General features: G+C 36.0%; 8 protein-coding genes across 9 annotated transcripts; 1 reads left to right on the plus strand and 7 right to left on the minus strand.

Annotated features, from left to right (window-relative positions):
* Nucleotides 1-1496: 1496 nt before the first annotated feature.
* Nucleotides 1497-7936, minus strand: hnf1a (HNF1 homeobox a). Its single transcript, XM_059503328.1, has 10 exons — nt 7263-7936; nt 5604-5803; nt 5340-5520; nt 5058-5260; nt 4726-4895; nt 3017-3158; nt 2747-2935; nt 1922-2034; nt 1719-1803; nt 1497-1634 (listed from the first exon to the last, which is right to left on the minus strand). Exons 1-10 carry the CDS (start codon nt 7559-7561, stop codon nt 1504-1506), a joined length of 1713 nt encoding a protein of 570 aa, XP_059359311.1. The 5' UTR covers nt 7562-7936; the 3' UTR covers nt 1497-1503.
* Nucleotides 7937-11259: 3323 nt separating this feature from the next.
* On the minus strand, nt 11260-13932 carry si:ch211-170d8.2 (uncharacterized protein LOC571755 homolog). Its single transcript, XM_059502753.1, has 3 exons — nt 13009-13932; nt 12163-12307; nt 11260-12051 (listed from the first exon to the last, which is right to left on the minus strand). The coding sequence occupies exons 1-3, from the start codon at nt 13430-13432 to the stop codon at nt 11685-11687; spliced, it is 936 nt and encodes a 311-aa protein (XP_059358736.1). The 5' UTR covers nt 13433-13932; the 3' UTR covers nt 11260-11684.
* Nucleotides 13933-14579: 647 nt separating this feature from the next.
* Nucleotides 14580-19762, minus strand: hps4 (HPS4 biogenesis of lysosomal organelles complex 3 subunit 2). The gene is given in 12 exon segments (XM_059504408.1): nt 14580-14703; nt 15362-15473; nt 15600-15727; nt 16645-16827; nt 16829-17365; nt 17628-17761; nt 17845-17917; nt 18045-18139; nt 18351-18467; nt 19147-19254; nt 19442-19556; nt 19734-19762. Coding segments are annotated over 12 exon segments (1755 nt in total).
* A 3755-nt stretch (nt 19763-23517) lies between these two features.
* LOC132097545 (cytochrome c oxidase subunit 6A, mitochondrial-like) lies at nt 23518-26138 on the minus strand. The gene is made up of 3 exons (XM_059503329.1): nt 25946-26138; nt 25172-25314; nt 23518-23856 (listed from the first exon to the last, which is right to left on the minus strand). Exons 1-3 carry the CDS (start codon nt 26121-26123, stop codon nt 23767-23769), a joined length of 411 nt encoding a protein of 136 aa, XP_059359312.1. The 5' UTR covers nt 26124-26138; the 3' UTR covers nt 23518-23766.
* Nucleotides 26139-27681: 1543 nt separating this feature from the next.
* Nucleotides 27682-29825, plus strand: si:ch211-170d8.8 (C-type lectin domain family 4 member E). The gene is made up of 7 exons (XM_059503349.1): nt 27682-27740; nt 27990-28080; nt 28410-28487; nt 28574-28660; nt 28786-28925; nt 29398-29510; nt 29614-29825. The coding sequence occupies exons 2-7, from the start codon at nt 28011-28013 to the stop codon at nt 29768-29770; spliced, it is 645 nt and encodes a 214-aa protein (XP_059359332.1). The 5' UTR covers nt 27682-27740; nt 27990-28010; the 3' UTR covers nt 29771-29825.
* Nucleotides 29826-32738: 2913 nt separating this feature from the next.
* Nucleotides 32739-35683, minus strand: LOC132097128 (phospholipase A2, minor isoenzyme-like). The gene is made up of 4 exons (XM_059502754.1): nt 35342-35683; nt 33646-33796; nt 33009-33142; nt 32739-32924 (listed from the first exon to the last, which is right to left on the minus strand). The coding sequence occupies exons 1-4, from the start codon at nt 35388-35390 to the stop codon at nt 32803-32805; spliced, it is 456 nt and encodes a 151-aa protein (XP_059358737.1). The 5' UTR covers nt 35391-35683; the 3' UTR covers nt 32739-32802.
* A 342-nt stretch (nt 35684-36025) lies between these two features.
* LOC132097564 (phospholipase A2, minor isoenzyme-like) lies at nt 36026-42972 on the minus strand. The gene is made up of 5 exons (XM_059503354.1): nt 42542-42972; nt 37555-37607; nt 37107-37254; nt 36866-36999; nt 36026-36327 (listed from the first exon to the last, which is right to left on the minus strand). The coding sequence occupies exons 2-5, from the start codon at nt 37601-37603 to the stop codon at nt 36113-36115; spliced, it is 546 nt and encodes a 181-aa protein (XP_059359337.1). The 5' UTR covers nt 37604-37607; nt 42542-42972; the 3' UTR covers nt 36026-36112.
* A 1239-nt stretch (nt 42973-44211) lies between these two features.
* On the minus strand, nt 44212-49886 carry prkab1b (protein kinase, AMP-activated, beta 1 non-catalytic subunit, b). Of its 2 annotated transcripts, none has more exons than XM_059503352.1 (8): nt 49807-49886; nt 48364-48511; nt 48084-48235; nt 46781-46874; nt 46561-46675; nt 46353-46486; nt 45076-45144; nt 44212-44751 (listed from the first exon to the last, which is right to left on the minus strand). In XM_059503352.1, exons 2-8 carry the CDS (start codon nt 48502-48504, stop codon nt 44674-44676), a joined length of 783 nt encoding a protein of 260 aa, XP_059359335.1. In that variant the 5' UTR covers nt 48505-48511; nt 49807-49886; the 3' UTR covers nt 44212-44673. The 2 variants fall into 2 exon arrangements, with proteins under 2 accessions (XP_059359335.1, XP_059359336.1); XM_059503353.1 differs by having other exon boundaries at nt 49714-49838.
* Nucleotides 49887-58050: the final 8164 nt, after the last annotated feature.

The following is a 58050-nucleotide window of genomic DNA, read 5'->3' on the forward strand; positions in this document are numbered from 1 at the left end:
AAAGGAAGTCTTTTTAAGGAAGTACATTCCATAATTTGGGGGCTTTGAAAAGCTCTTTCCCCCATTGTCTTAAGTTTGCATGAAGGCTGTTAAAGTCAAAGAAACTGGCAGAGCAGAGAGAGCGAGAAGGAGTATATATGAACTTATAAGAGAGCAAATGTACTCTGGTGCAGTCCTGCTCCTCTAGTGCTTTGTTAAAATTAGAATTTCAAAGTCAATACTAGTATTGATAAGCCAGTGTAACTGTGAAAGCACAGGTGTGATGTATTCCCGTGGAGAAGTATAAGTAAGCACACGAGCAGTTTTGAATGTACTGCAGCCTGTTAAGATTAACTTTTGGCTATGCTTTTAACAAAAATACCACAACAAGAACAACTAAACTAATATAAATGTAAAATATTAAATTGTTAAAGACAAGTAAACTGTCAGTAATAAAAAAGGAACAAACAAATCAATTAGCAATTGCATAAATATTTAAAGCTGCAAGCAGCAATGAAAGGGCCCTCGCACACGGGTTTACCTCCAACCGGTGGCCATAGGAAAACAGAGAACAGCGGGCAATATGCTTTTAAAGTGGTAAATATAGGAGTAATATGTCAAAGTCGTTCATATATGCCAAATTTTCTGCTGCCTACAGGTGGCACTATGATTATAACTCAGTATTGGCAGTAGATGACGTGACCTGAAATTCAGCCAAGTATGGTGACCCATACTCAGAATTCGTGCTCTGCATTTAACCCATCCAAAGTGCACACACAGCAGTGAACACACACACACTGTGAACACACACCCGGAGCAGTGGGCAGCCATTTATGCTGTGAAGAAAAAAGAAAAGCATCCACATAGAGAAGTGAGGACAACATTACACACACAGAGAAACAGTCTAATGGAGAAGCAGCAGAAGAAAAAACAACTGTGGTAGACAGAGTGATCTAGGACCTTTATATACAGCTTTGTTTTCATCTGCGTAAAATTCAACATGGTGACTAACTAAGGTCTATTATCCTGTAAATGCTGTTCTTGGTGTTTGCATATTTTTATGACATTCATTGTATAGTAACAGTTGACTGCAAAACTGAGAAAATATTTTAAATTTGCAACAAATAGGTTTTCATGCTATAAATCCTCTCTAAAACAAGTATTTTTCTAAAAATTTTATTCATTTTAATCAGTCTTACAACCTGACTAGACACAGAAATGTAGAACGATGACATTTATATTTTTACAGTAATTTACTGAAGTCACACAATTTGAAAATTAAAACTTTAATTATAACATTGTTCACATAAGATTCCAGTTTTAATTGAACTCGGATCTTTTATGGAAAGGTTTTAATAATTTTAAAGAGTTTAAAATTGCTCTCCCTAGTCACCGTGGGTAGGCAGCAGGTAGCAATGTGGCAGTTTTGTTTTTTGTTTTTTTTGAATGACGGCGTATTTTTATTTACTTTAATTTTGCTCTCTGATGTATTTTAAAGAGTTACACCAGCTCTCAGTAGTATTACTATTGTGCAGTAGAGACCATCTGTGTAGGCATGTAAGGGTCTAAATCTCCGGATGGAGAGGAGAGCAGGTGAGAAGGATGGGTTTCACTTGTGTGTGTCTGAGGATAGAGCTCCAAACTGCCAGAAGACACTGGAAATGTAATTAAACAGATGTTTTATAACAGAAACATCTGAATATGCCTAGATTAAGCACAAGGTCTGCAAGGGTCGGTACCTGGCTCAGGTGAAGTGGACTGCAGATGTAAAGACTCCTCTTCAATGGGAGTGTCTGAGTGACCCTCAGGATCTGAGGTGAGAATCTGATGGAGAGGAAAAGAATTGCTGTAGATTCACAAGCCGATTAATCATATATACCTTAATCCGAAAATGATGTTCATGTAATCATGTCAGTCTGATAAGTTTGTGTTTGGTTCATGCCTGTCGAACAGCTGTGAGGTTAGTCAGTGTCCCAATGCTGTTGCTGTCTGCGATGACCATAGCCTGGGACAGGAAACTGGAGGAGTAAGAGCTCAGATCTGCCTTGCTGTACACTGAAACACATGCAGTTTTAAAATAAAAGTCCACACTACATCTCTGAAATGAGACAAACTAGGTCTTTATATGGTGCTTGTCCATTTAAAACTCACCGCCACCATGCTAGTGTAAAGTGTTCTGTCTAGCCAGCTAACTGGTAGCGTTTTCTAAACTTTGACTAAATGTTCTTTCAAAGTTATGAGCAGGGCTGTGACAAAAAATTGGCCCTGGCATTTTTTGGTCCAGGCGGTTTACATTTGGTGTAACATTTGGTGTAATGAAATGTGTTTATGCGGTTTAAGGGTAAAAAAAAACATTACTTTCTACATTCTTTACATTATTGTTTCTGAAACACTTAGATTTTTACAAATCTCATTGGAATGAAAAGCAAGGTGTGCTCTGATCGGCCAGCTATCCAGTGCGTTGTGATTGACTTAATGCCATTCATTTATGAATCACTCTTATTCATAAGTCTAGGAAAAAGAGTAAATTTGTGTCATTCTTAGAATTCTGACACACTCAAGACTAAAATTTTACTCTTAGTGGCTTTACACATACTGCCCCTGGTCTTTAAAATGTTCTCAAATCCTTAGGACAAAAACACTACTTACACATTGTTTCATAGAATGTTTTTTTTTCTAATTTTAGTTAGACATTTGTCTGACTTATAGCGATGCTTGTCTTGATGCACCACTAATTAATTACTCAGAGCTCTAATTAAGAACATACTGTGGCATGGTAACTGTGCCATTGTTGCCATGAAGGAGCTTGGGCAAATGTGGCTCTGAAGCTGCTGCGTTATTGGCTGCTGAGGTGATGCATGAAACTGCTGCTGAAACGAGATTGGCTGAAGGGTAGTGAAGCCTCCCCCTACGTTATTGATGACAGGTACAGTCTGTGGTTGAGAGGACGTCAAGCCTACAGTAAAAGACATGTGTTAGTATTAATAAGCAGTGTGTGGGTGTTAACTCTTAATGCAGATCACTGTATGAATTGTACCTATGAAAAGTGAGGAGTCCCCTAGACTCATTACACTTGGTAGGGAGGCCATGATCAGTCCTGAAGGAGCAGCAGAGGGTCCTGACACTCCATGCAGGGAAGTGAGAGTACTGACTGGAGGTAAGGAGCCACCACAAGATGCCTAAGAAAGAAAATGGAAACTTTGCCTTTCAGGTTTTAAAACCAGTTACATTTGCCTTAAATGTATTAAATGTAAATTTAAATCTGTCATCAGTTAAGGAAGATTTAAAAGTCTCAGTGTTTTTGTCCATTAAAATTAAACTTACGTCCCCCTCTTACTTTCACTGTATGGACAAAAACAGGTCTGTGAAATATCTTTTTTGAGAGAGTCATACAGGTAAATGCACGAGAATGAGTGTGATCCGCCAATAAATGAAACAAGAAGAAGAAGTCATGCAGGTTTATTAATAAGTAGGGGTGTAACGATTCACTCGTTTTCTCAATGCATCAATTACAAAACCTGGCAATGCATTGGCCTGTGCTTCGATCTTGAAACATGGATTTTTGAATCGTGAATCATTGATTTTGGCCAGTAATCGATTTAAAATCTAAGAATTGAATGTATTGATTTCAATAGCCATCTGCAGTCATAGATATCTGCCATCAGTGGTTCAACCGTAACGTTATGAAGCAACGAGAATACTTTTTGTACACGGAGAATACAAAAATAACGACTTTATTCAATAATTCATCTCCTCTTTGACTCTCCGCATCACTATAGTGCCATTTTGGAGAACATTCGCTGAATGCAAGCAGCGTATGCTTTTCTGTGTCAGCCGCAACACAAGGATACGTTTTTTACTTGCATTTATGCTTTGATTTGAATGAAAACAGTGCATCCATGCAGCACGGCTATAAACAGAATAAAGTCATTATTTTTGTTTTCTTCGCATACAAAAAGTATTCTCATCGCTTCATTAAGTTACGGTTGAACCACTGATGGCAGATAGACTATTCTGATGATGTCATTCTTACTTTTCTTGACCTTTACAGTCTATGGGACATTCACAAGCCTTCCAGTTTTCATCCAAAATATCTTGTGTTACAAAGACGAACAAACATGGTTTGGGTTTGGAACAACATGGGGGTGAGTGATTAATGGCAAAATTAGCATTTTGGGGTGGAGTATCAGTTTAATGTTAACGTTCATAATTAGTCAACCAAAGTGTCTATTTATACTGAGTGCAAATATACCACCTTGTTGGAAGAGGCTATTTGTGCTAACTAGATGATAATTATTTATAACTCGAGCCCGTCTTCTGCCGAACTCATTCTTCCCCCTTTTAACATTTCTTACTTCATCGGAAAGGCATTTATTGTCAATGAGAAGAAAGAAAATAATCGAAAAGTTGAAAATAAATAGCCAGGTAGAGTTAAGATAGGTGTAGGGAGGGCTTTATTGTGCCAATAAGGCAGAATCCATTTAATAATTCTAATTAAAATGTACTAATAATAATGTACTACAATACTGAGTTGCAGATATTTGCCACGTTTTGCAATAAGTAGTATTAATAGCAGAAAATACTAAAATTTTTACATATTGTAAATAGAATCTATCACTAATATAAGTTTAAATTAATAACCATAGCCACTTACCATTCTTGTGAGATACTGTAAAAGCAAACAGTCAGTGATCACTTACAATCTCAGAGTTCTATGGTGATATGTGTAAAGTAGTGTAATCTCACTGGTTTGTGATGGTGTGTATCCAGCAGTGTATGACTGGGCTCTAGTTGGACAGGACTAGCTAGACGACCGCCCCCACCTCGGTCTTCACCACTGGAGCTTCTCACTGTGCCCAGACCCTCACAAACCACTGAATGGTTGTACTTCAGAACAGGCTGGCTGTACTTCAGAACTTCAGGATATCAACAAAAGAGAAAGGTGGGTAAAACAGGTCAGATTGAGAGAGAAATCTAGGAAGAAGAACCCACCTATTGTCAATAAAAAAAAGTTATTTTATATGCAATTGACAAAATGTCAACAAATGGGATAGATATGAGCCCGATTGATGTTGTACCTGGTGAAGGACTCGATGGTAGCGTTTGGCCTGTTGAGGGAGCTGATTGGCTGCTATAGGGCACGTCCAGTGCCAGTTTGTTGCGAAATGCCTCCTCTTTACGCCGATTTGCAAACCAATTATAAACACGAACCTCTGTGACCAAATTAGAGCCTAGACCAGCCAGCTGAGATGGAGAAACTCCCCTCTGAAGACACTCTGCTCTAAAACACATATAGATTCAACAGGTATTATGTCATACCTTTAAAAACATTTTGAGTTGGTTCCCAGTTCACTCTTTACCTGTTGCACTCCTCCACCAGTCCCTCCCTCTCCTCCTTACTTGGGTTTTTCTGTCGTTCATAGGCCTGGAACAGGATTTGTTGGGATGCTGGGCCCCATTTGAATCGATTCCTCCGTCCCTTTCTTACATCATCCCCAGATTCCTCTCCTGACATAACACCTCGACTTGCATTGGTGAATTCTGCATTGATCAGGGTGAGAGAATCAGTAGTGTAATTCTTAAAGACGAATTAAAGTAGAGAAATACGAAATGGTCGTACTCACGCTGGTTAATCTCTGCTTTTTTCTTGACGTACCAGCTGTACAGAGCAGCCCTCTTTTGATTCTTCATGGGTGTGCCCTTGTTGAGGTGCTGGGAGAGATGGGATTGGTTGAGGCATGTGGACTCCACCACCTCTCTCTGTGGTAGGTTGTGCTGCTGCATATAGCTTTTTATCATTTTAGCCATGTGCCAAGGATCCTCTCTAACAGACCAATACATGAATACATTATAATAGGCATTTCTGAATATTTCTAAACAAGTTCTTATGAAATCACACAAAGAACATGATACTTACTACTGAATAATTATCAGAAAAGGGTGCCATTTGTGTTTAAGAAATTCAGAGTTTATTAAAATGTATTAAATTTCAAGAGTCATACTTTATCACAATTCTCCAGGTGATTTCAAGCCCCAAATATGTACGTACATTGAGATAGAAAACAGTAATTTTAAATAGTAATTAATAAATGCTCAATAAAGAATTAAGACAAATTAAGAAAATTATCAAATTTTGAGCCCTTGTTAAATGAATCAATCCTTTATAATGTAATTGTGATGGTTAGGCTGCAAAGTGACTGATATTGGAATTTTATATATATATATATATATATATATATATATATATATATATATATATATATATATATATATATATATATATATATATATATATATATATATAAATACATTATTATGGCTCGTTTAAAAATATATATTCTAAGTAAGAGATAAAACATTTTATGCTTTAAATAAAAGTGCCAGGTGAAAGTACACTATCCTTTTAATTATATCAGTAGACAAACACATAATGGCACTGTTTCCTGAAAATACCTCATTTTTCCTAATTAAAATTATTTTTAAGGCTATTTAAATATAAGCCTATTTAAAAAAAAAATGTTTTGTGAGAAGGGTGAGGGGGAAGAGAAAAGATAGATAATACAGAGGTAGAGAGGGTGCAATGTTTACACTGTAAGATAAGGCAAGAGACAAGGGGCCAAAGTCCAGTAAAAGAGATTGCAAATAACCCTCTTGAATTCAACACAAGACTTACTAACACACAAACATATCTAACAGTGATGCATTTCACCTATACAAATCACTCACTAATTCCTTTTGAGATTTAAATAAAGTGCATTACAATTCCATTTTTATCTCTATTCAAAGAGCTACACATTTAGAAAACAAAACAAAACGCCCCTCACAACAGCACTATCTTTACAATATCACCACAGTCATGTGTACACACACACACAGAGCGATGGACACTGTGTCACTCTGTTAATTTTAACCAGTCGATGTAGCTCATTTATTAAAAAGTTTGAAATGGCCAGAGAATAATGAATAGGGTGGGTAATTAGTAACTAAAAAAGGTGGAACCTCCTTTATATTCACCCCATCAGTTGAGAAGCAGAGCATTAGAGGAGAAAGGAAGCCAAAGAAAAGGAATAGAAGAAAGAAGACCTGACATGAGCCAGAACAAAAATAAGCTTTAATCAAGAATTTGTGGAGTAAAGTAGGAAGTTGAGAAGATGCCAGTTGTGGATTTTAGATGATGTTTCTTTAGAAGAACAACATTCAAGGAACTAAAGTCATATTAGACATTTCTGATTTCATGTTATGGATTAAGCTTGGACTGATTGAACAAAAGACACCGTACTTACTGCAACAGCTGGTCCACTTCAGCTCTCTGCCTCGCGGCCTCCTCTGGTGGTAGCCTCTCCAGCTCATGGAAGATAGGAGGTGGATTGTCCATGTCTCCCTCCTCCGAGCTCTCGCCATCAGCCCGATCCATCCTCTCTGCGCCGGCCGAGGCCCGTTCTCGCTCCAGATCTCCCATGGCCTGGATCAGCAGCTCTTTTGACAGCCCTGATCCCAGGAGAGACCACACCAGCTGCTCCTGTAGGGCCGACAGCCGGCCGCTTCGTTCTCCTCCTGCTCTTCTCCCCTCTCCTCCCTCCATCTCTTGCGTTCGGAGGTGTTTAAGCAGCCGTGGTTTGTATATAAGTTGCTCACAGAAGCTATGTCCGTGTCACTAAAGCAATTACAAACCCACTCTTTGTGTGCAAACAGATGTAGACACACAGCAAAACAATATCGCACACGTTCAATATTCACCTCTGTTTCAGGCTTCGAGTTCAGTAGTCTGTCTTTGACATGAACAGCTTGTTTTCATTTTCTTTATTGTTTTCTTCTCTTTGTTTTCCAGCGTTCCTCTGTTTCTGCTCCTGTATTAAGTCTAGACACCTGTTGTCCTTTTGCTTTGAAATGTGATTTTTTTGCTACTTGCTTTTCCCTTCATTCCCTCCTCCCTTAATCTGTTGCTCTCTCTCTCTTTCTCTCCCTCTCTTGGTGAACTTTAGCCTCGGCCTGTGTTGAGGGCAAAGTGTAGAGTTTAACTATTCAGTGAAAATGGAAACCACAAACACATTCACCACTAACAATATCATCTTGTTTGACTTTTTTAGAAAACGTTTGTTGTGTTCCAGAGTCAGACTCACACATATAATTCTGAACTACCATTTCAGTATTTATTGTAAATAAAATATATGCCAGTGGATCTCAACCAGGGGGCCAGGGCCCTTTAGGGGGACTAAATGTGACTTGAAATTACTTCAATTTAAATGTAATTTTTTTTTATTATTATTATTAATTTGTGAAAATCACATTTTGTAAAGTGATTTTAAAGATTGCTAGAGCTGCAAATGTCATGTAAATTAAATTAAATTAATAAAATAAACAAAATGCAGTGTATCTGATCCTGTAGAGCACACATATAATTGTGTATGGTGTATTAGATATCCCAAGCCAAGGCATTTTTTTTTAATGTTTGAGTAGTTTTCTTTCATTTTCTATTCAATGATATTTTACATCTGTTTCTGTTCATGTGACATCAGAGGCTAAGGTGTTAATAAACACCTCCTACTTCCTGCCTCTCTGAATATCTCAACCTAACCCACACATGTATGCACATCTATTTACAGTCCTGTTCCTCATGTACATACTATGTACTTATTATAGTAATTACAACAACTACGTAATAACTAGGTACTAACCCTGAACCTACCCCTAAACCTAACCCTACCTAACCCCATGTATTACCAGAACATTCTTAGATAAATACACTGTAAGTACACTATAAGTACATGTAAGTACACTTACTGTAAAATAAAGTGGAACCTACTGGACTGTGTCCCTGTTTTTCACTCCATTTGCAAATAATTGTATTCATATGAAACTGCTATCATGCATATCTCGAAATTAAAGTTTCAAATACAAAAGCAATCTGAAATGAGACAAGACTATTCATTAAACTCTGTACTGTGTCGTTTTTTTTTTTTTTTTAACTGGAGTGTTCCATAAAATATTATCATATGATCCCTTTACAACTGCTGTTATTGTAACTGTTTCTAAGTTCTAAGTTTTGTAACTGAGTCTATGCCAGTGAAAATATGACTATGACAGACTCCAGATAAAGGTCCTTCAGAATTGTCTGTAAAAGTGCAGTAAACCTACACTGTAAAACTGGAAATATATATCTAAAAAAAGAAAATATTTTTCTATTTGAAAATGTAATTTACTCCTGTTATGCAAAGCTGAATTTTCAGCATCATTACTCCAGTCTTCAGTGTCATGTGAACATTCAGAAACCATTACAATATGCTGATTTGGAGCTCAAGAAACATTTCCTATTGTTATTAATGTTAAAAACAGCTGTGCTGCTAAATATTTTTGTAGAAACCCTGATATTTATTTTTTATTTGAGGAACAGAAAGTTCAAAAGAACAACATTTATTTTAAATAGAAATCTTTAGTAACATTTATAAATGTATTTACTGTTAATTCGATCAATTAATGCATGTTTCTGAATAAAACTAGCAAAATCTTACTGGCTACATGACCGTAGCCATGCTTTGAAAATTAGTGAGTTCCAGGGGGTTTCTAAAATAACCCCGTTATTATAGAATTGTGCTATATTAACCCCTATAAATACAACTAATTATATACTCTAACACTTGAAAAGAGACAGAAATGCAGATGTTTTTGGAGGGATGCTCATTTTTAAATCATACTCTATTTATTGCATCAAAGTTTGCTAATACTTTACTATAATTATGGGGTGAAAAATTATATCAGTTGTTTATTATTCATGCAACCATACATATTGCTGTTATAGTTTTTATTTATAACCATTATATAACTTTGTCTAGTGGTCTTGTGAATGTTTATAGCATGATTTGTGAAAGTTCATACTATACTGAATGATGTAGCATATAGACTTCTTAATGACCAGTGTTTGCATATTTCATATCATTCTGTACCCTAAGTTACTTGTTCTACAGATCTCTGCACTAGTGTTAGACAGTGTTTTGACAACATTGATAACGTTTGTGACAAGTAATATCATTTTTTCCCCCCTTGCCGAATGTCATTGCTAGACAGCAATACCCTGTCCCTGGACTTTTTTTTAGACCATCACTGATCGTCACCTCTAGTGGTGCAGAAGATAAACCGTGTATAATAAACATTTTGACGTGATCAACCTGGGTTCGAATCCCCCTTTTTTGCCAACTTTTTCTCCCTTTTCAAATCACATCAGAAAATAATTTATTTTCAATGAAAATGAAGTAAATAATCAAAAGTTGAAAATAAAAGTATTGGGTAGGGTAAGGTGTAGGGAGGGCTTTATTGTCCCAATAAGGTGGCATCCATTTAATAATTTGACTTAAAATGTAAATTTACTCTCATTAATTATTGCACACTAATACTGAGGTGCAGATAATAGCCACTATTTGCAATAGATATTATAAATAGCAGAAAATCCTGCTATTTTAACATCTATAGCTATTTGCACTTAGTGTAAATAGCCACTGCCTTTTGTATTACTGCCAGAATAATGCCGGCGATGCAATGTTGCCAGATATTGCTATTAAAATAAACAAAAACCTATTAATAAATAAAATAAACCGAAATTATTTGATTTATTTTGGAAATTAGATAAGATAAAGTTATCGCTGACCCTAAACCGCAACTTCCTACTTTATTAACTTTCTAAAGTGTCAAATTAAGTGGAAAAACGAGTCAAAAAATGCTTATAATAGCTGATCATGCAACAAGGAGGCTGCCTCTCGTGCTTTCGCTCTCAACACTCTGAAGACTCGCTCACTTCGGAAGCGTCTCGCATCGATCATTTTCATAACACGGACGCTAAACATTCTGAATTATACATGCAGACATTCATATGAGGAGTTTAGCAGCAAATTAGTCAATCAGAGAACAAATGTTACTTTTGAACATGAAAAATTTACTGATGTCCAGACCTCGGTGACCTCATAGCTGGCTACGGCCATGACTGGCTATAAAATTTCTGAATTGTACTTAAGTACCTAACATGCCCAACCAGGATTTGGTCATTTATGTGCATTGCATGGCCTAATGTTAATGTTTGAGTACTTGACTTGAGCAGTGTTGGATGCTCAGCATACAATCTGAAACTTTTTTTTGCCGTTGTTGTCTTGGATTATAATCAACACTGAAAATGCTTCATGTTAAGTAGTGAGCCCATTTATATTTAAATTGATTTAAAACACCTTATTGAAACAACATGTCTCAAATAATTGAGAAGAAAATACATGGCCACGCGAACAGAGAGAAACAAACTATTGGACATGTATATACAATGTATATACAATGCAAATTTAATATATAGAACTGAAATTTTACACTATTTACATTTTTACATTCATACCTTTTTCTCACAAATAACACCCATAAGTTAATAAATTCAATTTACACGCTGAAGTGCATAGTGTTCCACATAACATCAGCCACTCTGAATTACAGTGAGCTTCGGCTGAAGCACCATTGTCACAGAACAATGGGAATCATTAGCAATTCTTAAAAAACAGCGAGCCATCCAGGGAATATTCACACCAGGTGTTAGTGGACTGAATAGACAGAGATTTTATGGCCACAAAGAACTTGTGAAGGGGGAGCGCTAGGGATTGACAGTGTTTAGCTGGACACAGAAGCAGTTTCCAAATCTATTTGCTAAAACACTGTTTAGTATGGCTGAATAAGTCTTGCTATCTGTAAGTCAGAGCGATAAAGGGTGCATGTTCTAGATGTACACCATATTCTTGACAGGGCTGTGCGATATTAGTCAGTAAGCTGCAGTGTAATGCCAGTCCCAGCTCTAAAGTGGGCTGCAGGGGGGTCTCACCATCCCTGGCTTCATTCACCTCCCCCAACACTACAGGCACTGTGTCTTGAAGGGATGGGGGCCTTTGCTTTTGGACAACGACCCCTGGTCTGGTCATGTCCCTCACCCGATGCATTTCCATCACACTTGGACCTCTGCTGGCTCCTCCAATTACCAGCTGCAGGGCCTGGATGAGGGCAAGCAGATCCACCCTCAGCTCTACGACACCATCTCTCAACCAGACTCTGTACCTGCAGAGAGAAGAAGAAACTATTGAGGACTGTTTTTCCGGAGCTCAGTAACTTCTTGGAGAACTGTGCTAACAACATTCTCACGTCATCTATCAAGTTCCTCTGTCTCACCTAGTAGGGAACCCTCGTTTCTCCAGCGAGGGCAGCACTGGTTGGATGTTGAGGTGTTGGGGGTTTGAAAAGTGAAAATGAACTTCTGCTTTCTCCAACGGTGCTGACAGCACATCCTCTCCAAGCAGAAACTCAATGTTGTAGTCTTGACAAGTAAGAAAACGAAACACAATTAGGGATACTGTTGTCACATAAATATACCTGCTGTAAAATCGGGAATTACCAGATTACTGATTTAGGTTTCGCTGGTTTGGTGCTGGTCTAGCTTTGCAAGTAAATTTTTGACAAAAATGTTCAAGTTGCAGTTTGTTGAGGTTCCTCTTAGCAAAGCAAAATTGCCTTTTATTGTCCCTGCCAATAAATGTATTTTGAACAAAACATCATTCATAATTATTTGGTATACTTCTGATGTTGTATTCTACGTTTTAATTTCAGTACTTTTTTGTCAAAATCTATCTCCATGTTAGAAGAAGAAAAAAAAGCTGGTTGTCTTGTTTTAACTGGTCTACCAAACTGGTCGTAGCTGGTTTGAAGGCACTCATAGTAGCTCGACCAGACTGGGAAACCACTATAGTTTGGTTTTAACAGTATCTTTTTCCCCACAAAATAAATTCGGGTGCTGCTATGGTTACCTCAACACTACTTCTGTTCGAACTTCGAAAGCTTAGATTACTTAAATTTGAATAACGCCGATTTAATTTAGAATCTCAGTTCTCTTGGATGCTTTAAGACTTAATTGCCTTAATTAAATGTACGTTTTATTAGCAAAACGGCTGGTGAAGCTGGTTGACCGCCAGTCTTGCAGATTACTTTTTCATCAAGGTGTTTGAACAGAGAGCTACTTACCCCCAACTTTTCCGCCTTGTATTCCCTTGACACTTCCACAGTGGTAGCCCACTTGACAACAGCGATAAACCCGTCTGACGAACCTGAAGAGGGGTGGTTCTGGGAAAACAGCTCGACGAGGACCAGTACTCATCGTCGATAGTATCCTCAGACGGTACATCTGGCCCCAGTCGCCAAGCGGAGTGGCGCTCTCCGTCCACGGGGAGTTCAGGAGGGCGCACTGGTCGTGCTCGGATCCCGGTTCGCGACGGCTCCGTCTCTGGACGTGTCCGATTCGGATTTTACGCTCTCCTTGAAACGATGTGACCTTGCGAAGCTGTGTACGAAGCGATCGGCACTGTACTCCTATAGCAATGGTCATGAAAGCGAGGACCAGCAGTTGAACTCGTGCGCGCGTAACCGTGGCCATTTCAAATATCCACATATATTGCGCTCCGGAGATGCTTGTCCCGGGATCTCCACAATGCGAATGAGATGAGATGCTAAATCCTGCTCTGACAATAAGCGGAGTTTCTTCTGTGGAATTTGAATTCTGGCTTCTTTTGGACTCTCCTCCCCCTGGTTTTGTTTGGGACCCTTAAGCAGCCATTCGCACCCCCGTCGACCTTTTAAATGTGTCTGCATAATGAGGCGCCCAGAGCCCTGCCAGTCCAGGCCATTCTTATTCTCACTCCTAATGACCCTCATTACAGAACATCTGCACAGGCACCAATGAGCTGCTCATTTGCAAGAGAAACGGCTTGGACCAAGAGAAGCATAAAACTTTCCCAAACTGCCCTATCCTGACAATAGCTCCACAACTAACCGAGAGGTAATCTGGGATATAGAAACCATTCATCTGGGTGCACATACTGGCCCTAAGTAGTATTTGGACACTTAAGCTACACTTTGCAATTCATACTTATACAAATGTATGAATTTAATTACATAGTTAACAAGCAAGACTATAACAACCAAGTAGCTTATATTAAGATGTAAGTAGAAAAAGTCGAATATTAAAAAAAAATCTTAATTTGTGTTCCCACGATAAAAGAAAGTCTGGGGGGGGGGGGGGTGTTAAAATGACCTGCATGAGGTGAGTAAATGGATGCAGAATATTGTTTTTTGGCTTAAGTGTCCTATTCCAAATACTTTTTCAGACACTCTTTAATTATTTGATATATCTAAACCCTTCTAACAGAATACCAAGCAGGTTTACTAAAGGAGATTTATTAACACTCTAGCACAATTTTGTTCCATTTAAAAAAGGTGGCAATTTCAACAGTTATACACATCTATCTAACAGTAACACTGAATGGTCTCAGCCTCATTTCTCTATTCCACTGAAACAGTAAAGGGCTACAGCAGAATCTGTCTCTCGGATGGAGACACCACCTATATATTTTAGTATTATCAGCCTCTACTTTTAATTACAAAATGAACAAGCAGCAGCCTATTATATATAGCCTATTATATAAGCCTTAATTACATTCTGGATAGTTGCAAGGTGCGAGAGACATATAAATATGGTGAATATCTATGAAATAAAAGAGATATAACAGGAATTTAAATCTTAAATAAAAAGAGCGCAGCTAAAGCAGGTTAACTCCATGTTTAAGGAGCCGCAGACGGGCTTTTCTGACAGGTGTTCCCTGCTGGAGAAAATATGTCTCCTGGGCCGTGTTACGGGTTCCATACACTGCCGAGCTGGCGTTCCTGTAATTCAGGACATTAACACAATGCTTACATGACTGAAATGTGCATCAATTATTTTAACACTTATGTTTGATGTTTAAACTGTTCACATTAACAAATTAATCAAATAAATCAAACAGGATATACATGTCAAATATTGTCAAATTACACATTAAAGCTGAAGTAGGTAACTTTTGTAAAAATGTATTTGTGAAACCTGTCATTATGTCCTGACAGTAGAATATGAGACCGATAATCTGTGAAAAAATCAAGCTCCTCTGGCTCCTCCCAATGGTCCTATTGCCATTTGCAGAAATTCATCCGCTCCCGGTAAGAAACAACCAATCAGAGCTGCGGTCCGTAACTTTTTTTGTGTTCAAGATTTACAAATTGTATATAATAAGCGAGTACACCATGAATCCATTTTCCAAACCTAGGGTACATCTATAATAAGTGTTTATATTCGGACTATTTTAGATTGCTTCGGGGGTACCGCGGCGGAGTAACCCGGTACCTTTGTGATTCTTCATAGACATAAACAGAGAGAAGTAGCTCCGGCTACAATGTTCTTCCGCAAGACGCAAGCAGTTCTGTTTATTAACCGCTAGAGCGTTAAAAGTTACGGACTGCAGCTTTAAATTATAAAAATGGCTGAACAGGCATTCACACACACACTAACCTGACAATGGCCTCCTGTAGTGTGTCTAAGCATGAGAAATGTGAATGGACCAGCTTAGTGGCCTTCACAAAGGCCTGATCCTGGGGTCCAACGGAGCGCCCACATACATTAGCTACACATCAAATTAAAAGTCACAAACTATTTCAAGAACAAATAAAATACACAATAATTTGTTTATGTTACCATTTTGACTGAATTGACTTAAGATTTTATAATGTTTATATGAAACAGGACTTACTAGTCAGAGTGTTTTGAATGCAGTCATAGTGAGCAAAGGTGTAGGGCCCGGGTGGGCCTGGTGTCCCAGGTGAGGTATTTCTCAAGTGAGTCTCAAGCCCGTTTAATGATGCCAAGCTGCTGTGATGTTGAAGTAGTATTAGAGAATACGTTTATTACAGAAACAGCTCTTGGGGTTTTTATTTCTTCTGAAGGGATAGTTGGTAATGGTAAAATTCATTAATTACTCACCTTTCCAAACCCATAAGACCTTCAGAAAATTCTGAGTGAAGTCATTATTTTTGTTTTCTTTTGGCACAAAAGTATTCTTGTAGCTTCATAACATTATGGTTGAACCACTGATGCCACATGGACTATTTAAATGATTTCCTTCCTTACTACCTTTTTGGGCCTTGGACGTGGTAGTTGTGTTGCTGTCTGTGCAGGGTCAGAAAGTTCTCAGATTTCATCAAAAATATCTTCATTTGTGTACCAAAGATGAACGAAGGTCTTATGGGATTGGAACAACATGAAGGTGAGTAATTAATGACAGAATTTTCATTTTTGTGTTAACTACTCCTTTAAGTGTCTCAACGTTTCCATATTTACCAAAGATGCATATTGCATCAAAAATAAAGGTACATTTTGTTGTATAAAAGTATTAATTGCTGAGTATTTACTTACCTTCAGGCAATTCGAGATCCTCTGCAGTGAATGGGTGCCATCAGAATGAGAGTCCAAACAGCTGATATAAACATCAAAATAATCCACCATTAATCCACACGACTCCAGATTCCATATGACACTGGACTTTGATGTGAGAAGACAACAGGGGATGGACGTTGTGATGTTTTTATCAGCTGCTTGTACTATAATTCTGACGGCACCCATTTACTGCAGAGGATCCAAGTAATGTAATGCTAAATTTCTCCAAATCAGTTCTGATGTTGAAACAAACTCATCGACATTTTCTATGGCCAGAGAGTGAATAGATTTTCAGCAAATACTCATTTTTTGTTAAATATGTATGATATATTTGAAACTGACACAAACAAATTTTTCTTACCACTTCCTCTCTGGCAGAGGGGTCTGTGTTGAACTCAGGCTCCACCAGCAGGGCCAACACCAAACCTTTGACTCTATGCTGGTATAATACAGATGGCACGAGAGAGGTGTCTGCTAGGCTCTCATGTGGTGAGGGGGTGTTTGTGGGTTCATATTTCTCCTTGAGTTTCCTATTGACTTGTTTCCTCGGTTTCTCCTTGGAATTTTCCATTTTTATTGATCACATGATTGTTAACATCCAGTTTATTTTCTTCACTTTTAATCAGGTTGTCAAGGTCAGAATGTTTCTCAAGAAAGTTTGACTGCTCATAGCCATTGGCGAGGGCCTTGATTTCTTCACTCTGAATGTCCTGATCTGAATTTTCTGACCCCGAGTTTGCATCTATATCCTGCTTTATGTTCAGGCCTGCTAAGCTTTCTTCCACCGTACGCAAGTTGGTCCTGTTAGAAGTGCTGAGGTCATTTGAGTCAGGAGTGAAATACTCTGATTGGTTCATGAGATAGGAGTTAATGGGAGTGTTAATACGTGAGGGAGAAGGGCTGAAACACAGTTCATCAGAGAGTGAGGAGCGAGGAGAAGATGGCACTGTCTGATAGGATGTTGGGGGACAATGTGTGGGATCTAAGCCTGAAGAGTCAGTATCTGTGGTTGGGGTGTCAGATAAAGTGCGCGACAAGAGGCGGGACTTGCTGGGTTGGCAGGGAGGTTGATTGCAGTGAGACCTAAGAATGAGAATACATATAAATACCAATGAATATTTAAAGACACCACTGTTCAAAGGTTTGTAGTCAGATTCTGTTAAAAAGAAATCAACACATTTATTCAGCATGGATACGTTGCATTGATCAAAGGTGACAGCAAAGACATTTTCAGTTACATTGCTTTCTTTGCAGGCTCTTAAATTTAATAAAAAAGATCTTAATTTGGCTTAGGAACGACATGAGGGTGAGTAATTAATGGCAGAATACACTTCTTGATTTGTACCTGCATGCTCTATCCACTGGGGGGCAGCGGAGCATATGCAGTTCAGTGGGCATCGGGAACACCTGTGTGGTAGCTGTGGAAGAGGACGGTGAGCCCACCGATGAGCTCAGGCCATTGGTCATCACCTGGAAATCCTGTAATGAGAAATAAGAGAATACACAAGGATATGTTCAGTATCAGGAAACACCATCAGGAGTCACCATGAACTTATTTGTACCTGGCTGTACGTTTGTGTCTCATACACCATCACTTTCACTGTCAACGCAGGCGGCATCTGAGTACTAACCAGCCTATAAAACAGAGAAATGTCTATTTAAATTGCTTAAGCCACTTGGAATTTAGCCTTGCTTTAGCCATTTGGAATAAACATGATTATGATTTATGGGAAACAAATTTTCTTCTGCAGTGAAAGCTCACCTGCCCCTGTAGAGGATACAGCCTGCCAAGACTAAAGGACATCGCTGACATGCCTGAAGAATAAGAGCAGCCTTCAGCAGCAGCAGAGGGTCAATCTGAAGCAGTGAGGAGAGAGGAGAAGTGACTATTCAAAAACAGGCGTGGGAAAATGATTTATAATGAACATAAAGGACAGGATGCTTTGCTCAGGGCTTGCTATTGCAGGACTGACTGACTGAATGAATTTGAAATGTCTTGTGGCACACTGTTAATGTAATAAGCACAGTAAGTTTACCATCTCCTTAGAATAATTCCACTCATACTTACAAGCGTGGAGTCAATGGTCCTCAAGCAGCTGAAGATGTTGTGCAGCTCAGTGGAGCCGCCCTGCAGGTGACAGAGATATCTGGCCCATCGTAGAGCCAACTCCTCTTTACTGTACAACTGTGTTAAGTGCAGTAAAACACAACATACATGTGGAAGTGGTCTGATATGGTATTAACATTTAATAGATATTGTTCAAAATTTAGAGGTCGGTAAGATTTTTTTATTGTTGAATGAAGCAGGGTTATTATACCTGATAAAGTAAAACCATTAAAAAAATTTCCGTTTTAAACTTGAATTGAAAATGTAAAGAAAAACTTTAACTTATTTTAGCTAGCTGCCATTGCAATATTTCAGATGCTTGTATTTACCACTAATTACTACAATATATAGAAAATAAATAAAAAAAAACTAAACTTAAAAATAATATTTTAAAAATACAACAAAAATGTAATATTGCAAAATATGATTGCAATTTGGAAATATCATTCTAATATACTGATTTGGTGATCAAGAAACATATTTTATTCAACATTTCTGCGGGGCCCATGATTGCACTTTGATGAATTTAGTTTTGAAAAGAACAGAATTTATTTAAAATCTTTTGAAACATAAAACATCTTTACTGTCAGTTTTGATCAATTTAATGCAGCCGTGCTGAAAAAAAGTGTTATTATCATTATTTATTTTTTCAAAAAAAAAAAAAAAACTCACTAAGTCCAAAACTTCAAATATATATTCAGGTTAGATCATAATCTCATAATCAATGAACGGAACACTGTGGACTGTGATGTTGCACCTGGTAGCTCTGATACACAGGTCTATTGTAGAAACAGAAGAGGGCAATCAGCTGGTCAAGTAAGTCACACACACTCACATCAGGAATGTCAACCACACAGCTTAGTGCCTGGAACCCAGAGAAAGATCCCATTCAAAAGAGTTGTAAAACCACCATAAAAGCACACTGAAATCTTGCTTTCAGTCAAACCAAGTTTGCATCACTCTGTTCCAAAGCCAAGGCTTTATTTAAGTCAGGAGGCACAAGAACATTAGGTTTTGTAATGTCATTACCCAAAGACAAAATATTATCTTACCCAAAGAAAGTTATCCTCCATGCGGACTGCATATTTGCTTTTGCACAGGCGAAGCAGACGTACAGGAGATGAGGACAGCTCAGATACACAATGAAACACACCGGCCAGCTGGTATCTGCCACAGTACAAACACCATCATGCTTATGTATATGAAGTATTATTAAGGTCGTCTTTCAAAGCAGCTGTGTTAGAATAGTGTTTTGGAAGGTGCGGTTGCTTCTTCATGCTTTAAACAAAATCTAAATCATTTTCTTTACTAATTATATCAATATGAACAGGACGTTTGTCTTACATCCTCAGGAGAGAAGTACTAAATCCCATCTCTAGTCAGGTCACCCTCCTCTTGAACCTTTGAACTATCGTAGAGGAAGAAGAAGCTGCATTTGGAAATATGATAAAACACATAAGCAGTACAGTTAGCCATTAAGCCAAACCTCTTGACTTCCAGTATTATTGTTAAAATTGAGGAAATCGATACAGAAGGGTTTTCTATTGATTTTAAGCATGATAATATCTCTAAACATGTATAATGCACTGGACAATGAGCATTCTGTTCTTCATGACCGTACTTATGGGTCACACTGCAAGGGCATCTTAGGAAACAGCAGGCTGTACAAGTCAACAACATATCACTTTGTTTAAAAAACGACTGTAAAGGTTTACACACTGATTATTATTCTCACCGTCTGGAATCAGTCAAAGTCGCTGTCTCGGCCATTGGTGATCTGTTGAAAGAGAAGCAATCCAGGTAAAAGAATTGTTCACACAAAAAAGAAAAGGAACTCAGCTTCTGGCCATCCAAGATGTAGTTAAGATTGTTTCTTCATCTGAACAGATTTCGAGAAATTTCGCATTTCATCACTTAGATCCGCTGCAGTGAATGGGTGCCATCAAAATGAGAGTCCAAACAGCTGATAAAAACATCACAGTAATCCACAAGTAATCCAGATGTCTCCAGTCCTTCAAAACTAATCCATAATTATGACTTTTTATAATTTTAAACCAGTGCTTTTGGCCAAATTTCCAGTCCACAATCCATAACATCAACTCCTCCAGTGAAAAAGTCCATCCCCTGTTGTCTTCTCACATCAAAGTCCACTGTCATATGGAATCTGGAGTGTTGTGCATTACTTGTGAATTATTTTTATGTTTATATCAACTGTATGTCTGAGCTGCAGTGCACAACAATGGATCCTCTGCAGTGAATGGGTGCCATCAAAATGAGTCCAAACCACTGATAAAAACATAATAATCAATATGTGATCCACACAACTCCAGTCCATTTGTCGACATTGAAATGCTGGGTGTTTCCAATATTAAAATAAATTTAATGAAATAAATTATGAAAGTGTTTTGACATTAAACTGTTGCTTCCAGCTAAAAATACAAGTCCTCTATCCATAACATTGCTTTATACAGTGAAAAAGTAATCTTGTCTGAATTAGGAGAGAAATAAGCATAGATATTTGCCATTTACAAACGCAAACAGTCTAAAACTGTTCTAAATAAACATATCAGTGGATTTTGTTGAGAGTGGACAACATATAATGGACTTTTTGTTAAAATAGTCCACGTGACAGCAGTGGTTCCACCGTAATTTAACAAAGCTACAAGAAAACTTTTTGTGCACGAAGAAAACAAAAACATGGTGTAATGATAAAAACCTTCATATTCATCCGGAAGAAGGAGGCGGGAACCGGCGGACAATCAAACAAAGACTTTAATGATCAAAATAAACACAAAACAGCGCACCAGCCCCTCACGGACGACTGATGCGCACAAAATAAAACCAAAACCTAAAATAACGCCCAGGCCTGGTCCTCTCTCGTCCTTCACTGTCGTCGCTCCAGTTTTATATCCTTCCATCTCCTACGTGGGACTCGAGACCGGCGGTGGGCCGCAGGTGCCACTGATTTGCCCAATCATTGCCGGCCTCACTCCTTGTTCCCACGTCCCTCGGCCCCGCCCCACTTGCCACACATGGCATTAAACTCTTGTGAATGGCAGCAGACGGTTACCAATTGTTGAATAAAGTAATTGCTCACCCTCCCATCATTCCAAAAACATAAGGTCTTGGTTCATCTTTGGAACACAAATTATTATATTTAAGATGAAATCCAAGAGCTCTGACCCTCCCATAGATAGGGTCCTACCACAGTCAAGGTCCAGAAAGCTACCAAGAATACTGACAAAACAGTCCATGTCACATCAGTGGTTCATCCATTTTTGTTGCACAAAAAAACTAAAATAATGACTTTATTCAACAATTCTTCTCCTCCGCATCATTCTTTTGGAGAATATCATAGATGTCAGAGAGCTCTTGGATTTCATCAAAAATATCTTAATTTGTGTTCCAAAGATGAACGCAGTAAAAACATTGTTAAAATAGTCCATGTGACAGTAGTGGTTCCACAGTAATTTAACAAAGCTACAATAATACTTTTTCTGCACAAAGAAAACAAAAACATGGCATGGTACTCACATGAATGGCAGCAGATGGTGACAAATTGTTGAATAACTTAATAATTTCTGTTTTGTTTGTGCACAAAAAGTATTCTTGTTGCTTCATAAAATGACGGTGGAACCACTGATGTCACATGGACTTGGTATTTTAATGATGTCCTTACTACATCAATAAATGTGTTCATTTATTTTTAGTATTTTTTTATGTCACATCACTACTTTTTTGCTGTTTATGCAGGGTCAGAAATGTCTTAAATTGTATGAAAAATAACAATTTGCGTTCAAAAGATGAACAAAGGTCTTACGGTTTGGAACAACATGGAGAGAAATTAATGACAGATTTATTTAATTATTTTTTGTTGGGGGGGGGGGGTAACTTTCATTATGGGTTTCTTTATTACAAACATAATGTAGCTGGAGACAGGTGAATTACATGATGTGGATTGTTTTGTTTTTATCAGCTGTTTGGACTCTCATTCTGACGGCACCCATTTACTACAGAGGATCGATTGGTGAGAAAGTGATACATTTATCCAAATCTGTGGATCTTGGATGGCCTGCGGGTGAGTACATTTTCAGCAAATTTTCATTTTTGAGTGAGTTCCTATACCTTTGGCATACCACAAAATATGGTTATTTATGCTTATAACAGAATAAATAGGGAAGGTAATACACACAGTAAAACCAAGAACTGCATGACAACTGGTCCAACAGTCTGAGACCACAAACCTGGGAATAAGCGGTCAAGATTTTTACTTACATTTTCAAGTCAAACATTATGCCCGTTACTCCTTACCATTTCGTTAAGAACTCCAGTCATAGCTTTCACTTTAATGATCGCTATTTTGTATATGCCTTGTATATGATTTTCGTAAAAGTAACTTGAGAAAATCTCTCGAATTCACACTTCAGTATATATATTCAGGTTAGACAACGTATGTTTGCGCTTGGTTGAGCACGCAATGTAGAGACATGTCCTCCATGTTTTGTGTATGTGCAACAAGAACCGATGCAGCTATTATTTCCACTCACCGTCAGTGGGTTGAATGAAGTTTACATAAACTTTACGCATGTCACCCAACTTCAGCTGCGTTACTGAGTCCCACTCACCTAAAGATTCATTTTCGCTTAGAGAATAGAGAATACTGTTAAATATTTCACGAGGAACCAAATACCAGTAATATATTCAGCATAAACGGAAACTGATAAGATCTCATGTTTCATGATGCCATTAATTTTCGTTTTTGTGAAGGAATGTGTCACAAGAGTAAAGTCATGTGAGAGCGTCTTGATAGTACGGCGAGCCTGGAGGAACAAACGGCATTTCGTTCTCCATTTTAGCCTTTCGTTTCTAAGGGAGCAATACATATATACACAATTTTTATAATGCACATTTTAATATTTGCATATTTTTTAGTCTCCTGCACCTATGAACACAATACACAGACTCCATTAAACCGTTAGCAGTTTTAATTTTTGTTTTTTGCTTTTATGCATTTCTCTTCTATAATTTATATCTATAATGCCGCATTTAAACACAAGCAAAACCGTGTATCCCAGCAGGATCTGACAACTTCAATCACTCCCTTCAAAAAATTTGACTTCTGATATGGTTTATAATTTAACCAATAGACTTTTATTTATTTCAGATTAAGCAGTTAAGGTGATACAATGGTCCTTAAGTAAATGTAACTTTCCATAAGGTACTTCCACTAGGTGTGGAAAGCACAGAGGTAAGATAAACATATTGATGCTATGTAAACTGAAAAAAAAAAAGGATGAGGAGTGGTCCAGAGTGATGAGAGGAGACAGAGGGCTCTCTGGTCCATGAAGGGGAGTTCTGACAGAGCTCCGGACAGCTTTCAGTGATCATGCTGCTCGTAGCCGTCGGGGAGGGCATTGACGTGGGGGTTGTGGAAGAGCGTCTTGGAGCCGTCACCCCATGGGAAACGCTGATGTACGCGTGGGGAAGAGAGAAAAGAGATTGTTTGACTGACAACATGAGCATACAGATTTTTCAATTAATACACAAATGTTCACAAAACATTTTCATACATTCAAAAGTTTTAGTAAAATATGTAGATACTTTTTTATTATTTGTATCAGACATGTGATCAGTTTCCTGTAAAATAATAGTTAGAATTACGAATATTTAAACGTTTATTGCTATAACACTATTGTTTTGTAAAATTAAAAGATTTGGAAGAAAAATGTAAAGATTCATAAACGTTTTAAAATTTTGGGAAGATGGTTTACATATTAAGTGTAAAGAAACTGAACAGAGCTGCTGACAGGTGGTATTGTTTTGCAGAAAAAAAATCCTCTGATTTGTATAATTACTGTGGGTCTTACAGTACTTCATTCCCTATAAGAATTGTTAAATGTATGCATTTACAGGAAACAATTACAATGATAAATAGCAAAATCCAAAACTATGGAAATGATGTATTTTTTAAACTACCATTTTACTGTATTTTAGCTCATACATTAAATATTTTGAATCTGCATTAATGGCTACAATAGAACTACACTATATCAGTATCTACAATTCAAGCACAATTAAGCTATAAAAATGTGTTACAATGTCATAACATTTTCTTTTTAAATTCTGTCATTTGAATCCTTAACAAATGCATTTTAACAATTGTTGTTATAATCTTATTACCCCATCCCAAATAATCATTAAAGTATCACTAGTGCATTGTACAATATCTAGAACATCAAAGCGTAAAAGTATCAAGATATTTTTCTAGCTATATTTCTCAGCATTACCTACCAGAAACATTCACATTTCTATGTACTGATATATGCATAGCATTTGGTTGCAGTGTGTGAGGTCACAGCCTCATTCCTGGAGGCCCTCTAAGGTCTCAATGACAGTACACACAGATCTTAAATGTCAGATAAACCAGCAATTCTTACATTTATTTTATTTGGGGGTGGAGGGTAGAGATGAATCATGTTTCTTGGCTTTCAAATGTGATGCTCAGCTTTAGCTGACAAAAAAAAACCCTAATTTCAGCCCATTGATCTTCAATGACATTGATATTCAAGACCAATGACAAAGTTTACAGTGTTAAGTAGTAATAAAACAAAACCCCACAAGTAAAGCGGACTTTTAAAATGCAATACTTCCGATATTTAAAAACATATGACCAGACTCAACTGAACCTTCACATGTTCTTTTCATTAAAAAACAAACTCCCACCAGCCTCATGCTGCAGACTCTTTAAATGTGTTTGTCGTGTAAAGACTGGGTGTTTTCACCTTGCTGCGGATGCGCAGGTGGCTGTAGGGAATGAACTCGGGCTGCTCATGCTGGTGTTGTTGAGCCCTGAGGTACATGTTCAGCATACACACCGCGACTCCGGGCAGCGCCACCACAAACGACAGGATCTTCCAGGTCTTGGCTGCATTAACATGTATCAAAAAGAGACACGTTATAAACAAATTTACCTGACACGTGTAGACATTTCCATAATAGAGAAGTCACTTTAGTGAAGTGAAGTGACATTCAGCCAAGTATGGTGACCCATACTCAGAATTCGTGCTCTGCATTTAACCCATCCGAAGTGCACACACACAGAGCAGTGAACACACACACACACACACACACACACACACACACACACACACACACACTGTGAGCACACACCCGGAGCAGTGGGCAGCCATTTATGCTGCGGCGCCCGGGGAGCAGTTGGGGGTTCAATGCCTTGCTCAAGGGCACCTAAGTCATGGTATTGAAGGTGGAGAGAGAACTGTACATGCACTGGTTCACACGCTAGTCGTTTTCAAAAGTATTCATCTATGTAACGTTAGTCAGCAAAAGACAATTAACTTAATGTTCGCTACTTTACTAACGTTACACAAAAGTCTGAACCAACTGCCATTCTGCAGGTTTATGTTAACGACAGAACAACATTAGTCAGCCATTCGCGTCTCTTCCACAAGGTCAAAACTTAGAGTTGCGGCTGTTTGTTAACGGTTGGTCGTTTTATTAGGGCGTCTCTTTGAGGTTATTCAGAGTTGGTTACTGACCTGCTTGCTCGCCGTGAGCCGCTGCAGCGGACAGCTGACGGGTTTGGGTCAGCGCAGCGGACTTTAGGAGCTTCTGGGACAGACGTCCGATCGCGGCCATTTTTGCGTTGCCTTGAAGAACAGCGACGGAAGAAGCTTCAAAGCGGCTGCTGGAGCTGGAGATTGACGCGCCCGCCATCTAGTGACGGGGAGGTCCAACAACAGCTCTATCAGACTAGTGTTGGTGATTTTTTGATTTACGAGTCAGTCAAATCTTTCGTATCCATTCACTCAAAAGATTCATCAGGATCACCAGGTTACTGCTCTTTTTTGTTCTGAGTATGATTCAGGTCAAAATGGATTTTCAGGAAGACGTCAGAAGAACCATGAACACTACTGCTACTTTTCACTCATTTTAGGAAATGCTGTAGCAATTAGAGGGCAAAACCTGGAAAGGTAAAAACAAGACATGAATTTTAATGCAGCATAAAGAAATCCACAGGAAAAACATGCTCATTTTTTACTTTTTAATAAAAGTTTCATAAAAATCTCATTTTTTTGCAAATTATTATAACAATTTATAATAAATAATAGTAATTATTATTTCCTATTCATTTTACAGCTAATAATCACTACTGCTGTATGTTTCTGAATATAAAATATGCCTTTCATAACATGTAAGGTTACTTTGTAAAATATAATCTGGTGTAACTCCAAAACTTTAATTATTTATGAATTCTTAAAAAAAAAACCATTATACATACATAAAATACATTTAACATACATATTAATACATAGGCTACATATATTCAAAGTGTTTTCCAAAATTTTTGGTTTATTAATTGATGGTCTTTTTTTTTCATTTTATTGAATATTTATGGCTTTAACCATGCAGCTCAAACTCAGAAATTAATAGAAGATATCTAATGTGATTACTAAAGTATCCATCGGATAATATTCTAGGATGGTATTGGAATATGGTTCCAGATGACTGAAAGGAAAAATGGCCTCTCAGACATGTTACCACTGAATGTTTGAAGACAGAATATAATTTGAATGACATTTGGAGATATTTTGGATGTTGCAAGTGAGTTGCAACTCATCAACTCAAACGATTCATTATACAAACAGCAACAGAGTGATTTTAGCTATGTCATTTTAATTGTGTTGTGTCATTTATGTTAGCCTATTTGAATTGTATTTAGTCCTTTTTACACTTCTTTCTTCTTTTTTTTGTCTTCTTGATGTGAATAAAACTAACTCACATGAAGTTCTAAACAAACAAAGCAGATCCTCAATAACAAACATATGTTCATTCAGTTCTTTCACGCAAGAGTGTTATTGCGTGTTCATTTCATTCAGTAAAACCAACCAGTGAAATACACCTTCACAGTCCGTACTCGAATGCTACTGGTTAAACTGTAAGCTGTACATATGCAAATGCAAGTCTTTATTGTCCATTAAATGTAATCATATATTAGGCCTATAGGAGATTTCCTTTGGAACACTTCATAAGTCATGCCGCTGCATTTATTTTAGATTAGAGCTGACATGTGTAACTTTAAAAAGCCAACGGGCATGCGAAGAGCTCGTGCACAGTTGTTTTTCTGACTTACCACGAAGATATTTATATTTTATAGTTACTTTGTCATGCATTTCTGGCATCTGTGATGTTCTTGGCGGAAAACCCAGAGCTTTGGTTTGGCTGGGTGGAGAGGACCAGCCCCTCTGGCGTCATCCTGCCATTCCATACAGTCTTCACTTTCCAAGCTGTGCCATGGAAAACTCTGTGTGTCGCAAGGAAACAAGCTGATCAGTAAGTTGAAGTTTTCTTAAAGATTATTTACGCTTTGATGATTAAACAACTGGAATTCAGCGTGTGTTCTTAATGTTTATGTGTGTATGCTCACAACAGTAGGATATTGCATTTTTTGCATTGAATGTAACAGATATATTGTGATGTATCTGAACCCTTAGTAGCCTGTTTCAGAGAACTTTGCAAAAGTGGCATTGTCTCGTGCATTTTCAGATTTACCTGTTTTTTTTTTTTGGTCATTGCAATCAGGCTATAGGCTGACCTCAAGCAATGCAGTCCAACAAACTCTCAGATGATGTGGAGGGAAATCCTGACAGGGTGGATCCCTTCTACCAGCAAGGCAAGTATAGTAGCATCATTGTAGCTTATAATAGCATAGACAGTGGCTATGGGTGTCGGCTGCTCAAACAATAGCAAGAAGATTCAAGTCCAGGTCGGAGTTATCTGAACTGAAAAAAAAATAAATAAAAAATACCTCCTATCTGCTCATATCAATCTATCAGGCATTTATTAATTGCATAACATATTGCTTTAAATAGAAATGTGAACTAAGTGACAAGTAAAATGGTACAATTGTACATAAGCTCATCTATGGTGTTTGCTTTCGATATGTCTGATTGAAATTTTGCTATAAACTATTGACATTTGTTTATTCACTGTAATATTCAGGCAAAGTGGCTTGTGTCATGTTCACGGTTCTCCTCCTACTTTCATTCTTGGTAATAGGAATCGTAACAGGTCTCAATTGTAAGTCCGATTTATAATGTCTCTCAGCAAATTTTTATGGGTTAATCATTGTGTAACTGGTTTGTTTTTAATTTAACATCCTCTAGTCAAGAAGACTTCACAAGAGGATCAGACCAGAGGTCTTCTTTCTGATGATATTACACCCATCCCATTCCAGTACAATGGTGACAGAGGTAAGAAATATATATATAAAAAAACTTTTAAAATGAATACAATTGGCATATTATAATTCTAAACAAATTTTGCATTGGTAAGCAAGCTGTGTCTATAATAGTGTGGTTTGTTTTCTTAAATACAGGGCTCTGCTCGGATGGTTGGGTTTTATATAGGAACTCCTGTTATTTGATAATGAATGTTTATGGGACATGGGAATTATCAAAGTCTTTATGCCACAACTCTGGGGCGCACTTGATGGTTGTGAATAGTGAGGAAGAGCTGGTAAGAACATGAGTTTATAATTTCATCTTCATTTACCTTTCTGTTCAAAAGTTCTGTTTCAGTTCTGTTTTTTTAAAAGAAATTAATAATTTTATTGTTGAAAAGTGACAATAAAAGCATTTTTAAAGAATTTCTATTTCAAATAAATGCTGTTAATTTCAATAAAATGTACGAATCCTGAAAAAAATTACTAGTTTCCTCAAAAATATTAAGACATGATAATGATAAGCAAGACATGTTTGTTAAGCAGTAAATCAGAATATAAGAATAATTTCTAAAGGATCATGTGACACTAAAGACTGAAAAATGATGGGGAAAATTCAGCTTTCCCATCACAAGAATACATATTTTAAAATATATTAAATAAGAAAGCACTTATCTTAATTTGTAATAATATTTGTCTCTGTTTGTACTGTATTTTGATTAAATAAATACAGACTTGATGAAGCAAATTGTTGCCTCTTTATTTCAGGAGTTCATTTCAAGAGTGGTTCAGAAGAGGGCTGACTATTGGATTGGTCTCAAGAGGGACAAAATGGGCCAGTGGTCCTGGGTTAATGGAGATAATTATTATTCAAATCCACAGTAAGAAATCATTGGCGTACATTATAAGCATGTGTTTTAAGCTGTCTGTAACTGTTTTTAAAAGTTATGAACTTTTTCTGAATTCATTGTGTTTTGTGTTCAGTTTCTGGGATGAAAATCAACCTGCTCATTGGGATTTGGAGTCCTGTGCTCACTTAACAGGATCTGACACGGTGCATCGAAAGCTGATGCATGATGCTGACTGTCACAGACAACTGTATCACATTTGTGAACGCAAACTAGAGAAAGGCATGCGGTAGGAAACTTGACCATCACGTCAACTGCATTAGGCTGACCTAAACCTAGCTCTGGCTTTGTTTTTTAATATTTGACCCAATTTAATTGAAGAGATCAATTAATAATCATAATTTTCCTATTATTAAGCAGTCATAATCAGTTATGTATTTAATCGCAATCCAGGGTTAGATTTAAAGTAATGCTGACCTCTTTTGGTGAGATGCATGAACTGAGACTTCAGTGTAGGGGTCGTCTAAGATACCCCAGCAGTCTTCCTGTTGCCATGAATCAGAATAACACTGATCAAGCCTGAGAAAACTCTTCATTTATGCACTAAACCTCTCGGCCTGAGAATGCTAAAGTTTGACTGACAAAACTGATTCAAATGAATAATTCAGTGTCTCTGTAACTGGTTTAAATCTGTCCTTTTCCACAGTAGCATCAGATGAACTTGTAGAGAACAGGGAGCACAGTGGCATTTGCAACACAAACGGTTTAACCAATTAGGTTTAATAATTAATTACTATATACTTTTAAGTATATATATATTTTTTTACATTTGACATTCATTTACACATTTAGGGAACAATATGTAATTTTCAAAATAACCCCAATTTAATGTGGGAAAATCATATAAAGATTTAAGACAAAACAACAACAACAACAACAACAAAAAGAAATGTGTTGCAACACTCTCTGCCCTTAATTTCTCATAATCTTTTCATATGCAGTTTTCTGACTTTAGGTCTTGTTTAAAGAAATACTACATCCAAAAATAAACATTGTCATCATTTCTCACACAAATGTCATTCCAATCCTGTGTGACATTCTTTTTTTAACAAAACACAAAATGAGCCCTTCAGTTGTATGGAGATAAAAAAAAAGGCTTTAACAACTTTAAGGGGTAAAGAGTTACAGTGTTTTTTTTTTTTTTTTTTTTTTTTTTTTTGGTGGAGTATCCTTTATAGCATTCCCAGAAAATATTTGATCTAATAATCAAACAACAGAACCAGTAGTTAGTTAATAATTCAATATTCGCACTCACTAATAAATAGTTTGTTAAAATTTGTTTTGCAAATTACATTCAATATGTTTATATCTTAAATATTTGCTTAGCCTATAATAAAATATAATTAATTAAAGAAATAAGCTGGAGTTTAATCGTGGAACATATCTGAAGTGTACTCACATGGGCAGACTCACACTCAGGATCACAACAGACAGGAAAGTGTTCATGGTGAAGACTAGATGAACAGGTGTTAGCCACCATTGATTTATAGATCTATAACTTATTTATATAACCTTGAAGGGCGGAACACATTGATAAGTGTGAATTATACACTTAAGATATGCTAATAGAAGTGCTCAAATGTACAGTTGCTGAGATTGTTACCGTTTTGTGCAAGTTGAGTGCGTTTATGTACACTGTTATACGTGTGTGTGTGTGTGTGTGTGTGTGTGTGTTCTTTGATCTTCTTTGATCTATGGGAATGTCAGCATATGTTTGTCATTGTGTGTGTGTGTGTGTGTGTGTGTGTGCTTTGATCTATGGGAATGTCAGCATATGTTTGTCACAGTTGGTAAAAGAAGAATTCAGTTTTCTCAAAAACTGAAAAAAAAAGTTGCAAAACACTTGAGTACAAGCTAAACAATCGTCAGCACACAGAATGTTTTTTAAGTGACCGAAACGACCTCAAAACGACAATAAATAACACAATTATGCTCACTGCATACTCAGACTCATTCCATAGTAAAAAAAGAAGTGTGCCTAATTGAATAATTGAATGATACTCAAGACTCATGGAGACCCAAGTTCAAGACGGACTGGAATCACATCAATCCACCGTTGTTCCTGCATACACTCGACTTATGAAAATTATTATTTTTCTTACATTTTCTACATAAAATTCCTCTTTTTTGAATTTACCAGAACATATCATTCAAGCCTGGCAAACCAAATACACAAAGACTAACACTGAAAAAAATCACTGTAGTGCTACTTAAATAAATGTTTGATAGGCATATAATATCAAAATGTAAATATTTTTGTATGAAAAAAATTTGTGAATATAATGCAGGGATCTCCAACTCTGCTCCTGGAGAGCTACTGTCCTGCAGACTTCAGTTCCAACCCTGCTCCAACACACCTTTCTGTAATTATCAAGTAGCCCTGAACACCTTGATTAGCTGGTTCAGGTGTGTTTGATTGGGGTTGGAGCTAAAATCTGTAGGACAGTAGTTCTCCAGGAGCAGGGTTGGAAACCACTGATATAATGTGATGATATCAGGTCACATGACCACCAAGTTAAAAAAAATCAAATAAGTGTGTAAAAACAACAACAACAAAAACAACTATATTTTCAAAAGGAAAAAAATTAATGTATAACGTGTGAAAGATGATTATGAATATAATACAGTGGGTGTGGCAACATGAAGTTATATTTGAAAAATTCTCAAAAAAAAAAAAAAAAAACACTAAATCATATTTCCAAATGCCAGTTTTTTGCTTGATGTGTGTCATGACAATAATAACAATCCAGGGTCTTTCAGTCATGTAGCGCCAATTCCTCACACAAAGCCATTATTCTTATTGCTTATAAGTTTGTAGAGAACTCAAAAGATTAAAAATACATTTTCATTTCAAGTTTGAATCTTAAAAAAATTGGTTTGCATCAGGTTTGAATTTACATTTACGAATATGATTTAACATTTTTAATCCACTTATCAAAGAAAATATACTTGTGTTTACTGTATAGATTCTTAATTTTTTCCCAATTAGATAACAGTAATGTGTAAAACTGTGTTTAAAAATGAGAGACCAAACTAACACGATTTATATATAATATATATAAAAAGGTTGATGTCGGACTTTAAGAAAGAAAAAAGAAAAGAAATTGTAATAATCTTAATAATCATGAATTTGCATATACCATTAAAGAAATGAATTAAATATCACCTGGAATGAACAAAAATAAACTGTTACATGATACATGATATACCATTGCTATCTTTAATGAGACTTTAGGGATATCCTAAACTTTTATCAAATTTCAGTTCATTTGCAGTTTCCATTAGGATATTTATCGTATTCTGGGTTATAACCCGCTTTTGCAAAGCATTCGGCTGCTTTCCTGTCACATTCACAGATGAACATCTCACATGGGCGATTCTTGTCAGCTGCAAGAAATAAAAGATCAACAGTCCACATTTTGTTTCAGTTACTAACAGAGCTTGCAGATAGACATGAGTATAACATCTTACCATTGCAGGTGACTTTCTTTGCCACTTTGTCACATGAGAATGAGTAGATTTCAGTGTAGGGGTTGTCTAAGATACCCCAACAGTCATCATGTTGCCATGAGTCAGAATAACACAGATCATGGACCTTACAGCACCTAGAGAGACAGAGAATACTGTGGACATGAAGTTTGTTGCCTTCATTTTTTGTCAACAATTATTCTGTTTTAGGATATTTGTGTTGCTTGGCTGCTGTGGAAAATAAACACAAACTGTAGCCACTTTCTTTATGGAGAAATGTGATGCATAATTAATATTCATGAGCCACTTAATTAATATTCACATTACTATTGTGCCAAAATCTCATTATTTTCATTAAGAAGGTAATGTTTAAATTTGCTTGACTGTAACACATTCTTGTCATTAAATGTTTATAACAAAAATGGGAAGAATCACAGTATTAAAAGATAAGATGTTTGCATAAGATGCGCTATGTTGGAATGCATACTGCCTACAAAAATAAATACATTTGTGCAACATTTGAACATGTATAAACTTTGCACTAATCATCTCAGCCTGAGAAGGCCGAAGTGTGACTGACAAAACAGATTCAGCCGATTAATTCAGTGTCCCTGCATGTAACCTGATGTTTGAATCTGACCTGTCCAGTTCATCCACTGGGGTGCCCGAGCCTCCTATTCCACAGTAGCATCCATAGTCTACGTAGTCCAGTATAGGCCAGCTATTAGGGTTGGTACAGATGATCATATCCCTGAACTGCCACACCGCACGGTAGTCTAGAGGCACCACCACTGTTGAACAGTGATAGTGTATCAGTGCTTATACTGATTAGCAGTCTAATTATGCAATATAATTAAATGTTATGTAAACAACAGACTGTGTTCTTATCAGCTGTTATATACTTTCCAAACTGTCTAAAAAATGCTTTTAAATTTCAAGCTTTAAAAGTTAGGAATACTGTACATGAACCATTTTTTATTACATTTTTTTTTTTTTTTTTTTTTTTGCACACACACACACACACACACACACACACACACACACACACACACACACACACACACACACACACACACACACACACACACTTTCATGTTTACTTATCTAAATGGGGACATTCAATAGGCGTAATGGTTGTTATACAGTACAAACTGTATATTCTATTGTCCTACACCACCCCTACACCTAAACCTACCCCTTACAGGAAAGTTTCTGTATTTTTACAATTTCTTAAAAAAAATGTACTTTATTTTTATAACAGTTTTACAAATGAGGACATCTCCAAAAGGCGATTTTATCATGTTTAGCTCACTTTTGGGTACAAATTTGTCCCCAAAATATGGTTAAGGTGGTACACACACACACATATATCTTGTAAAATCTTTAATTTACCATCTGCCTTACAAAATATTTATGAGATATGCATAGCAATTGTGAGAGATGTATAGCAAACATATGACTGGTTTGTGCTTCATCCAGTGTTCCATGGACCTTGTAGAGTCTAGTGAGGTCTGTTGAAACAAAGTTTTTATGACCAATTACTTTAAGTATTTTAGACTAATTATTTGTAGAATTAAAATTGTATTATCAGAGTACAAAATGTACATATCAAATATAAAATTTAAATGGGCATCCATGTTTCCACCCTGGTAGTCACTGAACTTTCTTTCTTTTTAAAAACAGTTTAGGGACAAGATGTAGTTTTCAAAATAAGTCAAATTAAATATGGGAATATTAAACAACAACATAAGTTACAGACATTGAAACAAAATGTGTTACTACACTTTCCACCAAAGCTCATTTCACTCTACAATCTTCTTAGCATGCACAGCTTTCTGACTTAATATAAATACTACTCACAAAAATTTTAATTCTGTCATTTTCGCACCTTCATGTTGCAAAAAAGTATAATAATAAAAATAAAAACCTGTATGACTTTCTTACTCCTGCAGAACACAGAAAGAAGCCCACTGCATTTAATTGTATAGCTGCTTAAAAATGCTCCAAATATCTTAAAATATCAAAATATCTTCTTAAGTGTTGCAAACAACAAAGCTTTTTTTGGAACATTGAGGGGTTAATGATGACAAATTTTGTTGGGATGCAGTATCCCTTTCAATTCTGTTAAAGCATTCTCATGAAATATTTGATCTAATAAATGAACAATAAGTTATTAGCTCAATTATTGAACTGACTAAATAAATAATTAAATGCTGTTTAGCAAATTATATTTAATATCTCTATAAGTTAAATTTTTGGTTCGCGTAAATAATACAATCTAATAAATAAAATAAAACAAGGAGCTGAATAGTGGAACATATATTAAGTGTACTCACAGGTGGGCAGACTCACACTCAGGATAATAAGAGACAGAAAGGTGTTCATGGTGAAGACTAGATGAACAAGTGTTAGTAGCCATTTATTTATAGGTCTAAAACTTATTTATATAACCTTGATGGGAAGTGCACATTGATAAGCTAACTTTGTGAATTATAAACATAAGATATGTTAATAAATATGAACACACAAGCTTCCAAAAGGCAAATTGCTGAGATTGTTACAGTTTTGTGCAAGTTGAGTGTGTTTATGTATTGTCATGTACCTACTTAAACATATTTTGGGGACAAATTTGTACACAAAAGTGAGAAAACCTGACAAAATCACCAAAAACCTCACTTTGCGGAGGTCCTCATATGTATAACTAGTATAAATTAGTATTAACTACTATAAAAATGAAGTTTTTTCATATATTATTATTATTATTGTAAAATGCAGAAAGTTTTCTGTAAGGGGTATGGTTTGTGTAAGACAATAGAATATACAGTTTATACAGTATTAAACCATTATGCCTAGGAATGTCCCCATTTAGATAGCTAAGTAAACGCATGTGTGTGTGTTTTCATCTTTGGGAATGTCAGCATGTGTTTGCAATTTGCACAGCTGCTACAAGAAGAATTCAGTTTCCACAAAATGCATGAGAATTTTAGAAGGCTTGGAAAAATGTACAAAATGCTTGAGTACATGCAAAAGACCTGTCGGCACACAAAAGGGTTTTAAAGTACCAAAATGACAAGAAATAACACAGTTATGTTCAGTGCATGCACATTTCACTTATTGCAAGGTATTTTGTTGTGTTGTAGGAGTATGAGAGTGACTGTGAATGTATTGAGAGTGATAAGAAAGCTGCTGGTCTCTCTGGAAGCTGAGCTGCAAACACTCGAGGGCAGATGATTATTGGAGGCATTATAAGGGGACTGAGCAAAACACTCCGCTGCAGCCTTGTCGCACTTGCATATGAACATGTCACAGTCATTATTACTGTCTGAAAGAGAAAAAGAGAGGTTGTATAAAGGAGTGTGTTTAATTTGACTAAATATGCACTTCAGCTATTACTTGATAATATAAGACTACAATAAAACACAAGACCACGTAAATGCACCCAGAGTACACTTTAAAGACTGTTTATTAACACACTTACGTACACTTAAAATGTGATGAATAAGACAGTATATTTTTTTTGCAGTATATTTGTCTGTACTCTTTAGAAAAAAGCTCAGAATTATGTTCTATAAAATTAACTTATACAACAGTTAATTGTGTTCCATTGGTTGTATACTACATATGTCAATTTCAAACAGACTGTCAGTTTTGTATTATTTGCCGGGAATTTCATGACATTTTTGTGCAGTTATAGCCAACGTGACCTTTATGTTTGATCCATTGAACCAACCGATTCGTTCAACAACACTGGTTCAGTCAGGAAGTTTGAGTGAGTCATTGATTCGTTCACTCAACCGATGTATATTGATATTGATATATATTTTTTTTCTTCATGTTGACGTCTCCGCATTTTCACTCACCCAAACACATGATCGTTTTAGTATTCTTATCACACTTGTAGTCATATGTGTTTGTGTAAGGACTGTCAAACACTGATGAGCAGGACTGAAGGGTCTTTGCTGTGCCATAGCAGGCATCATGGGTAAAACAACACCTACCAGGTCATTAGAGAAAGAACATTAATAATACACAATTATTCAGAACAAAAACTGTGTGATAAACACTAAAACATTCTCACAAAATATAATATAATACTCTAACCGGTCGAGCTGGTCAACAGGCGTCCCTGATCCACCTAAACCACAATAGCAGCCATAGTCTGCATAGTTCAGCAGCGGTGAACTGCCTGGTAATGTGCACTCAATCATGTCCTCAAACTGTAGCAAGTTTTTAATGCTGTTCAGATGAGCTACAGAGGAGATATCACTGGTAAACTCAAGTGCTAAATGTGGTTTTGAATCAGTTTGAGTACTGAAACAAATCTACTGACGGGAACAATCTGCTAGCGTGTTCGAATCTGTTGCATTATTTACACTGCCATTCAAAAGTTTTGGGTCTCTTAAGTTAAATTTTATTTTATTTTTCCAGCAATGATGCATTGTATTAAACAAATGTGTCAATTTTGTTTAAATCGGTTCACATGAAATTAGAAAAAGTTGTAATGAATCACTGTGTCATTGTTAAGAAGGCTATGGTTAAGAGTACTTACATGTTGGCAGAGTCACGGTAAGGATCAAGAATGTGAGATAGACAGCCATACCACTGCAAGAAGCCAAAAGTGTCATATTGTATATATTATTGTAGCTACATTAATTTTACTGTTGTTTTTTCAAACATAAGGAAATAAGAGATTTCTCAGAGATTAGAAATTTGCAGCAGATTTTTGCCTCCTGTCTGAGATCCTGGAGCTTACAGTTTTTCTCAATCACTTTGGTACATTTCTCAGATCAGAATTGAATTTCTCAAAACTACCTGTTCAATTCTCACATCATTGTGTCACTTGTGCACACCAAAAAAGCAGTTTCTCATTTCTTTGAACAAGTTGCAAATGCTTTGGTACATCATTGCAAATTATTATGTACAATTCTCTGTTGTTTCCTACATTATCAGTTGCTAATGTCATGTTGCTCAAAATGTATTATATAGTTTTCTGTGCAATAGTCTTACCCCCCAAAACATCAGGTCTTTAGTTCATCGTATAAGTCATTAAATGCAAAATGGTTAATCTAGTTGTCATAAACTGCCAAGCAAACTTTTTTTTTTTTTTTTTTTTTACACATTATTATTAGACTTTTTGTCAATTTGGACATGAACTGTGCAAGTGAATATTTACTAATGAAGAGAATGTAGATGATAAACCAATGATAAACCATTTCTCTGAAATAGCTCAAAGGTTCATCTCATGAATCTTCAGTTGGAAACCTTATACTGTATAGACAGAGGACAACACAAGAGTTACAAATTCTGACAATTGACTTATTTTCATCTTTGTGCCCATATTTATTTTTCCTTTTCTATATCACAATGACATTGTAAAGGTTTTTTTTTTTTGGGACAGACCACTAGTAAAAGTGTAACTGGGAATTCTATCCAGTCTCTTTCAATCAATATCCCATCAATATCCAAAATGTTGCCATAGTTTACATCAGAACATCCCTCCAGAGTACACTGTTATATTGACAACATGACTAAGCAATTTGACTGTCTCATCCGTAAACTATGACACAAGGACTTGTCATTCGATGGCACTGACATGTTCATTGACACAGATATTTATTTTTGAGAGATGAACTAAGGATTTTGAGCAAGAGACTGGCTTTTGCAGGTAATCCATTGTGTTTTGCTATTTGTACGAGTTGTTTTGAGAAATGCACTTACTGTTTTGCAAATTGTGAGTTTGATTCGAGAAAATGTAGCAAAGCGACTGAGAAAAACTGTAAGCGTGTTCAGAAAGGCCATGGAGATCAGATGAGAGAATGTGCATAATGCTTTGGATAAAATAGTGTCATGTTTTAAACATTACATGAAAATTTCCATATACCAACCCAAACTCTATTTTTACAAGCTGTCTTGCGCACCATTGTTCTAAACTTCACATCCCTTACAACCTTTCACCTCTAATTATTGGCACAAATCTTCTTGTGCACAATGCTTGTGCTGTATAGTTTAATTCCTCACTAGTCTTCTGAATAAATAAAGGCGTGTTGGAGAACTGAGGCTGGTTGGGTGTGACATGGCTTCACATGTCAACTAAAACACACCTTTCTCTTGATGCAGTAAAATAAACACTGTGACATAATTCTCATGAGACAAACTACCTAAGCTAAATGATTCAAAACACAGATTTAGACCCCAAGACCATGAATATTCAACCTGCATTAACACCACGGCTCCATTTACTGTGCATTTTATCTATTTCTGAATTGTGTATATCTGTTATGTAATCCAAATATAGCAAATTTGGAAAAAAAGAAAAATGTAATTGTAAGCTGTGTATACAGAGCCCCTGGTTCAAATATCGAAATGTTCATGAACAGTATGGAAAGTCTATTTACTAAGAATGAGCAAAAAACGGTGTTCATTTGTGGGGATTTTAATATAGATCTTTTAAATCCCAGTAAGCATAAACTGACAGATGAATTTATCGATTTAATGTTTAGCATGAGTCTTTTCCCACTTATAACAAAACCAAGCAGAATATCATCACACTGTGCAACTCTAATAGATAATATATTCACAAACCGAATGGACAATAGTCTAATGAGTGGGTTGTTACTAAATGACATAAGTGATCATTTGCCAGTTTTTGTGATGTGTGTTTGTGATCATGTGAAGTATAAGGAAGTTAAGGTGATTAGTTACAGGAGAATCAGAACTGTTGAATCAATAAATACACTCAGAAGAGAATTACTTGCATATAATTGGAAAAAATTGTATGATGAGACTGATACCAATAATGCATACGCAACATTTCTGTCTACTTTTAAATCATTATATGATGAACACTGTCCGATAAATCAATTTACCATAAAGCACAAATTTAAAGAGAGACCATGGATGACAAAGGGATTAAAAAATGCTTGCAAAAAAAGAACACCTTGTACAAAGAATTTATAAAACACAGAACCAAAGAAGCTGAGTATAAATACAAAAGATATAAAAATAAATTGACCAGTATCATGAGGATAAGTAAGAAAGATTATTATAATAAAATATTAAATGATAATAAAAATGATATCAAGGGTATATGGAAAGTGCTAAATAATATCATAAGGAATGGACCAATGAATAATAAATACCCTCTGTATTTTATAGATAATGAGAGGACTTTAAACAATATGAAAGATGCGGCCAATGGGTTTAACAATTTCTTTGTAAGTGTGGGAGCAAAACTGGCTGATGTAATAAAAAATCCACTGACTGAAGGTGAGGTGAAGGCAGTGGATTATTTAGACAGTAACCCTTACTCTATGTTTTTGAAACCAGCTGAGGAAATTGAGATTATTGATATTGTAAATAATTGTAAGAATAAAAAGTCAACAGACGTGAATGATATTGATATGGTTTTAATTAAGGAAATCATTGGTGCAATTGTTAAACCGTTAACTCATATTTATAATTTGTCTTTCAAAACAGGTGTATTCCCAAGCAAAATGAAAATTGCTAAAATCATTCCACTATATAAATCTGGATTGAAAAATAAATTCACAAATTATAGGCCATTGTCTTTACTCTCTCAGTTCTCCAAAATATTAGAAAAATTGTATGTAATCAGATTGGATAATTTTATTGAGAAGCATGAATTATTGGTTGATAGTCAATATGGATTCAGGTCAAACAGATCTACATCAATGGCAATTATGGAGTTAATTGAAGACATTACCAGTGCTATAGATAACAAACAATATGCAGTGGGAGTATTTATTGATTTAAAAAAAGCTTTCGATACAATTGATCATAGTTTGTTAATCAATAAACTGGAAAAGTATGGTATCAGAGGAATTGCATTAGATTGGATGAAAAGTTACATGGATGAAAAGTTAGATAAGTAACAGACTACAATTTGTTCAAATGGGGGAGTTCAGATCAGATTGTTTGGGTATCACCTGTGGAGTACCACAGGGGTCAATATTGGGTCCAAAATTATTTATAATGTACATAAATGACATATGTAGTGTGACTAACCGTCTAAAATTTGTGATTTTTGCTGATGATACTAATATTTTCTGTTCAGGGGAAAATCTGAAGCAGCTGTTGGAAGGGGTCACATCAGAAATTAATAAATTAAAAATATGGTTTGACTTAAATAAATTATCATTAAATCTAGATAAAACCAAATTTATGCTTTTTGGTAATCGTAAAACTGACACGCAAGTAAAAGTTATGATTAATAATGTTAAAATAGAAAGAGTCTATGAAAACAAATTTTTGGGTGTGATTCTTGATCATAAAATTTGTTGGAAACCACACATCAAATACGTTAGAACAAAAGTAGCGCAGAGTATTGGAGTAATGGGGAAAGCAAGGCATGTATTGAGTAAAAAAGCACTTTTTATTTTGTATTGTTCACTTGTGTTGCCTTATTTAAATTATTGTGTTGAAGTATGGGGTAACACCTACAAAACCACCTTACAAACATTAAGTACATTACAAAAAAGAGCTATTAGAATAGTAAACAAGGTAGGTTATCTTGAGCATACTAATTTACTATATTTAAAATTGCACACTTTGAAGTTTAAAGATCTCGTTAAACTTAAGACTGCTCAATTAATCTATAAAGCAATAAATAAACAGTTGCCTAAAAACATACAACAGTTATTTACAGATAGGGTTGGGGGTTATAACTTGAGAGGGGATTTAAATTTAAATTTGAGTCAACATAGGACTCGGACAAAACTCAAAAGTATGTGTGTTTCGATTTGTGGGGTGCTTCTGTGGAATGGTCTGAGCAGTTCAATCAAACAAAGTGTTAATATGTTGCAATTTAGAAAAAGGTACAAAAGTTTTATGCTTGATAAGTATAGAAATGGAGAGGGTGAATGATAATTCATTATGGTGGGAAAGAATGCTTGATAATGGTTTTTTGTATATGCTTTTTTCTTCATCTTAATATTAAGATAACGCTTTACTTAATTTAGTATTTTTTTTGTTGTTGTATTATTTAAAATGTTATGTTAATTTTTCTTGTTAGATTGTGAATTGGTTTGGGTAGTTACTGGGGGTAGTTTTTGATAAGCCTAGGGCTTCTAACTATCCCTTTTCGAACAGGTTGAATATTATATTATTATGTTATACATGTTTGTTTATTTATATGGATATTTCTTATGAATTGCTGTCATTTTTATTTTTTATTTTTTTATGAATTGTTCGAAATAAAGATTAATTCAATTCAATTCAATTCAATTCAAATTGATCCATATATTGAGAGCAAGGTAGTATAATTTCTAAAAAAAAAAATTCATTTTCAATCACAGTTAACAACACTCTTTCCTCTAATTTAATTTCATTTATTATAAATGACTAAAATAACATGTGGGATAATTGTAGCTTATGATCTTACTGTACAGTACATTAACAGCGCAGATGTATTTCTGACTATTATGACACCTTTGCATGCTACCGTTTAATCATAATGTTCGTAAGTCAGTATAATAAAATATAAATTCAATATAACAATGATTGTTTCATTAGCTTACCTCCAATTTCCAAAGGCTTCCTCTCTGGTTAAATGATATGCAATAAATGCTGTAATTTTCCAAGCAGGATTGTTCTACTGTAGCGAGCTAAAGCACTATGTCAATCAATATGACTTGCAACATAAAACTGTCTCTTCTCAAATTGACAGCCTTCCTTTGGTAGAAAAACTTTTTTTTTTTTCTACATGTGAGCATCTTGTGAAGTCAACCAGTCTGTCGACTAGTTTGGTGCATTACATACTTTGCATTTTTCATTAAAGCTGTCATATGCCTTTATGACAGAGAAAAAAGACTTTAACTGAACATCACATCTCAAAGTAAGACAGATTAATGCAATCCACTAATACATTTATCATCCGATTTTGCCAAGTCTTTTCAGTAATGGGTGACATTTTCCTTTCTCTGCCCATATGCTTCAGTTTAGGTATAAAAACTGAAATTGTTTATTTAAATGCATTCATAACATACAGTATTTAGCTTTTTATTTTTCCCCACTTTACAGTCCTCTTACTGAGATCAAATAAGAATCTTCAGTGCCTTATTGGATATTGTGTAATCACAGTTTTGTATTGTGCAATGATAAATCATAACAGTCTTATTGAAAACTTCTTACTGTTTTGGTGAAACTTCTTAGTGTGAACTTTTTTAGGATGGATTCCAAATCACGAAACAATATCACACTAACTTTGATAAGCTTGTTTTCAAGGCTCATCATGCCAGACTGGTGAGGTACAGATGAATACCAAAAATATTTAGTTTAGCTTAGCAGGACTTTCAACACTCTCAACATCACTACAAAAAACACCTACCAACCCAAAATGTGACAAAGAAAACCGTGCATTGAGAAAAACATTAACATAATGCATCGTATCCATCTAGACCAGTGGTCTCCAACGTGGTGCCCGCGGTGACATTTCATATACCATTAAAACATAATAAAATAATTCAATAATTTAAAATATTTAGAATCTGCACGTCTCTCTCTCTCTCTCTCTCTCTCTCTCTCTCTCTCTCTCTCGCTCGCTCGCTCTTCGTCTCGCGCGCGCGCACCTCTCTGTCTCTCTGTTGTCTCTCTCTCTCTCTCTCGCTCGCTCTGCGTCTCGTGCGCGCACCTCTCTTGTTCTCTCTGCATATCGCGCGGCAGAGGAGCAGCGTTTTAATTTAGTTAAACACAGATATTATGTTGCTTTTCTAATTTTACATGCAAGTATGTAAAGTATATCATTCAGTCACTATTTCATATTTATGCCGTTGTTCTTTCTCCCTTTCCCCCGTGATTTTGTCTATATCGCGATGACCCCACATTTTTTAGGACAAAAACGCCTATTTTTAGGACAAAAAAACTTGTCTTATATTCGGGTATATACGGTAATTATATATTCAATAGTCATAATACTTAACAATATTACTGTTTGTTGTTGTATTTTTCAAAACTTGAAACTGTGTGTGTGTGTGTGTGTGTGCGTGCGTGTGCCTATATCAAACAAGTAGCCCTCAAGACTATTTTATCCCTTCAGGGAGCCCTCACTCACAAAAAGGTTGGAGACCCCTGATCTAGACAGATATGTAGTGCTCATATTAAAGCAGCAGAACAGTTAAAAAGTAGAGCTTATCCAAGAAAATACACTATTAGTGTGTGATTGCTTAATGTAAACAAACAATACACAAACAATGTTTTAGTGTGCATTTTATTAACACAATGGTCCATTCATCAACAGGTATCATTTTAATTGCAGATTTTCTAAATCCAAAGGAACATGATGGGAATGTTCACATTAAATGTCTTTTACTAACATCCCATGAATCAAGATCTCTAAGAAAAGATGAAAACAGACATCACAGATGTCCTTTGAATGATCTAAGAGTATTTTGAAATTCATAAACTGAAAAGCCACATACAAAACACGTCTGCAAGCTGATATTTTTACATTTGGCAAACGCATTTCATTATTTGGGCAAACATTGTAGATATTGGTTTTTGGGTGGGACGCTGACATTCAGAAACACACAAATATAAACTCACAGAGACACATGCATTTGGTGACGTTTGATAGGTATGGTCCCTTTCTTCGATGAATAACATTTAGTGGTATAAGGCAGAAACCAGAGAGAATAGTGTTGGTGGATTGAGATCATATAGGCTTGTACAGCAGCGTGGTCACATACTTCTTTTTGTAGCGGTGTGTTGCACTAAGAACCATCACGCCATCCTGTGTGAGGAGAGCAAACAGATGCACATCAGTGACATTGACTGAAAATGCTGGTCAGCTCTACCATATGCAAAATAAATATGATTAAAGGGATAGTTCACTTGAAAATACATCTCATTCACTTGATAACTCATTACTCACTCATTTCTACTAAAGTAATGATAGTTTTATGGTGCTTTTGTTATTTTTGGACAGCAACATCTACTTTTGTGTTGCATAGAAAAAAAATAAAAATAATGTCACACAGATTTTGAGTGAACTATCATTGAGGGTGTGGACATTATTTGAGAATTTCTGAAGTATGTGTGTAGTTTCCTGCCAGACCTTGATGGAAAGGGCGTACAGGTGGTTGAGCATCACATGGTTTGGTTCAGGCAGCAGGGTTGGGTCACACTGTTAAAAGCAGACATGGGAACAAGTTAGGGAAAGTCTCTGCTTTCTAAAATTTGCCACACTCAGCAATTTCCAACCATAGGCTCTTTATCTTTTATCTCTTTAAGCCCAAAAAGGAACTGCTTTAACTGCAGCACTGTATTTACAAAGAGTTGAGCTCCTATCAAAGCACTTGCTCGGTTAACATCAGATTTCATGTGTGTTAGAAAACCCAAATGAAGCGTTTAAGTAATGGAAATATTTTAATGTTCCATAAAGCTAGCTAGCTAAATAAATAACCAAAACAACAAAAATATACACCATTGTTAATTTTCTATTTCTTTTAAATAATATTACATTATTTATTTAATATAATGAATGCACTTTTTTAGATTACTTTTCTAAAATTGCTAAAATTTAACATTTTTATACAAGGTTTAGTAATTTTGCCATATTGCTTTGCCATGTGATTTTGTGCTTAAGAAACCTACATTTAATTTTAAAAAGTTATATTGTAAAATATAATTGCAATATAAAATAATGTTTTTCTATTATAATATAATTTACCTTTTTTCTGTGATGCAAAGCTGAATTTCCTTCAGCCATTACTCTAGTCTTCAGTGTCACATGATCCTTCAGAAATCATCCTAATATGCGGATTTATTATCAATATTGGAAACAGTAGTGCTGCTATATATATATATATATATATATATATATATATATATATATATATATATATATATATATTTGGAACCTATGATAATTTTTTCAGGATTGTTTGATAAAAATTTTTTTATTTTTATTGAAATAAATTAATATATTTATTCAGAAAGGATGTGTTAAATTAATAAAAAGTGATTGTAAAGATTTATTTAGAGTATATATATATAAAGTATATATATAAAAATGCTGTTCCTTTTAACTTTTCATTCATTAAAGAATCCTGAAAATTATCACAGGTTTCAGAAACATTAAGCAGCACAGCAGCTTCCAGCACTGAAAATAAATCAGCATATTGCAATGATTTCTGAAGATCAAGTGACACTGAAGACTGGAGTAATGTCTGATGACGGAAAACAGTTATCTTAAAGTGTAATAATTTCACAATATAGCTGCCTTGGTGAGAATAAGAGACTTCTTAAATAATAATAAAAAAAAAAACAGTGAGCAGCTGCTGTCATTGGCTGATCAAGTTTATGTTTAGGATATAGCAGAGCAGTACTTACAGAGATTCCAGTGTCTTTGTTGAGGAGCACCTGCAGCAGATGTGGCGGCAGTATGGGAGGAGAGCGCAGTCTGTCTTCTGATTTGGTTGAGTACGGATCCTGATGGTAAGGTCCAGGTGGGGAACTGGATAAGTCTGACAGAAAAAAGCAGAAGATCAGAACCTGTAGCATATTTCAGTAGCTTAAGAGTGAATAGATTTATACTTACCTGACATGTCGGCACATTTCTCAGAGTCTGTCTTCAGTGCATCAAAAACCTCAAAGTCTGTTTTCCTCACTTTAACGACATTATTCATCACACCTGACTTATTAGTCACAACAGGCTAGAAGAAAATAGATTTAATTAAACAATGCAAGTACAGGTTTCAAAATATACTACTGAATGAGGATTATCAGATAAACAAATGCTATAAGAAACTCTTTCCCACCTCTTTGGGGTCTAATATCCATTGTCCGTCCACATAGAACTTATACTGATGCTCACCTTCTGGCAGGTCAATTATGGCCACAAAATTATTATGACTGTTAAAAGGAGATCAAAACAGTAAGGAAAAGCAAGTGGAAGGTTCTTTCCACTTTCTACTTTGAGAAAATGAAAAGGAGGCACATTCTGGAATATGCCTTTTTTCTTTCAGCATGAGATCACCAGTGTCCTCAGTTGTTTTTTTTTCCAGGTTCTTGTAAGTGCACACTGACCCCTAGTGTTGAGCATGTAAAAGCACAGTTGTCTTAATTTTTCAGTTTTAGTGATTAAACATGCCAAAACTACAGTATCAGAGAGACAGAGTGTCCTCGTGTTATATTAAAACAATTAAACGTTTTCTGTTCACTTTTGAAATGTGTGAAGCTAGACAATTATGTACAATAACCCTTAATAATAAGAATATTCTGGATTTGTTGCGAGTTCAGCTCAATCAACAGCATTTGTGGGCGGCACAAAGTTAGTTTGTGAGAGAAAATTTGAAAGTGAGAGAATTTAAAAGCAGAAATTAAAGAAATTTATTTTTATTTGAACTACAGTTCAAAAGTTTGTAATCTGTAAGATTTTCTACAATGGGTTTGAAAGACTATTAAGCTAACTAAGGCTGCATTTATTTGATTTGAGAAAAAAACAAAAACAGTAAAAGATAATGTTGTGAGATTTTGCAATATTGTGAACTTTTTTTGTTTAAATATATATTATTAATTACTCCATTACTCCAGCCTTCAGTGTCACATGATCCATTAGAAATTAATCTAACATGCTGATTGGCTGCTCAAGAAACATTTACTAATATTTTTTTTAAGACTTTATTGTCACGTTTGATTAATTTTATACCCCCCCCCCCCATAGAAACTTCCCTAAAATTTTGAACAGCAGTGTACATTAATTATTTTCTTTTCTCATCATTTTACGGTTAGTGGTTTTAGGCATTACGATGTCTCATTAAAATTCATATTTGTGCAAATCGACCCTGCACCACAAAAGCTGTCAGTTGAGCTTAACATGTATTAAATATGGATTACTCCTTCAAATGCATCTTGCTATTTGAATTTAGCTTCTCATTTTCCCCTGCTGTCCTTCGAGTCTATCTGAACAGACCCACTATCGAGGACCAGCTGACTAACAGCACCTTGTGGAGCGTTTAGCGTTATAATTTTTAAGATGATGCAAATACCTCCTGCTGTGTTTCCTGTGCTAACATAGTCTACTATGTCATTGTAATGATCTAATGATCTGTCAGCACTCACCTTTTAGTCAAGGGGATTTTGCTGGACCAGTTGTTGAAGGAGCCAGACAAGTAGATATCTTTCCCTGGACCATTCCAGCGGAACACAGTGGGCCTTTCCAATGGCACGACTTTAGCATCTGATTCCTGATCATGTTGCCAGGCTAGAAACTCCTAGTAAGACAGAGATAAAGATGGATGAGGTGTGTACAGCTACTATAAGCAGAGCAGTCAGATATTGCTGCAATAAATGAGTTAAGGAGCATGTTTTCAAGGTTAATGTTTCACTGTAACCACACCACCTTGGCATCATCTGTTTGGAAGATGTCTCCGTCCTCCGTACTGTCCATAAGGATCTTGGGTCGAGCGCCATCTTTGCCACCACGAGTCTCTCGCCTCTGCGTCTTCTCCGCTGCGCTTCTCTCACTGCTGGTGTTGCCCATGCCGCTCCTTATTTACATGCATTTTAATGAGACTTCCAGTTTTGAACAAGAGCTTTCTTCACAATTCATCTCACTCAAAAGTATATTCACCCGTTGTCTTAAAAGTTCATTTCTAAAAAGATAGTCAACCTAGAAATGTAAATTCTGTTATAATTTACTCACCCTAAAGTTGCTCCAAAAATGAGCTTATTTCTTCAGTTAAATACAAAAGAAGACATTTAAAAAAAATTTAACTGTTCACAAAATAGCTGACGGTAGCCATCGACTTACATAGTACGGCAAAAAATACTATTAAAGTCAATGGTTATTGTCAATTGTTTGGTCACCAGTGTACCAAAATATCTTCTTTTGTGATCAGTAGAAGAAAGAAACTTTGAAAAAAGTTTGAAAGAACTTGAGGGTGAGCAAATGATGACAAACAGGTGAATTATCCCTTTAATGTTTAATGTATGGTAATAATGTTCTTTTCATACAATAATTTCTAAAGTAAGGGAGCTGGCAACGTTTAAGTAACTATAAAAGTAGTATTAATAATTATTGATTTTGAGTCTCGACCTAAGCGTTCATCTGGTAACCATAACAACCAAGCGGATGCTCGCGATTAGTATCGGATGGTAAGTCGACAATAAGAAAAATTTAATTATTTTCAATTCATTAAAGTTTTACTTATCACATACGACAAATATGGCAAAACCCTTACTATTTAACTTTTTCAGATAATCGTCGTTTAGCCTAAATGTGCTAGAGGCGCCAAAGAACAGTTTGCGTTCCACAAGACGAACTGACTGTAGATTGCAGCCGAAAACTACCTTTATATTCACATTAAGGAACGTAATTTGACAGATGTATAATTCCTTAAAATAAGACGTTGTTAAAATACGCACACGGTTCACTAACAATGCAATACGAGCGATTAGTGAAGTAACCTAACCTTTAACCGCTGTTTATATTGTTTTGGAAATCACCTAAACGTAAGTTTTTGTGCGGTTTTAGCAGTTTGGAGTTACGCGGCCGATTCAACAGTTGAATAGCCTAACCTAGAAATACCAAGGAAGTAAAAACAGGGATGTTGTTTTCTTTGGTCGTTCTGTGACATCGTTTTTTCTTTGCTCCTGTTCTTGCGTGTAAGTCTCGCCTACAGAAACGAGCTCAGTGTATCTTCGTTTCATCTCGGACTGTGGTGATTTCCCTCGTGAATAAATCTCTTACCTCTGAAAACTTTATTTGCCTGTAGCTCGCGACTATACTTTTCATAACGCCATTTTCACATTGCCTCACAAAAAGGTTAAATGTTAAGCACACCTCTTCCGCCTGCTGCTGCTGCTGCTGCTCGGGTCGGGACAGGGGGAATAACCGGCGAGCTCTGCGTGAGTTAAACCGGTGGAAGACGTAACACATTTGCTACTTTTGTAGCACGGTCTTTTTTGCTCTGTCTCAAACTTATATGTATATTATTCACATGTTTGTTTGCTACAAATTAAAGCAGTGTAATCTGCTTGTTATTAATAAACTGTGTAAAAAGTTCCGTTTTGACTACGGGTTATTACACTAATAGAAACATTATTTAGGTTATGAGTTTATTATAGCAATACCATCATATTTATTCAATTATAAGTATTATGTATTATATAATGTGCTTTAGCCTATTTAAAATAATAAAGGAAGTGTTTGTTTTCAAACAGCACGTTGTTAATATTTTAATATTATATACTATGCAGATATTTGTTTGCTACAAATTAATGCAGTGTACTGCTACTTATTCATAAACTGCATAAAAAGTGCAGTTTTGACTACATACCTACAGGTTGTTACACTAAAATAATTTTTTTATGTTATGTATGAGTTTATTATTGTAATCAAACGTAGGCCAGTTACCATCATGTTTATTCCATTTTAAGTATTATATGAAATGTGGTTTATTTAAAATAATAAAGGAAGTATTTAAGTTCAAACAGAATATAAGTTCTTAATATTTTAATATTCATTTATTAATGTTAAATATTTTAATAGTATATATATATATATATATATACTATTATAGTAGTGAGTAGTGAGATTGTGAGATTGGTAGTGAGATTGGCCACCAGTACTTGGGAAAACATTAGTTAGTAACTCAAGTGAGATCGATGGTAATGACACACTGGTTACTATTATTATAATCACCCCATACATTGAAGTAGCCTACACTGAAAACACCTGAAGTAAATATTACCACCGGTATACCATAGCTTGTTTGCTGCGATTGCCAAGACTCAAAGGGAATTTTTTGCTATATTTAACTTTAGATGGCTATAATATTACATATCAAAATACAGGATACCCCAAATGCTGCAGATTGCATTGGGTGTAAAGGTGGAGATGGAGTCTCTAGTGCTGCTTTAATCCATTATGTAACTGTTACAGACACTTGTGCATTTAGTCTATTGAGTCGTTTCATATATTGCACGTTTATTCATATTGATCAAAAATGATTATACTTCTTTTCATCCAAAAACATACACAGGTTTGTGTTCTGTAAAAGCATCAGCTATTTGGGTTCAAGCATCCTTTTAGTATGCTTCAGGACAAATACAATGTACACCTCTAAACTATACATTTGCAATATTTGATGTGTCATCATACTCAGCAAATACAGACGTTCAAATGCAGTTGTACTGCCTGCGGAAATAAACAACATCATTCTGAGATGCTATAAATATTAAATGACTTTAAGTGTAAGATTTCTTCTAGTTCGGATTCTTGGCCATGCTTTGAGCAAATCAGACCCACTTATACATTCCATTTGAAAATATTGATTACTTATAAACCCAGGATGGTTCAAGCTCATGGTGCCACCACATTGAAACAACGTTTTGGCTGTAGCTCACAGTGTCTTCCTGCATTGACTGGATCTGATCGCCACCAATTTATTGAGTAGTCTTCCTGTCGAACTGGTTTCTCCATGATCAGATTGCATCCTGTTTAGTTGATATAAAAAAAGAAAAGAAAAAAATCTTACTAAATGAGAACACAATGAATAAATCATGTTACTTAGCAGGATATGCAAGTAAGAATATTATGTACATCTGACAATTTAAAGGAATAGTTCACAGAAAAATGAATGCTCAAGTTAGTAATCCTCATGTTGTTCCAAACACAAATGAGAAAACCTGCTGAATAAATAGGATTAAGAGTTTTCAAGTCTCAGAAAAGTTTAAATAGCTCCCTAAAAGTGGCTACATTTCTTGTAGTTATCTGAAGCCACATAAAGGCTTCGTGTGATGAACTGACTGGAATTTAAGTTCACTGACAATCTTTTCCTCCAGCTGAATTTTAACCACTGCAATCAGACCATCAATAATAATTTTATTATTAATAAAATTAAGCATTGCTGCTTCTTTGATGATTTCTCCAAGACTTTCAGTCTAATGAGTTAAATTTTAGTCTGTTTCTCATATAATGCTATCATATAATTTCAGAAAACTTGAAATATAGCACATGAGTCATAATAACTAATTTAAGAATACTTTTATGGTGATTTTTGTATTTTTGGCCAGTCCTTCACTTTCATTAAACTGAAAACAGTGGTTAGGATCTTCTCCAAAAGTTAATGTGGGTTTGGCAAGACTGAGACATGAGTGAATAATGACTGAATCTTCATTTTTATGTGAACTATTCTTTAAACAAACCACATTTATAATATATTCAAGACAGCAAATGAGTACCGTGGTGAAGTGTACAACAGAGAAGATCATTATGATCACAAGGCCAATGACTAAGGAAGCAATTCCCATGTGAAGAGCCTTTCTCCCCAACCGCTGAGCTCCTTCATAGTCTTCTGCATCATAAACGCTTTGTGACTGAATGAGAGAGAAATCCTAACCGTGACTAGACACAATTTCACAAAATAATAATTTGAGGATGAAAAAACTCGAAGACATTCATTTAAATGAAGCAATACAGTAATTATGCTTATTGTAAAAACACATTTGTAGCTTATTTGGATAGCAGAATCAGTGAGAGGTCTCAGTGGGTGGCCCATAAAGCAAACAGCAATGAGGGGCATATTGAAGATGCCATCCTCATTCCATCTCCCTTAATAAGATCAGACAGCAAACTGAGACTTGGGCATACACAGCCCACTTGCAATAAATCACATTTACTGGGATGAAAAAGATCATCTGATTTCACTAAGCTGATTTGCATATTAAAACTATTTATTAGTGGTAAACATAACTACATGTTAGATGCATGCCTAAAACAGGAAAAAAGAATATTTAAATATACAAAGTTTTATTATTTTATGCATTTTAATTAAATGTTGAAGTAAATCTTGTTTTAAGGATATTTAAATATTTTTTAATACCACTGATTACAAAACAAAACAAAAAAAATCATGAATGACGTTTAGTAAGATTTTTTTTTTTTTTTAAATGATCAAATCACTGCTCTTGTAAAGATAAACATAATGTGTTTTTGTCAATTTTGACAATGCATAAAACCCCCCAGTGTGTGTGTCAGAGGGCATTAATCTGGGTTGCGTGATTTGTGATGCTCATCTACTTTCTCACAGTGTGGTGGCGTCTGCAGCTGCTGTAGTCAGTGAGCCCTAAAGTTTTCATGTGTAACAGCGGTAGAGTCAACTTGAAACTGGAGGTGTTGCTCTCCACAGCAAGCCCCTGCACTTTAACCCATTCAGAGCCCACCATGGTGGCATTTGAAAGCACAGATTTGATTGCTGAATGCAGGGGAAAGGTATGACAGGAATGAGCAGCTATGATGTGGATGAATAACATTTATGCCATAAATCACTGTACCTTACAAAAATATACAAATGAACGTACATTTGTGCACATACATGATACATTTCTACCTATTTAGTCTTGATCCACACCCCCTGATTAATTATACATCACTGATGTACTATTCTCTATTCCTATGATGCAGTGCTTAAACCTGTGAAGCAGAAATACTTACTTAGAAATATTAAGGTTAGAATAAAAAAAATAAGTATTTTTAAATGCTTTTTTATTTATCATTTAGAATTATTAAACACAATTATTTAAGTGTACTATATATTCAAATTATAATATTAATAATATTAGTGACTTCAATAATACACAGGCCTCAGATATTTGCCTTGTGACACTCGTGTCTGATTTAGGCGTGCTTTACAGCCTCAACATTTACAATTAATACATGATGCATATAATATATAGTATTAATGTTTTGATGGGGTCATGCTCTTAATATACTATAAGACAAAAAATAATTTTTAATATATACATATATATTCATAGCAAAATTTACTTTCTTTTTAATTTACATCATGTTAGTGGCCAGTGTAAAACTGTATCTCTCATTCTGAGGTCAAGGTGTGAAAAGTCAGGTAGAAAACCACTGAAAAAACTTTCCTGTTCATCTACAGTATAGAGAACAGCAGCCTGAGAAAGTTCATCATCACAGTATCCACCTTTCACATCTGCAGGCTGCCGTGTGACTGTTCGAGCAGGGGAAAGGGTGTGTGTGAGAGTGTATGCAGTCTTGCTTGCAAGCGTGGGAGTGCTACAAAAGTGAACTGCATAGATACTTCAGGCATCTGTATTTATAACACTTATATGTCTATCTGGACCATAAGAACATTAGGTTCAGTCAGATTTCAAAGCTGCATGTATAACACTCTGAAAAATGCAAAACTATAAACACACAAAATCAACTCTGCAGAAAAACACCAGAAAAGACCAAAGATAAACTGTACATTATGATATATATCTTCAATTAAGAATGTGATTTAAAGGGATAGTTCACTCTATATGAAAAATCTGTCATTGTTTACTCTCATGTCATTGCAAACCTGTACCATGTGACTTTCCTTCTTCTGTGAAACACAAAAGAAGATATTTTGAAGAATGTTAGCAACTAAACAGCTTTGGTCATCTTTACTTCCATTCCTTTTTATTGTTTCACAAGTTATGACAGCATTTTCATTTTTGGGTGAACTGCAGCATATGAACATGCAACTGTCCAGGTAGATACACAGATAATATATATATATAACAAGTATTTTCTACTCACCATTAGAGAAAAAACCAGAGCGATAATGTTAATAGGCCATGCTGGACAAAAGCAAGTAAAAATAGTCAAAAAAATATAATTTTTTAGTGGTGGTGGCTCCTGCGGCTCGGCACACCTTCCAAAACTGTGGACAGAACTCCCATCGATAGAGCAGTTGGTCTTTTCATCCGACCGTTGAAGACTAGCACTCATGATGCAGGAGTAACAAGCGGAGTGAGTTAGGAAGGATCAGGAGATGGTGAGAACATTTACACAGCTGCTCAGAGCCATGCGAAGAAGATTAAGAAACTGAATGGAAGACCGGAGGAGAAACAAGAAGGCAAGAGCTCATGAAGACACTCGTGGGGATGTCAGATGATCGGGTAAGTGTGAAAGGCAATGGATGAGACGTTGAGTGAGTCAGAGATGGCTTATGACCTAATTACCAACCGGGCTGAACACTATCCTACTTCAGAGAGGGAGAGAAAGAGAATGTGTGCAGGATGCTGAAGCAATGTAAGATGTAAGAGGAGAGGCAAGTGGAGAAAAAAAGACTGTCTACTTGCCCATATTGCCATTATCTGTCAAATGGAGAAGGGAGTGTTAAAGTTACAACTGATACAGCCATATGGATAATGGCCCTAAAATCAAATTACAAGGCTGCCAAGAAATACACACTGGCAATTTTCCCACGGTTTTTGCATAGAACTTAAGTGAGGAGGGCGCAAACAGCGCAGCATAGTGTACAAAAGCTACTGTTACAACCCCAAATCCAGAAGAGTTTGGACGTTTTGCCATACAATCAAGAATTATCTTTAACTTTTATTTAATCGACTAAAGTACAAAGAAAAAAATCTAATGTTTTCACTGGCCAACTGAATTTTATTTTGTAAATATAAACAAATTTTGATTTTGATGTCCGCAAAGCTTTCCAAAAAAGTTGGGACAGAGGCATGTTTAACACTGTGTCACATCAACTTTCCTTTTAATTTCAATGTTAAATTGTTTGGGAATTGAGAAAACTTGTTAAAGTTTTGAAATAAAATATTTTGTCCAATCTCACATTATACAAGACTTCAGATGCTCAGCAGTCCTTCTCCTTTTCATGACTGCCTATACATTTTCAATAGGAGACAGATCTGGACTGATCTGGTACATTCACTCTGTGTCTATGAAACCACGCTGTTGTAGCACATGGAGAATGAGACATGGCATTGTCTTGATCTAATAAACATGGACTTTCCAAGAAAAGATGTCATCTTGATGGCAGTACGTATATGTTTCTGTACAATTTCAGTATATGCCTCCATGTCAATGGTACCTTTGCACATTTTCCAGTGACCCATGCCATTTGCTCTGCTGCACCCCCATACCATGACAGATGTTTGTTTTTGGATCTGACACAGTGACACTGATGGAATTCTTGAAGGCCCCTCTGGTCTTCGAGACTGAGAACTCAACATACATTTTTCCCAGAAACATATTGAAATGTGGACTATCTGACCACAACCACATTCCCTCTGTCTTTCTAAAATTAGCTTATATGAGAAGAGCTCTGGCCCAGAGAACCCTGTGGCATCACTGCATAAAATTAATGTACTGTATGGCTTTTTCCTAGAGTAACAGAGATTCAAGTTGCATTTATTGATGCACTGACAGACTGGAATATGTGACAGCAGTTTACCAAAGTACTCCAGAGCCCAGGTGGCTATATTTGACACTGCAGCATGATGGTTTCTTATTTTCAACTGAGGTTTCCGGTCTTGATCTCAGGGCCGTCCTTAGGGGGGTGTCACTGGTGCAGTCGCACCAGGCCCCACGCTTGAGTGGACCCCACGGAGAACGCTAACGGACCAAAGGGGGCACCCCTCCCTACCTCGCACCAGGCCCTGTGACAGTTAAGGAAGGCCCTGCTTGCCCTACAGACTGAGATTTCTCCGGATTCTCTGAATCCTTTCACAATATTATATATGGCAGTCAGGGCTGGACTAACATAAGGGCTAGGTGGGGCTGAAGGACTAGGGCCTCGGATTGGGGGGGGGGTTGGGGGGTTGCATTGGGGGTGGCTGATGTGATTGGTTGTGGAGGAAAGGACATCGGGAGCACCTGAGTTTTTCCCAGTGTGCCGATTGCCGAAATCCCACCATGCCCCCGCATATTAGTATCTTCACTATTTCAGTCCAAAAGATATGAACGATAAAAAATGTCTTTGTACTCGTTTACACTAGAGTTGCGGATATCTTTTAATCGACTCGGATTTGCTGTAGCGCATGGGAAACAAACACTAAAAGCCAAGTGATGAAATGGCACTAAGTTAGCTGATTAAACTGCACAGCGCAAGAGAACTGCTGGACCACACCAGACCGGTGTCTCCCACCACCACAGCACTGACACTGACTGTAGCTCGACACTTTCGCTGCTCTATTGAAGTGATAATAAGCAGCACTTGCCCATTTGAATTCAACACATGAAACTTATATTTGAACAGTTAAGTCTCTGTGGTGAAGCTAGCGAAAACTGTGTGGTAAACTGTGAGGTAAATTGTATAAAAAACTGTAAATAAGCAATTTAATCCACAGCACCACATCTAGACTTTGCATTTACTGACATTGTAGAAATATGGTTAATGATGTTGATTATTAATGAAAATTGTTATAGGATAGGCCTACTTGTAGCCTAATAAATATAGGTTCAAATAAGGTCGTCGTGATTTTAATAGGACATGTTCTGATGATCCTGGATCAACATTTTTGTCCAAAAATGTAGACTTAACACAATCCCTACCCCTGAACCTAACCCCACCCATAATTTTTCCCTAAAATCACTGGGAAATGATAGCTGATTAAAAAGGGTGTAGAAGCACCTCACCCTGATAGTGAGCCTAAAACAGATATTTTCTGAAAAGTTATATCTAATTTCTGATTGGTTGATTGGAATGTTGTTCCAGGATTAACAAGGATGTTGATCCAGGAACATATTGTACTTGGTGAAATCACGCTCACCTATAGTTAACTCTGTATTCAAGAATTAGCTATTCATTAATTGCGGAAAAATATGAATTCAATAATTAAAACCCTTTATTAATGCTAATATTCAAACATATAATTTGTTTTCGTCCGTTATTTATTAATAATTAATTTATTCCAATTGCCCTTACCCCAGCAAAACATTTATGGGAGACTGTGTGGGCCAGATGGACTGAATTTTAGCACCAGTCCAGCCCTGCTGATTCTACTCCTCTAATGCCAGAAAGAAGACTGTCTAATAATAAAAAATATTTAAACTAAACTCCAGAATTTAGTGTTAATGTATTTATTATTTTATTGTGTTGTAGCCTGAAATATTCAGTGTGCACACACACTGTATCTCTGTGTTGATAAAAATAAATAAATAAATGAAACAAAGTATTCCTGTTGTAGAAAACGTTGTGGCCTGCAATAGCCCCAGGGCCCTATGTGTTCCTAATCCAGGCCTGATGGTGGTTGGTGAAAGACCTAAATTCTTTGAAATATT

The sequence above is a fragment of the Carassius carassius genome, chromosome 21 (assembly GCF_963082965.1).
Source record: "Carassius carassius chromosome 21, fCarCar2.1, whole genome shotgun sequence".
NCBI lineage: Eukaryota > Metazoa > Chordata > Actinopteri > Cypriniformes > Cyprinidae > Carassius > Carassius carassius.

Bases quoted from the DNA above. Each gene is read 5' to 3' on its own strand.
- hnf1a (XM_059503328.1), bottom strand. From the start codon at position 7,561: ATGGAGGGAGGAGAGGGGAGAAGAGCAGGAGGAGAACGAAGCGGCCGG. The intron at 5,804-7,262 runs GTAAGTACGGTG...TTGGTCTGTTAG, and splicing joins GAAGTGGACCAGCTGTTGCA to AGAGGATCCTTGGCACATGG. The intron at 5,521-5,603 runs GTGAGTACGACC...TGATCAATGCAG, and splicing joins AAAAGCAGAGATTAACCAGC to AATTCACCAATGCAAGTCGA.
- si:ch211-170d8.2 (XM_059502753.1), bottom strand. From the start codon at position 13,432: ATGTGGATATTTGAAATGGCCACGGTTACGCGCGCACGAGTTCAACTG. The intron at 12,308-13,008 runs GTAAGTAGCTCT...TTACTTGTCAAG, and splicing joins ACAAGGCGGAAAAGTTGGGG to ACTACAACATTGAGTTTCTG. The intron at 12,052-12,162 runs GTGAGACAGAGG...TTCTCTCTGCAG, and splicing joins AAACGAGGGTTCCCTACTAG to GTACAGAGTCTGGTTGAGAG.
- LOC132097545 (XM_059503329.1), bottom strand. From the start codon at position 26,123: ATGGCGGGCGCGTCAATCTCCAGCTCCAGCAGCCGCTTTGAAGCTTCT. The intron at 25,315-25,945 runs GTCAGTAACCAA...ATGTTAATGCAG, and splicing joins GGCTCACGGCGAGCAAGCAG to CCAAGACCTGGAAGATCCTG. The intron at 23,857-25,171 runs GTGAAAACACCC...CGCGTACATCAG, and splicing joins ACCTGCGCATCCGCAGCAAG to CGTTTCCCATGGGGTGACGG.
- si:ch211-170d8.8 (XM_059503349.1), top strand. From the start codon at position 28,011: ATGCAGTCCAACAAACTCTCAGATGATGTGGAGGGAAATCCTGACAGG. The intron at 28,081-28,409 runs GCAAGTATAGTA...TGTAATATTCAG, and splicing joins GGATCCCTTCTACCAGCAAG to GCAAAGTGGCTTGTGTCATG. The intron at 28,661-28,785 runs GTAAGAAATATA...TCTTAAATACAG, and splicing joins CCAGTACAATGGTGACAGAG to GGCTCTGCTCGGATGGTTGG.
- LOC132097128 (XM_059502754.1), bottom strand. From the start codon at position 35,390: ATGAACACCTTTCTGTCTCTTATTATCCTGAGTGTGAGTCTGCCCACC. The intron at 33,143-33,645 runs GTCAGATTCAAA...CTGTCTCTCTAG, and splicing joins CCAGTGGATGAACTGGACAG to GTGCTGTAAGGTCCATGATC. The intron at 32,925-33,008 runs GTAAGATGTTAT...TATTTCTTGCAG, and splicing joins AAAGAAAGTCACCTGCAATG to CTGACAAGAATCGCCCATGT.
- LOC132097564 (XM_059503354.1), bottom strand. From the start codon at position 37,603: ATGGCTGTCTATCTCACATTCTTGATCCTTACCGTGACTCTGCCAACA. The intron at 37,255-37,554 runs GTAAGTACTCTT...TCTCCTCTGTAG, and splicing joins TACCGTGACTCTGCCAACAT to CTCATCTGAACAGCATTAAA. The intron at 36,328-36,865 runs GTGAGTGAAAAT...TTTCTCTTTCAG, and splicing joins TAAAACGATCATGTGTTTGG to ACAGTAATAATGACTGTGAC.
- prkab1b (XM_059503352.1), bottom strand. From the start codon at position 48,504: ATGGGCAACACCAGCAGTGAGAGAAGCGCAGCGGAGAAGACGCAGAGG. The intron at 46,487-46,560 runs GTAAGTATAAAT...TTTTTCTGTCAG, and splicing joins GAAATGTGCCGACATGTCAG to ACTTATCCAGTTCCCCACCT. The intron at 44,752-45,075 runs GTCTGGCAGGAA...CTCCTCACACAG, and splicing joins TGTACGCCCTTTCCATCAAG to GATGGCGTGATGGTTCTTAG.